The 72,089-nt window shown below is 40.4% G+C and overlaps 3 protein-coding genes and 1 pseudogene across 4 annotated transcripts; 2 read left to right on the top strand and 2 right to left on the bottom strand.

Moving 5' to 3' along the window:
- Positions 1 to 34,901: 34,901 nt before the first annotated feature.
- LOC310853973 (small ribosomal subunit protein uS10m-like) lies at positions 34,902 to 35,516 on the bottom strand (the record flags this gene model as incomplete). Its single annotated transcript, XM_083758448.1, has 1 exon — positions 34,902 to 35,516. The coding sequence occupies one exon, from the start codon at positions 35,514 to 35,516 to the stop codon at positions 34,902 to 34,904; it is 615 nt and encodes a 204-aa protein (XP_083614574.1).
- Positions 35,517 to 36,399: 883 nt separating this feature from the next.
- On the top strand, positions 36,400 to 39,139 carry LOC310853972 (valine--tRNA ligase, mitochondrial-like; annotated as a pseudogene). The gene has a single exon. The product of its transcript is annotated as a valine--tRNA ligase, mitochondrial-like (transcript).
- A 2,626-nt stretch (positions 39,140 to 41,765) lies between these two features.
- LOC310853971 (large ribosomal subunit protein bL21m-like) lies at positions 41,766 to 42,374 on the bottom strand (the record flags this gene model as incomplete). Its single annotated transcript, XM_083758447.1, has 1 exon — positions 41,766 to 42,374. One exon carries the CDS (start codon positions 42,372 to 42,374, stop codon positions 41,766 to 41,768), a length of 609 nt encoding a protein of 202 aa, XP_083614573.1.
- A 19,018-nt stretch (positions 42,375 to 61,392) lies between these two features.
- On the top strand, positions 61,393 to 62,493 carry LOC310853970 (uncharacterized protein; the record flags this gene model as incomplete). Its single annotated transcript, XM_083758446.1, has 2 exons — positions 61,393 to 62,200; positions 62,312 to 62,493. The coding sequence occupies 2 exons, from the start codon at positions 61,393 to 61,395 to the stop codon at positions 62,491 to 62,493; spliced, it is 990 nt and encodes a 329-aa protein (XP_083614572.1).
- Positions 62,494 to 72,089: the final 9,596 nt, after the last annotated feature.

Raw genomic sequence — 72,089 nt, 5'->3', positions numbered from 1 at the left:
CCAGAATCACAGCATTAAACACACAGCTTAAATAACATCCATGATCACAGCATTCAACAAACAGCTTGAATAACATCCATGATCACAGCATTAAACACAGCTTGAATAACATCCATAATCACGGCATTCAACACAACTTGAATAACATCCATGATCACAGCATTAAACACACAGCTTGAATAACATCCATAATCACAGCATTCAACACAGCTTGAATAACATCCATGATCACAGCATTCAACACACAGCTTGAATAACATCCATGATCACAGCATTCACCACAGCTTGAATAACATCCATAATCACAGCATTCAACACAGCTTGAATAACATCCATAATCACAGCATTCAACACACAGCTTGAATAACATCCATGATCACAGCATTAAACACAGCTTGAATAACATCCATGATCACAGCATTGAACACACAGCTTGAATAACATCCATGATCACAGCATTCAACACAGCTTGAATAACATCCATGATCACAGCATTCAACACAGCTTGAATAACATCCAGAATCACAGCATTAAACACACAGCTTGAATAACATCCATGATCACAGCATTGAACACAGCTTGAATAACATCCATAATCACAGCATTCAACACACACAGCTTGAACCACATCCATAATCACAGCATTCAACACACAGCTTGAATCACATCCATAATCACAGCATTCAACACAGCTTGAATAACATCCATGACCACAGCATTAATCACACAGCTTGAATAACATCCATAATCACAGCATTAAACACACAGCTTGAACAACATCCATAATCACAGCATTAAACACACAGCTTGAATAACATCCATAATCACAGCATTCAACACAGCTTGAATAACATCCATAATCACAGCATTAAACACACAGCTTGAATAACATCAATTTACAATTTACAATTTACAATTTAGGCATTTAGCAGACGCTCTTAATCCAGAGCGACTTACATTAAGCAAAAACAAAAAAGCATGGGAATACATCACATAAAACATTTATCATGAAACATGCGTAAGATAAGAAAGTATCAGTGGAATATCTATATAATGAAACTATACATGTAAACTGTACATATATACTACTATGCTATACATCTGTACTATGACTACATACAATGCAATTATAGTGCTGTCTACATAACATGCTATAAGTCTGTATCAAATGCTATCTAAGTCTACAGAAATGCTATCTAAGGGGGTGGCGTAACCATCATGGAGTCTGAAAAGGTGGGTTTTCAGACTACGGCGGAAGATTGGGAGTGATGCTGCAGTTCTGACTGCAATGGGAAGTGCATTCCACAGTTTTGGAGCCAGAAGGGAGAAGAGTTTGGGACGTGTGGAGCGTTGTCCCGGCGTTTTTAGTGAGGGTACTTCCAGCTTCCCTGCGTTGGCTGATCTGAGTGCGCGGGAGGGTTTGTAGGGTTCGATCATACTTGCAAGACATCCATGATCACAGCATTAAACACACAGCTTGAATAACATCCATGATCCCAGCATTCAACACACAGCTTGAATAACATCCATGATCACAGCATTCAACACACAGCTTGAATAACATCCATAATCACAGCATTCAACACACAGCTTGAATAACATCCAGAATCACAGCATTAAACACACAGCTTGAATAACATCCAGAATAACATCCATGATCACAGCATTCAACACACAGCTTGAATAACATCCATAATCACAGCATTCAACACAGCTTGAATAACATCCATAATCACAGCATTCAACACAGCTTGAATAACATCCATGATCACAGCATTCAACACACAGCTTGAATAACATCCATGATCACAGCATTCACCACAGCTTGAATAACATCCATAATCACATCATTCAACACAGCTTGAATAACATCCATAATCACAGCATTCAACACACAGCTTGAATAACATCCATGATCACAGCATTAAACACAGCTTGAATAACATCCATGATCACAGCATTGAACACACAGCTTGAATAACATCCATGATCACAGCATTCAACACAGCTTGAATAACATCCATGATCACAGCATTAAACACACAGCTTGAAAAACATCCATGATCACAGCATTAAACACACAGCTTGAATAACATCCATAATCACAGCATTAAACACACAGCTTGAATAACATCCATAATCACAGCATTCAACACACAGCTTGAATAACATGCATAATCACAGCATTAAACACACACAGCTTGAATCACATCCATAATCACAGCATTCAACACACAGCTTGAATCACATTCATAATCACATCATTCAACACACAGCTTGAATCACATCCATAATCACAGCATTCAACACAGCTTGAATAACATCCATAATCACAGCATTAAAAACACAGCTTGAATCACATCCATAATCACAGCATCCAACAAAGCTTGAATAACATCCATAATCACAGCATTCAACACACAGCTTGAATCACATCCATGATCACAGCATTCAACACAGCTTGAATAACATCCATAATCACAGCATTCAACACACAGCTTGAATCACATCCATGATCACAGCATTCAACACAGCTTGAATAACATCCATGATCACAGCATTCAACACACAGCTTGAATAACATCCATGATCACAGCATTCAACACAGCTTGAATAACATCCATGATCACAGCATTCAACACACAGCTTGAATAACATCCAGAATCACAGCATTGAACACAGCTTGAATAACATCCAGAATCACAGCATTAAACACACAGCCTGAATAACATCCATGATCACAGCATTCAACACAGCTTGAATAACATCCATAATCACATCATTCAACACAGCTTGAATAACATCCATAATCACAGCATTCAACACACAGCTTGAATAACATCCATGATCACAGCATTAAACACAGCTTGAATAACATCCATGATCACAGCATTGAACACACAGCTTGAATAACATCCATGATCACAGCATTCAACACAGCTTGAATAACATCCATGATCACAGCATTCAACACAGCTTGAATAACATCCAGAATCACAGCATTTAACACACACAGCTTGAACCACATCCATAATCACAGCATTCAACACACAGCTTGAATCACATCCATGATCACAGCATTAAACACAGCTTGAATAACATCCATGATCACAGCATTGAACACACAGCTTGAATAACATCCATGATCACAGCATTCAACACAGCTTGAATAACATCCATGATCACAGCATTCAACACAGCTTGAATAACATCCAGAATCACAGCATTTAACACACACAGCTTGAACCACATCCATAATCACAGCATTCAACACACAGCTTGAATCACATCCATGATCACAGCATTCAACACAGCTTGAATAACATCCATAATCACAGCATTAAACACACAGCTTGAATAACATCCAGAATCACAGCATTCAACACACAGCTTGAATAACATCCATAATCACAGCATTAAACACACAGCTTGAATAACATCAATTTACAATTTACAATTTAGGCATTTAGCAGACGCTCTTAATCCAGAGCGACTCACATTAAGCAAGAACAAAAAAGCATGGGAATACATCACATAAAATATTTATCATGAAACATGCGTAAGCTAAGAAAGTAACAGTGGAATATCTATATAATGAAACTATACATGTAAACTATACATATATACTACTATGCTATACATCTATACTATGACTACATGCAATGCAATTATAGTGCTGTCTACATAACATGCTATAAGTCTGTATCAAATGCTATCTAAGTCTACAGAAATGCTATCTAAGGGGGTGGGGTAAGTGCTATGGGCCATGATGGAGTCTGAAAAGGTGGGTTTTCAGACTACGGCGGAAGATTGGGAGTGATGCTGCAGTTCTGACTGCAATGGGAAGTGCATTCCACAGTTTTGGAGCCATAAGGGAGAAGAGTTTGGGACGTGTGGAGCGTTGTCCCGGCGTTTTTAGTGAGGGTACTTCCAGCTTCCCTGCGTTGGCTGATCTGAGTGCGCGGGAGGGTTTGTAGGGTTCGATCATACTTGCAAGACATCCATGATCACAGCATTAAACAGACAGCTTGAATAACATCCATGATCACAGCATTCAACACAGCTTGAATAACATCCATAATCACAGCATTAAACACACAGCTTGAATAACATCCATAATCACAGCATTAAACACACAGCTTGAATAACATCAATTTACAATTTAGGCATTTAGCAGACGCTCTTAATCCAGAGCGATTTACATTAAGCAAGAACAAAAAAGCATGGGAATACATCACATAAAACATTTATCATGAAACATGCGTAAGCTAAGAAAGTAACAGTGGAATATATATATATATATAATGAAACTATACATGTAAACTATACATCTATACTACTATGCTATACATCTGTACTATGACTACATACAATGCAATTATAGTGCTGTCTACATAACATGCTATAAGTCTGTATCAAATGCTATCTAAGTCTACAGAAATGCTATCTAAGGGGGTGGGGTAAGTGCTATGGGCCATGATGGAGTCTGAAAAGGTGGGTTTTCAGACTACGGCGGAAGATTGGGAGTGATGCTGCAGTTCTGACTGCAATGGGAAGTGCATTCCACAGTTTTGGAGCCAGAAGGGAGAAGAGTTTGGGACGTGTGGAGCGTTGTCCCGGCGTTTTTAGTGAGGGTACTTCCAGCTTCCCTGCGTTGGCTGATCTGAGTGCGCGGGAGGGTTTGTAGGGTTCGATCATACTTGCAAGACATCCATGATCACAGCATTAAACACACAGCTTGAATAACATCCATGATCACAGCATTCAACACAGCTTGAATAACATCCATAATCACAGCATTAAACACAGCTTGAATAACATCCATAATCACAGCATTCAACACACAGCTTGAATAACATCCATAATCACAGCATTAAACACACACAGCTTGAATCACATCCATAATCACAGCATTCAACACACAGCTTGAATCACATCCATGATCACAGCATTAAACACACAGCTTGAATCACATCCATAATCACAGCATTCAACACACAGCTTGAATCACATCCATAATCACAGCATTCAACACAGCTTGAATAACATCCATGATCACAGCATTAAACACACAGCTTGAATAACATCCAGAATCAAAGCATTCAACACAGCTTGAATAACATCCATGACCACAGCATTAAACACACAGCTTGAATAACATCCATGATCACAGCATTAAACACACAGCTTGAACAACATCCATAATCACAGCATTAAACACACAGCTTGAATAACATCCAGAATCACAGCATTAAACACACAGCTTAAATAACATCCATGATCACAGCATTCAACAAACAGCTTGAATAACATCCATGATCACAGCATTAAACACAGCTTGAATAACATCCATAATCACGGCATTCAACACAACTTGAATAACATCCATGATCACAGCATTAAACACACAGCTTGAATAACATCCATAATCACAGCATTCAACACAGCTTGAATAACATCCATGATCACAGCATTCAACACACAGCTTGAATAACATCCATGATCACAGCATTCACCACAGCTTGAATAACATCCATAATCACAGCATTCAACACAGCTTGAATAACATCCATAATCACAGCATTCAACACACAGCTTGAATAACATCCATGATCACAGCATTAAACACAGCTTGAATAACATCCATGATCACAGCATTGAACACACAGCTTGAATAACATCCATGATCACAGCATTCAACACAGCTTGAATAACATCCATGATCACAGCATTCAACACAGCTTGAATAACATCCAGAATCACAGCATTAAACACACAGCTTGAATAACATCCATGATCACAGCATTGAACACAGCTTGAATAACATCCATAATCACAGCATTCAACACACACAGCTTGAACCACATCCATAATCACAGCATTCAACACACAGCTTGAATCACATCCATAATCACAGCATTCAACACAGCTTGAATAACATCCATGACCACAGCATTAATCACACAGCTTGAATAACATCCATAATCACAGCATTAAACACACAGCTTGAACAACATCCATAATCACAGCATTAAACACACAGCTTGAATAACATCCATAATCACAGCATTCAACACAGCTTGAATAACATCCATAATCACAGCATTAAACACACAGCTTGAATAACATCAATTTACAATTTACAATTTACAATTTAGGCATTTAGCAGACGCTCTTAATCCAGAGCGACTTACATTAAGCAAAAACAAAAAAGCATGGGAATACATCACATAAAACATTTATCATGAAACATGCGTAAGATAAGAAAGTATCAGTGGAATATCTATATAATGAAACTATACATGTAAACTGTACATATATACTACTATGCTATACATCTGTACTATGACTACATACAATGCAATTATAGTGCTGTCTACATAACATGCTATAAGTCTGTATCAAATGCTATCTAAGTCTACAGAAATGCTATCTAAGGGGGTGGCGTAACCATGATGGAGTCTGAAAAGGTGGGTTTTCAGACTACGGCGGAAGATTGGGAGTGATGCTGCAGTTCTGACTGCAATGGGAAGTGCATTCCACAGTTTTGGAGCCAGAAGGGAGAAGAGTTTGGGACGTGTGGAGCGTTGTCCCGGCGTTTTTAGTGAGGGTACTTCCAGCTTCCCTGCGTTGGCTGATCTGAGTGCGCGGGAGGGTTTGTAGGGTTCGATCATACTTGCAAGACATCCATGATCACAGCATTAAACACACAGCTTGAATAACATCCATGATCCCAGCATTCAACACACAGCTTGAATAACATCCATGATCACAGCATTCAACACACAGCTTGAATAACATCCATAATCACAGCATTAAACACACAGCTTGAATAACATCCAGAATCACAGCATTAAACACACAGCTTGAATAACATCCAGAATAACATCCATGATCACAGCATTCAACACACAGCTTGAATAACATCCATAATCACAGCATTCAACACAGCTTGAATAACATCCATAATCACAGCATTCAACACAGCTTGAATAACATCCATGATCACAGCATTCAACACACAGCTTGAATAACATCCATGATCACAGCATTCACCACAGCTTGAATAACATCCATAATCACATCATTCAACACAGCTTGAATAACATCCATAATCACAGCATTCAACACACAGCTTGAATAACATCCATGATCACAGCATTAAACACAGCTTGAATAACATCCATGATCACAGCATTGAACACACAGCTTGAATAACATCCATGATCACAGCATTCAACACAGCTTGAATAACATCCATGATCACAGCATTAAACACACAGCTTGAAAAACATCCATGATCACAGCATTAAACACACAGCTTGAATAACATCCATAATCACAGCATTAAACACACAGCTTGAATAACATCCATAATCACAGCATTCAACACACAGCTTGAATAACATGCATAATCACAGCATTAAACACACACAGCTTGAATCACATCCATAATCACAGCATTCAACACACAGCTTGAATCACATTCATAATCACATCATTCAACACACAGCTTGAATCACATCCATAATCACAGCATTCAACACAGCTTGAATAACATCCATAATCACAGCATTAAAAACACAGCTTGAATCACATCCATAATCACAGCATCCAACAAAGCTTGAATAACATCCATAATCACAGCATTCAACACACAGCTTGAATCACATCCATGATCACAGCATTCAACACAGCTTGAATAACATCCATAATCACAGCATTCAACACACAGCTTGAATCACATCCATGATCACAGCATTCAACACAGCTTGAATAACATCCATGATCACAGCATTCAACACACAGCTTGAATAACATCCATGATCACAGCATTCAACACAGCTTGAATAACATCCATGATCACAGCATTCAACACACAGCTTGAATAACATCCAGAATCACAGCATTGAACACAGCTTGAATAACATCCAGAATCACAGCATTAAACACACAGCCTGAATAACATCCATGATCACAGCATTCAACACAGCTTGAATAACATCCATAATCACATCATTCAACACAGCTTGAATAACATCCATAATCACAGCATTCAACACACAGCTTGAATAACATCCATGATCACAGCATTAAACACAGCTTGAATAACATCCATGATCACAGCATTGAACACACAGCTTGAATAACATCCATGATCACAGCATTCAACACAGCTTGAATAACATCCATGATCACAGCATTCAACACAGCTTGAATAACATCCAGAATCACAGCATTTAACACACACAGCTTGAACCACATCCATAATCACAGCATTCAACACACAGCTTGAATCACATCCATGATCACAGCATTAAACACAGCTTGAATAACATCCATGATCACAGCATTGAACACACAGCTTGAATAACATCCATGATCACAGCATTCAACACAGCTTGAATAACATCCATGATCACAGCATTCAACACAGCTTGAATAACATCCAGAATCACAGCATTTAACACACACAGCTTGAACCACATCCATAATCACAGCATTCAACACACAGCTTGAATCACATCCATAATCACAGCATTCAACACAGCTTGAATAACATCCATGATCACAGCATTAAACACACAGCTTGAATAACATCCAGAATCAAAGCATTCAACACAGCTTGAATAGCATCCATGACCACAGCATTAAACACACAGCTTGAATAACATCTATGATCACAGCATTAATCACACAGCTTGAATAACATCCAGAATCACAGCATTAAACACACAGCTTGAACAACATCCATAATCACAGCATTAAACACACAGCTTGAATAACATCCAGAATCACAACATTAAACACACAGCTTGAATAACATCCATGATCACAGCATTCAACACACAGCTTGAACAACATCCATGATCACAGCATTAAACACAGCTTGAATAACATCCATAATCACATCATTCAACACAGCTTGAATAACATCCATGATCACAGCATTCAACACAGCTTGAATAACATCCAGAATCACATCATTCAACAAACAGCTTGAATAACATCCATAATCACAGCATTCAACACAGCTTGAATAACATCCATAATCACAGCATTAAACACACAGCTTGAATAACATCCAGAATCACAGCATTGAACACACAGCTTGAATAACATCCAGAATCACAGCATTAAACACACAGCTTGAATAACATCCATGATCACAGCATTCAACACACAGCTTGAATAACATCCATGATCACAGCATTCACCACAGCTTGAATAACATCCATAATCACAGCATTCAACACAGCTTGAATAACATCCATAATCACAGCATTGAACACACAGCTTGAATAACATCCATGATCACAGCATTAAACACAGCTTGAATAACATCCATGATCACAGCATTGAACACACAGCTTGAATAACATCCATGATCACAGCATTCAACACAGCTTGAATAACATCCATGATCACAGCATTCAACACAGCTTGAATAACATCCAGAATCACAGCATTCAACACACACAGCTTGAACCACATCCATAATCACAGCATTCAACACACAGCTTGAATCACATCCATAATCACAGCATTTAACACAGCTTGAATAACATCCATGATCACAGCAATAAACACACAGCTTGAATAACATCCAGAATCAAAGCATTCAACACAGCTTGAATAACATCCATGACCACAGCATTAAACACACAGCTTGAACAACATCCATAACCACAGCATTAAACACACAGCTTGAATAACATCCAGAATCACAGCATTAAACACACAGCTTGAATAACATCCATGATCACAGCATTAAACACACAGCTTGAATAACATCCATGATCACAGCATTCAACACACAGCTTGAATAACATCCATGATCACAGCATTAAACACAGCTTGAATAACATCCATAATCACAGCATTCAACACAGCTTGAATAACATCCATGATCACAGCATTCAACACAGCTTGAATAACATCCAGAATCACAGCATTCAACAAACAGCTTGAATAACATCCATAATCACAGCATTCAACACAGCTTGAATAACATCCATAATCACAGCATTAAACACAAAGCTTGAATAACATCCATGATCACAGCATTAAACACACAGCTTGAATAACATCCATAAACACAGCATTCAACACACAGCTTGAATAACATGCATAATCACAGCATTAAACACACTGCTTGAATAACATCCATAATCACAGCATTCAATACAGCTTGAATAACATCCATAATCACAGCATTCAACACACAGCTTGAATAACATCCATAATCACAGCATTAAACACACAGCTTGAATAACATCAATTTACAATTTACAATTTAGGCATTTAGCAGACGTTCTTAATCCAGAGCGACTTACATTAAGCAAGAACAAAAAAGCATGGGAATACATCACATAAAACATTTATCATGAAACATGCGTAAGCTAAGAAAGTAACAGTGGAATATCTATATAATGAAACTATACATGTAAACTATACATCTATACTACTATGCTATACATCTGTACTATGACTACATACAATGCAATTATAGTGCAGTCTACATAACATGCTATGAGTCTGTATCAAATGCTATCTAAGTCTACAGAAATGCTATCTAAGGGGGTGGGCTAAGTGCTATGGGCCATGATGGAGTCTGAAAAGGTGGGTTTTCAGACTACGGCGGAAGATTGGGAGTGATGCTGCAGTTCTGACTGCAATGGGACGTGCATTCCACAGTTTTGGAGCCAGAAGGGAGAAGAGTTTGGGACGTGTGGAGCGTTGTCCCGGCGTTTTTAGTGAGGGTACTTCCAGCGTCCCTGCGTTGGCTGATCTGAGTGCGCGGGAGGGTTTGTAGGGTTCGATCATACTTGCAAGACATCCATGATCACAGCATTAAACACAGCTTGAATAACATCCATGATCACAGCATTAAACACAGCTTGAATAACATCCATGATCACAGCATTCAACACAGCTTGAATAACATCCAGAATCACAGCATTAAACACACAGCTTGAATAACATCCATGATCACAGCATTGAACACACAGCTTGAATAACATCCATAATCACAGCATTCAACACAAACAGCTTGAACCACATCCATAATCACAGCATTCAACACACAGCTTGAATCACATCCATAATCACAGCATTCAACACAGCTTGAATAACATCCATGATCACAGCATTAAACACACAGCTTGAATAACATCCAGAATCAAAGCATTTAACACAGCTTGAATAACATATATGACCACAGCATTAATCACACAGCTTGAATAACATCCAGAATCACAGCATTAAACACACAGCTTGAACAACATCCATACTCACAGCATTCAACACACAGCTTGAATAACATCCATGATCACAGCATTCAACACACAGCTTGAATAACATCCATGATCACAGCATTAAACACAGCTTTAATAACATCCATAATCACAGCATTCAACACAGCTTGAATAACATCCATGATCACAGCATTCAACACACAGCTTGAATAACATCCATGATCACAGCATTCAACACACAGCTTGAATAACATCCATGATCACAGCATTCAACACACAGCTTGAATAACATCCATAATCACATCATTCAACACAGCTTGAATAAAATCCATAATCACAGCATTAAACACACAGCTTGAATAACATCCATGATCACAGCATTAAACACAGAGGTTGAATATCATCAATTTACAATTTAGGCATTTAGCAGACGCTCTTAATCCAGAGCGATTTACATTAAGCAAGAACAAAAAAGCATGGGAATACATCACATAAAACATTCATCATGAAACATGCGTAAGCTAAGAAAGTAACCGTGGAATATCGATATAATGAAACTATACATGTAAACTATACATCTATACTACTATGCTATACATCTGTACTATGACTACATACAATGCAATTATAGTGCAGTCTACATAACATGCTATAAGTCTGTATCAAATGCTATCTAAGTCTACAGAAATGCTATCTAAGGGGGTGGGCTAAGTGCTATGGGCCATGATGGAGTCTGAAAAGGTGGGTTTTCAGACTACGGCGGAAGATTGGGAGTGATGCTGCAGTTCTGACTGCAATGGGACGTGCATTCCACAGTTTTGGAGCCAGAAGGGAGAAGAGTTTGGGACGTGTGGAGCGTTGTCCCGGCGTTTTTAGTGAGGGTACTTCCAGCTTCCCTGCGTTGGCTGATCTGAGTGCGCGGGAGGGTTTGTAGGGTTCGATCATACTTGCAAGACATCCATGATCACAGCATTACACACACAGCTTGAATAACATCCATGATCACAGTATTCAACACAGCTTGAATAACATCCATGATCACAGCATTAAACACACAGCTTGAAAAACATCCATGATCACAGCATTAAACACACAGCTTGAATAACATCCATAATCACAGCATTAAACACACAGCTTGAATAACATCCATAATCACAGCATTAAACACAGCTTGAATAACATCCATAATCACAGCATTCAACACACAGCTTGAATAACATGCATAATCACAGCATTAAACACACACAGCTTGAATCACATCCATAATCACAGCATTCAACACACAGCTTGAATCACATTCATAATCACATCATTCAACACACAGCTTGAATAACATCCATAATCACAGCATTCAACACAGCTTGAATAACATCCATAATCACAGCATTAAAAACACAGCTTGAATCACATCCATAATCACAGCATCCAACACAGCTTGAATAACATCCATAATCACAGCATTCAACACACAGCTTGAATCACATCCATGATCACAGCATTCAACACAGCTTGAATAACATCCATGATCACAGCATTCAACACACAGCTTGAATAACATCCATGATCACAGCATTCAACACAGCTTGAATAACATCCATGATCACAGCATTCAACACACAGCTTGAATAACATCCAGAATCACAGCATTGAACACAGCTTGAATAACATCCAGAATCACAGCATTAAACACACAGCCTGAATAACATCCATGATCACAGCATTCAACACACAGCTTGAATAACATCCATGATCACAGCATTCACCACAGCTTGAATAACATCCATAATCACATCATTCAACACAGCTTGAATGACATCCATAATCACAGCATTCAACACACAGCTTGAATAACATCCATGATCACAGCATTAAACACAGCTTGAATAACATCCATGATCACAGCATTGAACACACAGATTGAATAACATCCATGATCACAGCATTCAACACAGCTTGAATAACATCCATGATCACAGCATTAAACACACAGCTTGAAAAACATCCATGATCACAGCATTAAACACACAGCTTGAATAACATCCATAATCACAGCATTAAACACACAGCTTGAATAACATCCATAATCACAGCATTAAACACAGCTTGAATAACATCCATAATCACAGCATTCAACACACAGCTTGAATAACATGCATAATCACAGCATTAAACACAAACAGCTTGAATCACATCCATAATCACAGCATTCAACACACAGCTTGAATCACATCCATAATCACAGCATTCAACACAGCTTGAATAACATCCATAATCACAGCATTAAAAACACAGCTTGAATCACCTCCATAATCACAGCATCCAACAAAGCTTGAATAACATCCATAATCACAGCATTCAACACACAGCTTGAATCACATCCATGATCACAGCATTCAACACAGCTTGAATAACATCCATAATCACAGCATTCAACACACAGCTTGAATCACATCCATGATCACAGCATTCAACACAGCTTGAATAACATCCATGATCACAGCATTCAACACACAGCTTGAATAACATCCATGATCACAGCATTAAACACAGCTTGAATAACATCCATGATCACAGCATTCAACACACAGCTTGAATAACATCCAGAATCACAGCATTGAACACAGCTTGAATAACATCCAGAATCACAGCATTAAACACACAGCCTGAATAACATCCATGATCACAGCATTCAACACACAGCTTGAATAACATCCATGATCACAGCATTCACCACAGCTTGAATAACATCCATAATCACATCATTCAACACAGCTTGAATAACATCCATAATCACAGCATTCAACACACAGCTTGAATAACATCCATGATCACAGCATTAAACACAGCTTGAATAACATCCATGATCACAGCATTGAACACACAGCTTGAATAACATCCATGATCACAGCATTCAACACAGCTTGAATAACATCCATGATCACAGCATTCAACACAGCTTGAATAACATCCAGAATCACAGCATTTAACACACACAGCTTGAACCACATCCATAATCACAGCATTCAACACACAGCTTGAATCACATCCATAATCACAGCATTCAACACAGCTTGAATAACATCCATGATCACAGCATTAAACACACAGCTTGAATAACATCCAGAATCAAAGCATTCAACACAGCTTGAATAGCATCCATGACCACAGCATTAAACACACAGCTTGAATAACATCTATGATCACAGCATTAATCACACAGCTTGAATAACATCCAGAATCACAGCATTAAACACACAGCTTGAACAACATCCATAATCACAGCATTAAACACACAGCTTGAATAACATCCAGAATCACAACATTAAACACACAGCTTGAATAACATCCATGATCACAGCATTAAACACACAGCTTGAATAACATCCATGATCACAGCATTCAACACACAGCTTGAATAACATCCATGATCACAGCATTAAACACAGCTTGAATAACATCCATAATCACATCATTCAACACAGCTTGAATAACATCCATGATCACAGCATTCAACACAGCTTGAATAACATCCAGAATCACATCATTCAACAAACAGCTTGAATAACATCCATAATCACAGCATTCAACACAGCTTGAATAACATCCATAATCACAGCATTAAACACACAGCTTGAATAACATCCAGAATCACAGCATTGAACACACAGCTTGAATAACATCCAGAATCACAGCATTAAACACACAGCTTGAATAACATCCATGATCACAGCATTCAACACACAGCTTGAATAACATCCATGATCACAGCATTCACCACAGCTTGAATAACATCCATAATCACAGCATTCAACACAGCTTGAATAACATCCATAATCACAATATTGAACACACAGCTTGAATAACATCCATGATCACAGCATTCAACACAGCTTGAATAACATCCATGATCACAGCATTAAACACACAGCTTGAAAAACATCCATGATCACAGCATTAAACACACAGCTTGAATAACATCCATAATCACAGCATTAAACACAGCTTGAATAACATCCATAATCACAGCATTCAACACACAGCTTGAATAACATGCATAATCACAGCATTAAACACACACAGCTTGAATCACATCCATAATCACAGCATTCAACACACAGCTTGAATCACATTCATAATCACATCATTCAACACACAGCTTGAATCACATCCATAATCACAGCATTCAACACAGCTTGAATAACATCCATAATCACAGCATTAAAAACACAGCTTGAATCACATCCATAATCACAGCATCCAACAAAGCTTGAATAACATCCATAATCACAGCATTCAACACACAGCTTGAATCACATCCATGATCACAGCATTCAACACAGCTTGAATAACATCCATGATCACAGCATTCAACACACAGCTTGAATAACATCCATGATCACAGCATTCAACACAGCTTGAATAACATCCATGATCACAGCATTCAACACACAGCTTGAATAACATCCAGAATCACAGCATTGAACACAGCTTGAATAACATCCAGAATCACAGCATTAAACACACAGCCTGAATAACATCCATGATCACAGCATTAAACACACAGCTTGAATAACATCCAGAATCACAGCATTGAACACACAGCTTGAATAACATCCAGAATCACAGCATTAAACACACAGCTTGAATAACATCCATGATCACAGCATTCAACACACAGCTTGAATAACATCCATGATCACAGCATTCACCACAGCTTGAATAACATCCATAATCACAGCATTCAACACAGCTTGAATAACATCCATAATCACAATATTGAACACACAGCTTGAATAACATCCATGATCACAGCATTCAACACAGCTTGAATAACATCCATGATCACAGCATTAAACACACAGCTTGAAAAACATCCATGATCACAGCATTAAACACACAGCTTGAATAACATCCATAATCACAGCATTAAACACAGCTTGAATAACATCCATAATCACAGCATTCAACACACAGCTTGAATAACATGCATAATCACAGCATTAAACACACACAGCTTGAATCACATCCATAATCACAGCATTCAACACACAGCTTGAATCACATTCATAATCACATCATTCAACACACAGCTTGAATCACATCCATAATCACAGCATTCAACACAGCTTGAATAACATCCATAATCACAGCATTAAAAACACAGCTTGAATCACATCCATAATCACAGCATCCAACAAAGCTTGAATAACATCCATAATCACAGCATTCAACACACAGCTTGAATCACATCCATGATCACAGCATTCAACACAGCTTGAATAACATCCATGATCACAGCATTCAACACACAGCTTGAATAACATCCATGATCACAGCATTCAACACAGCTTGAATAACATCCATGATCACAGCATTCAACACACAGCTTGAATAACATCCAGAATCACAGCATTGAACACAGCTTGAATAACATCCAGAATCACAGCATTAAACACACAGCCTGAATAACATCCATGATCACAGCATTCAACACACAGCTTGAATAACATCCATGATCACAGCATTCACCACAGCTTGAATAACATCCATGATCACAGCATTAAACACAGCTTGAATAACATCCATAATCACATCATTCAACACAGCTTGAATAACATCCATGATCACAGCATTCAACACACAGCTTGAATAACATCCATGATCACAGCATTAAACACAGCTTGAATAACATCCATAATCACATCATTCAACACAGCTTGAATAACATCCATGATCACAGCATTCAACACAGCTTGAATAACATCCAGAATCACATCATTCAACAAACAGCTTGAATAACATCCATAATCACAGCATTCAACACAGCTTGAATAACATCCATAATCACAGCATTAAACACACAGCTTGAATAACATCCAGAATCACAGCATTGAACACACAGCTTGAATAACATCCAGAATCACAGCATTAAACACACAGCTTGAATAACATCCATGATCACAGCATTCAACACACAGCTTGAATAACATCCATGATCACAGCATTCACCACAGCTTGAATAACATCCATAATCACAGCATTCAACACAGCTTGAATAACATCCATAATCACAATATTGAACACACAGCTTGAATAACATCCATGATCACAGCATTCAACACAGCTTGAATAACATCCATGATCACAGCATTAAACACACAGCTTGAAAAACATCCATGATCACAGCATTAAACACACAGCTTGAATAACATCCATAATCACAGCATTAAACACACAGCTTGAATAACATCCATAATCACAGCATTAAACACAGCTTGAATAACATCCATAATCACAGCATTCAACACACAGCTTGAATAACATGCATAATCACAGCATTAAACACACACAGCTTGAATCACATCCATAATCACAGCATTCAACACACAGCTTGAATCACATTCATAATCACATCATTCAACACACAGCTTGAATCACATCCATAATCACAGCATTCAACACAGCTTGAATAACATCCATAATCACAGCATTAAAAACACAGCTTGAATCACATCCATAATCACAGCATCCAACAAAGCTTGAATAACATCCATAATCACAGCATTCAACACACAGCTTGAATCACATCCATGATCACAGCATTCAACACAGCTTGAATAACATCCATGATCACAGCATTCAACACACAGCTTGAATAACATCCATGATCACAGCATTCAACACAGCTTGAATAACATCCATGATCACAGCATTCAACACACAGCTTGAATAACATCCAGAATCACAGCATTGAACACAGCTTGAATAACATCCAGAATCACAGCATTAAACACACAGCCTGAATAACATCCATGATCACAGCATTCAACACACAGCTTGAATAACATCCATGATCACAGCATTCACCACAGCTTGAATAACATCCATGATCACAGCATTAAACACAGCTTGAATAACATCCATAATCACATCATTCAACACAGCTTGAATAACATCCATGATCACAGCATTCAACACAGCTTGAATAACATCCAGAATCACATCATTCAACAAACAGCTTGAATAACATCCATAATCACAGCATTCAACACAGCTTGAATAACATCCAGAATCACAGCATTAAACACACAGCTTGAACAGCATCCATAATCACAGCATTCAACACACAGCTTGAATAACATCCATGATCACAGCATTCAACACACAGCTTGAATAACATCCATGATCACAGCATTAAACACAGCTTTAATAACATCCATAATCACAGCATTCAACACAGCTTGAATAACATCCATGATCACAGCATTCAACACACAGCTTGGATAACACCCATGATCACAGCATTCAACACACAGCTTGAATAACATCCATGATCACAGCATTCAACACACAGCTTGAATAACATCCATAATCACATCATTCAACACAGCTTGAATAAAATCCATAATCACAGCATTAAACACACAGCTTGAATAACATCCATGATCACAGCATTCAACACACAGCTTGAATAACATCCATGATCACAGCATTCAACACACAGCTTGAATAACATCTATGACCACAGCATTAATCACACAGCTTGAATAACATCCAGAATCACAGCATTAAACACACAGCTTGAACAACATCCATAATCACAGCATTCAACACACAGCTTGAATAACATCCATGATCACAGCATTCAACACACAGCTTGAATAACATCCATGATCACAGCATTAAACACAGCTTTAATAACATCCATAATCACAGCATTCAACACAGCTTGAATAACATCCATGATCACAGCATTCAACACACAGCTTGAATAACATCCATGATCACAGCATTCAACACACATCTTGAATAACATCCATGATCACAGCATTCAACACACAGCTTGAATAACATCCATAATCACATCATTCAACACAGCTTGAATAAAATCCATAATCACAGCATTAAACACACAGCTTGAATAACATCCATGATCACAGCATTCAACACAAAGCTTGAATAACATCCATGATCACAGCATTCAACACACAGCTTGAATAACATCCATAATCACAGCATTAAACACACAGCTTGAATAACATCCATAATCACAGCATTAAACACAGAGGTTGAATATCATCAATTTACAATTTAGGCATTTAGCAGACGCTCTTAATCCAGAGCGATTTACATTAAGCAAGAACAAAAAAGCATGGGAATACATCACATAAAACATTCATCATGAAACATGCGTAAGCTAAGAAAGTAACCGTGGAATATCTATATAATGAAACTATACATGTAAACTATACATCTATACTACTATGCTATACATCTGTACTATGACTACATACAATGCAATTATAGTGCAGTCTACATAACATGCTATAAGTCTGTATCAAATGCTATCTAAGTCTACAGAAATGCTATCTAAGGGGGTGGGCTAAGTGCTATGGGCCATGATGGAGTCTGAAAAGGTGGGTTTTCAGACTACGGCGGAAGATTGGGAGTGATGCTGCAGTTCTGACTGCAATGGGACGTGCATTCCACAGTTTTGGAGCCAGAAGGGAGAAGAGTTTGGGACGTGTGGAGCGTTGTCCCGGCGTTTTTAGTGAGGGTACTTCCAGCTTCCCTGCGTTGGCTGATCTGAGTGCGCGGGAGGGTTTGTAGGGTTCGATCCTACTTGCAAGACATCCATGATCACAGCATTACACACACAGCTTGAATAACATCCATGATCACAGTATTCAACACAGCTTGAATAACATCCATGATCACAGCATTAAACACACAGCTTGAAAAACATCCATGATCACAGCATTAAACACACAGCTTGAATAACATCCATAATCACAGCATTAAACACACAGCTTGAATAACATCCATAATCACAGCATTAAACACAGCTTGAATAACATCCATAATCACAGCATTCAACACACAGCTTGAATAACATGCATAATCACAGCATTAAACACACACAGCTTGAATCACATCCATAATCACAGCATTCAACACACAGCTTGAATCACATCCATAATCACAGCATTCAACACACAGCTTGAATCACATTCATAATCACATCATTCAACACACAGCTTGAATAACATCCATGATCACAGCTTGAATCACATACATGATCACAGCATTGAACACACAGCTTGAATAACATCCATAATCACAGCATTAAACACAGCTTGAATCACATCCATAATCACAAGCATTCAACACACAGTTTGAATCACATCCATAATCACAGCATTCAACACAGCTTGAATAACATCCATAATCACAGCATTCAACACACAGCTTGAATCACATCCATGATCACATCATTCAACACAGCTTGAATAACATCCATGATCACAGCATTCAACACACAGCTTGAATAACATCCATAATCACAGCATTGAACACAGCTTGAATAACATCCATGATCACAGCATTGAACACACAGCTTGAATAACATCCATGATCACAGCATTCAACACAGCTTGAATAACATCCATGATCACAGCATTCAACACAGCTTGAATAACATCCAGAATCACAGCATTTAACACACACAGCTTGAACCACATCCATAATCACAGCATTCAACACACAGCTTGAATCACATCCATAATCACAGCATTCAACACAGCTTGAATAACATCCATGATCACAGCATTAAACACACAGCTTGAATAACATCCAGAATCACAGCATTAAACACACAGCTTGAACAACATCCATAATCACAGCATTAAACACACAGCTTGAATAACATCCAGAATCACAGCATTAAACACACAGCTTGAATAACATCCATGATCACAGCATTAAACACACAGCTTGAATATCATCCATGATCACAGCATTCAACACACAGCTTGGATAACATCCATGATCACAGCATTAAACACAGCTTGAATAACATCCAGAATCACATCATTCAACAAACAGCTTGAATAACATCCATAATCACAGCATTCAACACGGCTTGAATAACATCCATAATCACAGCATTAAACACAAAGCTTGAATAACATCCATGATCACAGCATTAAACACACAGCTTGAATAACATCCATAATCACAGCATTCAACACACAGCTTGAATAACATGCATAATCACAGCATTCAACACAGCTTGAATAACATCCATAATCACAGCATTCAACACACAGCTTGAATAACATCCATAATCACAGCATTAAACACACAGCTTGAATAACATCAATTTACAATTTAGGCATTTAGCAGACGCTCTTAATCCAGAGCGACTTACATTAAGCAAAAACAAAAAAGCATGGGAATACATCACATAAAACATTTATCATGAAACATGCGTAAGCTAAGAAAGTAACAGTGGAATATCTATATAATGAAATTATACATGTAAACTATTATATACTACTATGCAATACATCTGTACTATGACTACATACAATGCAATTATAGTGCTGTCTACATAACATGCTATAAGTCTGTATCAAATGCTATCTAAGTCTACAGAAATGCTATCTAAGGGGGTGGGGTAAGTGCTATGGGCCATGATGGAGTCTGAAAAGGTGGGTTTTCAGACTACGGCGGAAGATTGGGAGTGATGCTGCAGTTCTGACTGCAATGGGAAGTGCATTCCACAGTTTTGGAGCCAGAAGGGAGAAGAGTTTGGGACGTGTGGAGCATTGTCCCGGCGTTTTTAGTGAGGGTACTTCCAGCTTCCCTGCGTTGGCTGATCTGAGTGAGCGGGAGGGTTTGTAGGGTTCGATCATACTTGCAAGACATCCATGATCACAGCATTAAACACACAGCTTGAATAACATCCATGATCACAGCATTCAACACAGCTTGAATAACATCCATAATCACAGCATTAAACACACAGCTTGAATAACATCCATGATCACAGCATTCAACACACAGCTTGAATAACATCCATGATCACAGCATTCAACACACAGCTTGAATAACATCCAGAACCACAGCATTAAACACACAGCTTGAATAACATCCAGAATAAAAGCATTAAACACACAGCTTGAATAACATCCATGATCACAGCATTAAACACAGCTTGAATAACATCCATAATCACAGCATTCAACACACAGCTTGAATAACATCCATGATCACAGCATTAAACACAGCTTGAATAACATCCATGATCACAGCATTGAACACACAGTTTGAATAACATCCAGAATCACAGCATTGAACACACAGCTTGAATAACATCCATAATCACAGCATTCAACACACACAGCTTGAACCACATCCATAATCACAGCATTCAACACAGCTTGAATAACATCCATAATCACAGCATTCAACACACACAGCTTGAACCACATCCATAATCACAGCATTCAACACAGCTTGAATAACATCCATGATCACAGCATTAAACACACAGCTTGAATAACATCCAGAATCAAAGCATTCAACACAGCTTGAATAACATCCATGACCAGAGCATTAAACACACAGCTTGAATAACATCTATGATCACAGCATTAATCACACAGCTTGAATAACATCCAGAATCACAGCATTAAACACACAGCTTGAACAACATCCATAATCACAGCATTAAACACACAGCTTGAATAACATCCAGAATCACAGCATTAAACACACAGCTTGAATACCATCCATGATCACAGCATTCAACACACAGCTTGCATAACATCCATGATCACAGCATTAAACACAGCTTGAATAAATTCCATAATCACAGCATTCAACACAGCTTGAATAACATCCATAATCACAGCATTAAACACAAAGCTTGAATAACATCCATGATCACAGCATTAAACACACAGCTTGAATAACATCCATAAACACAGCATTCAACACAGCTTGAATAACATGCATAATCACAGCATTCAACACAGCTTGAATAACATCCATGATCACAGGATTAAACACAGCTTGAATAACATCCATAATCACAGCATTCAACACAGCTTGAATAACATCCATGATCACAGCATTAAACACACAGCGTGAATAACATCCAGAATCACAGCATTAAACACAGCTTGAATAACATCCATGATCACAGCATTCAACACAGCTTGAATAACATCCATAATCACAGCATTAAACACACACAGCTTGAATCACATCCATAATCACAGCATTGAACACACAGTTTGAATAACATCCAGAATCACAGCATTAAACACACAGCTTGAATAACATCCATGATCACAGCATTGAACACACAGCTTGAATAACATCCATAATCACAGCATTCAACACACACAGCTTGAACCACATCCATAATCACAGCATTCAACACAGCTTGAATAACATCCATAATCACAGCATTCAACACACACAGCTTGAACCACATCCATAATCACAGCATTCAACACAGCTTGAATAACATCCATGATCACAGCATTAAACACACAGCTTGAATAACATCCAGATTCAAAGCATTCAACACAGCTTGAATAACATCCATGACCACAGCATTAAACACACAGCTTGAATAACATCTATGATCACAGCATTAATCACACAGCTTGAATAACATCCAGAATCACAGCATTAAACACACAGCTTGAACAACATCCAGAATCACAGCATTAAACACACAGCTTGAATAACATCCAGAATCACAGCATTAAACACACAGCTTGAATAACATCCATGATCACAGCATTAAACACACAGCTTGAATACCATCCATGATCACAGCATTCAACACACAGCTTGCATAACATCCATGATCACAGCATTAAACACAGCTTGAATAAATTCCATAATCACAGCATTAAACACACAGCTTGAATAACATCCAGATTCAAAGCATTCAACACAGCTTGAATAACATCCATGACCACAGCATTAAACACACAGCTTGAATAACATCTATGATCACAGCATTAATCACACAGCTTGAATAACATCCAGAATCACAGCATTAAACACACAGCTTGAATAACATCCATAAACACAGCATTCAACACAGCTTGAATAACATGCATAATCACAGCATTCAACACAGCTTGAATAACATCCATGATCACAGCATTAAACACAGCTTGAATAACATCCATAATCACAGCATTCAACACAGCTTGAATAACATCCATGATCACAGCATTAAACACACAGCGTGAATAACATCCATAATCACAGCATTAAACACAGCTTGAATAACATCCATGATCACAGCATTCAACACAGCTTGAATAACATCCATAATCACAGCATTCAACACACAGCTTGAATCACATCCATAATCACAGCATTCAACACACAGCTTTAATCACATTCATAATCACAGCATTAAACACACAGCTTGAATAACATCCATGATCACAGCATTCAACACACAGCTTGAATAACATCCATGATCACAGCATTCACCACAGCTTGAATAACATCCATAATCACAGCATTCAACACAGCTTGAATAACATCCATAATCACAGCATTCAACACACAGCTTGAATAACATCCATGATCACAGCATTAAACACAGCTTGAATAACATCCATGATCACAGCATTGAACACACAGTTTGAATAACATCCAGAATCACAGCATTGAACACACAGCTTGAATAACATCCATAATCACAGCATTCAACACACACAGCTTGAACCACATCCATAATCACAGCATTCAACACAGCTTGAATAACATCCATAATCACAGCATTCAACACACACAGCTTGAACCACATCCATAATCACAGCATTCAACACAGCTTGAATAACATCCATGATCACAGCATTAAACACACAGCTTGAATAACATCCAGAATCAAAGCATTCAACACAGCTTGAATAACATCCATGACCACAGCATTAAACACACAGCTTGAATAACATCTATGATCACAGCATTAATCACACAGCTTGAATAACATCCAGAATCACAGCATTAAACACACAGCTTGAACAACATCCATAATCACAGCATTAAACACACAGCTTGAATAACATCCAGAATCACAGCATTAAACACACAGCTTGAATACCATCCATGATCACAGCATTCAACACACAGCTTGCATAACATCCATGATCACAGCATTAAACACAGCTTGAATAAATTCCATAATCACAGCATTCAACACAGCTTGAATAACATCCATAATCACAGCATTAAACACAAAGCTTGAATAACATCCATGATCACAGCATTAAACACACAGCTTGAATAACATCCATAAACACAGCATTCAACACAGCTTGAATAACATGCATAATCACAGCATTCAACACAGCTTGAATAACATCCATGATCACAGGATTAAACACAGCTTGAATAACATCCATAATCACAGCATTCAACACAGCTTGAATAACATCCATGATCACAGCATTAAACACACAGCGTGAATAACATCCAGAATCACAGCATTAAACACAGCTTGAATAACATCCATGATCACAGCATTCAACACAGCTTGAATAACATCCATAATCACAGCATTAAACACACACAGCTTGAATCACATCCATAATCACAGCATTGAACACACAGTTTGAATAACATCCAGAATCACAGCATTAAACACACAGCTTGAATAACATCCATGATCACAGCATTGAACACACAGCTTGAATAACATCCATAATCACAGCATTCAACACACACAGCTTGAACCACATCCATAATCACAGCATTCAACACAGCTTGAATAACATCCATAATCACAGCATTCAACACACACAGCTTGAACCACATCCATAATCACAGCATTCAACACAGCTTGAATAACATCCATGATCACAGCATTAAACACACAGCTTGAATAACATCCAGATTCAAAGCATTCAACACAGCTTGAATAACATCCATGACCACAGCATTAAACACACAGCTTGAATAACATCTATGATCACAGCATTAATCACACAGCTTGAATAACATCCAGAATCACAGCATTAAACACACAGCTTGAACAACATCCAGAATCACAGCATTAAACACACAGCTTGAATAACATCCAGAATCACAGCATTAAACACACAGCTTGAATAACATCCATGATCACAGCATTAAACACACAGCTTGAATACCATCCATGATCACAGCATTCAACACACAGCTTGCATAACATCCATGATCACAGCATTAAACACAGCTTGAATAAATTCCATAATCACAGCATTAAACACACAGCTTGAATAACATCCAGATTCAAAGCATTCAACACAGCTTGAATAACATCCATGACCACAGCATTAAACACACAGCTTGAATAACATCTATGATCACAGCATTAATCACACAGCTTGAATAACATCCAGAATCACAGCATTAAACACACAGCTTGAATAACATCCATAAACACAGCATTCAACACAGCTTGAATAACATGCATAATCACAGCATTCAACACAGCTTGAATAACATCCATGATCACAGCATTAAACACAGCTTGAATAACATCCATAATCACAGCATTCAACACAGCTTGAATAACATCCATGATCACAGCATTAAACACACAGCGTGAATAACATCCAGAATCACAGCATTAAACACAGCTTGAATAACATCCATGATCACAGCATTCAACACAGCTTGAATAACATCCATAATCACAGCATTAAACACACACAGCTTGAATCACATCCATAATCACAGCATTCAACACACAGCTTGAATCACATCCATAATCACAGCATTCAACACACAGCTTGAATCACATTCATAATCACATCATTCAACACAGCTTGAATAACATCCATGATCACAGCATTCAACACACAGCTTGAATCACATACATGATCACAGCATTAAACACACAGCTTGAATAGCATCCATAAACACAGCATTCAACACACAGCTTGAATCACATACATGATCACAGCATTAAACACACAGCTTGAATAACATCCATAATCACAGCATTAAACACACAGCTTGAATCACATTCATAATCACATCATTCAACACACAGCTTGAATAGCATCCATGATCACAGCAATCAACACACAGCTTGAATCACATACATGATCACAGCATTAAACACACAGCTTGAATAACATCCATAATCACAGCATTCAACACACAGCTTGAATCACATTCATAATCACATCATTCAACACACAGCTTGAATAACATCCATGATCACAGCATTCAACACACAGCTTGAATCACATACATGATCACAGCATTAAACACACAGCTTGAATAACATCCATGATCACAGCATTAAACACACAGCTTGAATCACATCCATAATCACAAGCATTCAACACACAGCTTGAATCACATCCATGATCACATCATTCAACACAGCTTGAATAACATCCATGACCACAGCATTCAACACACAGCTTGAATAACATCCATGATCACAGCATTCAACACAGCTTGAATAACATCCATGATCACAGCATTCAACGCACAGCTTGGATAACATCCAGAATCACAGCATTGAACACACAGCTTGAATAACATCCAGAATCACAGCATTAAACACACAGCTTGAGTAACATCCATGATCACAGCATTCAACACACAGCTTGAATAACATCCATGATCACAGCATTCACCACAGCTTGAATAACATCCATAATCACAGCATTCAACACAGCTTGAATAACATCCATAATCACAGCATTCAACACACAGCTTGAATAACATCCATGATCACAGCATTAAACACAGCTTGAATAACATCCATGATCACAGCATTGAACACACAGTTTGAATAACATCCAGAATCACAGCATTCAACACACAGCTTGAATAACATCCATGATCACAGCATTAAACACAGCTTGAATAACATCCATGATCACAGCATTGAACACACAGTTTGAATAACATCCATGATCACAGCATTGAACACACAGCTTGAATAACATCCATAATCACAGCATTCAACACACACAGCTTGAACCACATCCATAATCACAGCATTCAACACAGCTTGAATAACATCCATAATAACAGCATTCAACACACACAGCTTGAACCACATCCATAATCACAGCATTCAACACAGCTTGAATAACATCCATGATCACAGCATTAAACACACAGCTTGAATAACATCCAGAATCAAAGCATTCAACACAGCTTGAATAACATCCATGACCACAGCATTAAACACACAGCTTGAATAACATCTATGATCACAGCATTAATCACACAGCTTGAATAACATCCAGAATCACAGCATTAAACACACAGCTTGAACAACATCCATAATCACAGCATTAAACACACAGCTTGAATAACATCCAGAATCACAGCATTAAACACACAGCTTGAATAACATCCATGATCACAGCATTAAACACAGCTTGAATACCATCCATGATCACAGCATTCAACACACAGCTTGAATAACATCCATGATCACAGCATTAAACACAGCTTGAATAAATTCCATAATCACAGCATTCAACACAGCTTGAATAACATCCATAATCACAGCATTAAACACAAAGCTTGAATAACATCCATGATCACAGCATTAAACACACAGCTTGAATAACATCCATAAACACAGCATTCAACACAGCTTGAATAACATGCATAATCACAGCATTCAACACAGCTTGAATAACATCCATGATCACAGCATTAAACACAGCTTGAATAACATCCATAATCACAGCATTCAACACAGCTTGAATAACATCCATGATCACAGCATTAAACACACAGCGTGAATAACATCCAGAATCACAGCATTCAACACAGCTTGAATAACATCCATGATCACAGCATTCAACACAGCTTGAATAACATCCATAATCACAGCATTCAACACAGCTTGAATAACATCTATAATCACAGCATTCAACACAGCTTGAATAACATCCATGATCACAGCATTAAACACACAGCTTGAACAACATCCATAATCACAGCATTAAACACACAGCTTGAATAACATCCAGAATCACAGCATTAAACACACAGCTTGAATAACATCCATGATCACAGCATTAAACACAGCTTGAATAACATCCATAATCACAGCATTCAACACAGCTTGAATAACATCCATAATCACAGCATTAAACACACAGCTTGAATAACATCCATAATCACAGAATTAAACACAGAGGTTGAATATCATCAATTTACAATTTAGGCATTTAGCAGACGCTCTTAATCCAGAGCGATTTACATTAAGCAAGAACAAAAAAGCATGGGAATGCATCACATAAAACATTTATCATGAAACATGCGTAGGCTAAGAAAGTAACAGTGGAATATCTATATAATGAAACTATACATGTAAACTATACATCAATACTACTATGCTATACATCTGTACTATGACTACATACAAAGCAATTATAGTGCAGTCTACATAACATGCTATAAGTCTGTATCAAATGCTATCTAAGTCTACAGAAATGCTATCTAAGGGGGTGGGCTAAGTGCTATGGGCCATGATGGAGTCTGAAAAGGTGGGTTTTCAGACTACGGCGGAAGATTGGGAGTGATGCTGCAGTTCTGACTGCAATGGGACGTGCATTCCACAGTTTTGGAGCCAGAAGGGAGAAGAGTTTGGGACGTGTGGAGCGTTGTCCCGGCGTTTTTAGTGAGGGTACTTCCAGCTTCCCTGCGTTGGCTGATCTGAGTGCGCGGGAGGGTTTGTAGGGTTCGATCATACTTGCAAGACATCCATGATCACATCATTAAACACACAGCTTGAATAACATCCATGATCACAGCATTCAACACAGCTTGAATAACATCCATGATCACAGCATTCAACACAGCTTGAATAACATCCATAATCAGAGCATTCAACACAGCTTGAATAACATCCATGATCACAGCATTCAACACAGCTTGAATAACATCCATAATCACAGCATTCAACACACAGCTTGAATAACATCCATAATCACAGCATTAAACACACAGCTTGAATAACATCAATTTACAATTTAGGCATTTAGCAGACGCTCTTAATCCAGAGCGATTTACATTAAGCAAGAACAAAAAAGCATGGGAATACATCACATAAAACATTTATCATGAAACATGCGTAAGCTAAGAAAGTAACAGTGGAATATCTATATAATGAAACTATACATGTAAACTATACATCTATACTACTATGCTATACATCTGTACTATGACTACATACAATGCAATTATAGTGCTGTCTACATAACATGCTATAAGTCTGTATCAAATGCTATCTAAGTCTACAGAAATGCTATCTAAGGGGGTGGGGTAAGTGCTATGGGCCATGATGGAGTCTGAAAAGGTGGGTTTTCAGACTACGGCGGAAGATTGGGAGTGATGCTGCAGTTCTGACTGCAATGGGAAGTGCATTCCACAGTTTTGGAGCCAGAAGGGAGAAATGTTTGGGACGTGTGGAGCGTTGTCCCGGCGTCTTTAGTGAGGGTACTTCCAGCTTCCCTGCGTTGGCTGATCTGAGTGCGCGGGAGGGTTTGTAGGGTTCGATCATACTTGCAAGACATCCATGATCACATCATTAAACACACAGCTTGAATAACATCCATGATCACAGCATTCAACACAGCTTGAATAACATCCATGATCACAGCATTCAACACAGCTTGAATAACATCCATAATCAGAGCATTCAACACAGCTTGAATAACATCCATGATCACAGCATTCAACACAGCTTGAATAACATCCATGATCACAGCATTCAACACAGCTTGAATAACATCCAGAATCACAGCATTAAACACACAGCTTGAATAACATCCATGATCACAGCATTCAACACACAGCTTGAATAACATCCATAATCACAGCATTAAACACAGCTTGAATAGCATCCAGAATCACAGCATTAAACACACAGCTTGAATAACATCCATAATCACAGCATTAAACACACAGCTTGAATAACATCCATGATCACAGCATTAAACACACAGCTTGAATAACATCCATAATCACAGCATTAAACACACAGCTTGAATAACATCCATGATCACAGCATTCAACACAGCTTGGATAACATCCATGATCACAGCATTCAACACAGCTTGGATAACATCCATGATCACAGCATTAAACACACAGCTTGAAAAACATCCATGATCACAGCATTCAACACAGCTTGAATAACATCCATGATCACAGCATTCAACACAGCTTGGATAACATCCATGATCACAGCATTCAACACAGCTTGGATAACATCCATAATCACAGCATTAAACACACAGCTTGAATAACATCCATGATCACAGCATTCAACACAGCTTGAATAACATCCATAATCAGAGCATTCAACACAGCTTGAATAACATCCATGATCACAGCATTCAACACAGCTTGAATAACATCCATGATCACAGCATTCAACACAGCTTGGATAACATCCATGATCACAGCATTAAACACACAGCTTGAATAACATCCATGATCACAGCATTCAACAGCTTGAATAACATCCATGATCACAGCATTCAACACAGCTTGGATAACATCCATGATCACATCATTCAACACACACAGCTCGAATCACATACATAATCACAGCATTCAACACACAGCTTGAATCACATCCATGATCACAGCATTCAACACACGCAGCTTGAATCACATCCAGAATCACAGCATTCAACATACAGCTTTAATAACATTCATAATCACAGCATTCAACACACACAGCTTGAATCACATCCATGACCACATAATCCACATCCATGATCACATAATTCACATCCATGATCACAGCATTCAACACAAGCAGCAAATAAAATGATAAACAAGGTTCGTACCTTGAGCTGTCTGACACCACTGATGACAGTGATGACCAGGGTCAAACTCGGTGTGTTCCTGTGGTACAGGTGGTGTAGCCTGGGGAAGGAAGGAAGGAAGGAAGGAAGGAAGGAAGGAAGGAAGGAAGGAAGGAAGGAAGGAAGGAAGGAAGGAAGGAAGGAAGGAAGGAAGGAAGGAAGGAAGGAAGGAAGGAAAGAAAGAAAGAAAGAAAGAAAGAAAGAAAGAAAGAAAGAAAGAAAGAAAGAAAGAAAGAAAGATCATGATTGTTTGTAGTGACATGTACAAAGTGAATATTTAGGCTATTCCTACAGTTTGTCAGACAGTTCGTGGCTTCATAAGTGCATGAGTAAACACCTTGACAAAAAATGCAAAGACATATCAACAGACATATCTCCCTCCAAGGTGATTATCCCCTTGATTATTTGCGTTGGGCGCGTCGTGTGTGCGCAAGCACGCACTCACGCACACACACACACACACACACACACACACACACACACACACACACTCACACATTTTTCATTTTTATGATAATGCTTATTTCTGTTTTTGTTTTGATCAAATACTTTGTGTAAATTCTGTGTGGGAAGTGAAACGTGATATTGTTTATTTATGTTGTTGGTGTCTTATAATCCCGTAAGGGATGGGTCTTAATGACAAGACACGAAAATAAAAATTCATTCATTCATTCATTCATTCATTCACACAGTAGGCTATGGCTTTAAGTAGGCTTCTTCAGAGATATACTGTCATTGCATAATACATTGAGAAAATGTGGAAATGCTACACGAACAATTAGACCAAACTTAAATGACACACTTAAACCTTTAACAGTTTACTCAACCAATTGGTGGAGCACATTTTAAGTCACTATTTCTCATTGAAAACAATGTTGAAACTGAACTCAACCTGATTGAGCCATTTCTACCATTCAGTTAAGGTGTGTTATGCAAACAATATTCACTAGATGCCACTGTGGCGTCACACACATAGACTGTAAAAAAAATATGGACAAAGCGTTCGCCGGGTCTGATATGGACGTAAAATGAAGCCAGTCAGTCCTTGTATTGTAAATCGCCATCTTTCTAGATCAGTTTTGGCCCATCTGGGCCATTGGCTGGCCCAGACAACGAGGCGGGACTTCCCTCCTTCTTCTTAGTTGGTTTTTATTTTGACTCAAACATTATTTTAATAAATGGGACCATCATTTTCCAAAAAGAATATTATGGCATGATAAATGAGACTTTAAACTAGTGACTGGAAGCAGAAAGTATTCATGATCATGTTTATTAAGGTAATACAGTCTAGGTGAAGTTGGGCCCAAATACATGGACTTCTATGGGGATATGGGTTTTTTGGGCCCAATGACAGCGCCACAACAGGCCATTATATGAACTTTCAGGATGTCCCGATTTCCTTAGTGGAAATATCTGTCTGACTGCCCCCCTGGTCACACACCATGCTTTACAAGTCAGGTGGCAATAATAAGGAAGTCAGACAGAGAGAAATCACTCCTGACATCTAGGATCTGTTTTGCAACAGATTTCTTTGGCATATTATCATCGCAGAGATGTTACTGAACATGATTAATATGTAACTTGATACAATAAAAAAATTATGCTAAAATAATTTTCTGAAAAACATGCTCTACCAAACGGGTAGTGCAAGTTCAGTTTTCTTGCACGGTAAAATGATTTAATCTCCACCTGTTTAAACAGAAAGAAAGATCTATAGGTAATAGCAATAGCGGATGTTCAAAAGTTTTTTATTTTGTAAAATAAAATAAACACATGCTTGTTTCCATTCCATGCCAGCTTGGAAAATCAACAATGGCAAAGAAAGTGGAAATGTAAGTTTGGAACTGAAGACTGAAGAGGGGGGGGAGGAATTATACAAAGCAGGGTGATACTGATGAGATCACAAGTGGGGCGGCGGTGGCTCAGGGGTAGAGTGCCTGGATGGCAACCGTAAGGTTGCCAGTTCGAACCCGGGCTCCCCCAGAGTTACTGTCGAAGTGTCCTTGAGCAAGACACTGAACCCCTAATTGCTCCCGATGTGCTAGTTGGTGCCTTGCATGGTTTCCGCTGCCATCGGTGTATGAATGTGTGTGTGAATGGGTGAATGTAATGCACAATCTCTGTAAAGCGCCTTGGATAAAGGCGCTATATAAAAATGCACCATTTACCATTTACGACCAAATCTGTTAAGCCGTTCCTGAGAGCAATTTCCATAAAAGCCCCTATATATGATGAGAAAGACTGATTGTTCAAAAGTGCATATTTGTGGGGAGCCCATTTTTATTTTCATTTTTTAAAGATGATTAGGTCCTTTAACAGTTTCCGTGCTTTGAATGGATTACTCCAGGTTATTGTCGCTGCCATATCGGACATACGCGCCTTTTGTTTTATGTGTTTAATCCGCCGTAATGTAAACAAAAAAAATAAAATCCGTCATCGCCGCGGAGAAAAAGAGAAGATGCATCTGTTTTGAGATGAAACCGGAAATCGTCACATGCTGTGGGCTGCTAGGGCTTCTGGGAAATTGAGGCCAATGTAAACGAATGGGGTTCAACGCCTCATGGAGGAGGGTCCTGTGCTGCGTCTTCCGGGTGTAGCAAGATGGCGGGTGGTGCGGTCGTTCATAACAAACGGGGGAAGCTTTTTTCGCTCGATTTTCGCGGATTAAAAGCCCAAATAATTCAGCGTATGCTCTAAAGGTAATACAACAATCTCGGCAGTGAAGGGGGGTTGATTAAAAGTCTGATAAATCGTTTTCCGCAGTCAAACTGTTAACGATTGTTTGTTTAGAGTACTTATGGCGTAAATCGTTTGCCAGCCAAGTCTATGGACTTGTTTTCGATATGTAAATGAGGTGAGCTGGGAGCCCTTCACGTCACACGCGTGTGATTTTTTTTTTTTTAAACATTGAAATAACGACTTCTTTGCTGTGGCCTCACGCAAACACACCGTTTGCTGCAGAGGTAATACAAACTCAGCTGCTCACGACTGCTCTGATGAGACTGGAGTTCTTATCAGTGGGCTGGTCCTTCTTCCACATGGGTTCCAGAATGTGTTCAGGAATCTTCTCCATAGCCGTCTTGTAGACCTCCATGGCAACGCCTTCTGGTAGATTCCTCTGGATGTATTCGAGGTAAACTCGCGCTGTGGAGCCCATTACATGAGACAGCTCGATGCAGCGGAAATGTGTCCTCATCTCATACTGGACCCTGTGCTTGTTGAAGATGTGGATCGATTTCAAAAGGGTAAGCCTCTCAATGTTCTTGGGAGGTTCGAAAACCTCGCGGAGAGTGACGCCAAGCTCCTTGGCTGCCAGAGTAGCAAAGAACTCGTAGCTGTCCAAGACAGCCGTGTCGTGGCCTTTCACCGACACGGACACCGTTTGGAACAGAGAGTCCGGCTCTTCTGTGACTGTGATCGACGACGGTGCAATCCCAGAATGGAAGGTAGCCGTTGGAGCCGAGGGTGGATGCGGTCGCCGGGTTATAAACCTCCGATTATCTCCGCAGTTGCTCAGGCCTGAAGTTCTCAAAGTTGACGTTCCTGCAAAAATCCTTGATAAAGAGCAAATCTGCCGACTGACAGACATGATGTATTTTATTGTTTATAGGATATATCTGGTAACCTGCCAGTAGACTAGAAGCGCCTTCGGCTGATGGAGATTTCGGTTCCACCAGATCCCACTCCGGATTTGAGATTTGGCGTGACTCTACAAAGTGACATATGCAGAGATAAAATGAACATCCAGGAACCCCCATATGTGGAGAGAATTGACATACAGTACTCAAGTCTGACATCATAGACTCTCGTGGAACCCCATATATGGACATAACTGACCTATTCATCCAGGCGCCCCCCATATATGGAGATAATGTGACATACTCAAGCCCGACATTAGACTCTCCAACCCCATATATGGAGATAACTGAAGCACGAAGCATCAATACAGATTCCACGGAGACCATTCAAGACATTGACCAGCTCAGCTCAGACTATGAGAGAACCCAGGCAACTTACCCGGCAACCCAGATAATCATATCCCACAGATATGTTCCTGCTGGTTCTCCTTCTCCTCTCATACATACTTTTTAAATAGTTACCCCTGATGGCAACTGGAAGTTAGTTGACAAAATTCTAACTAAATGTAAGGTAACACGTGAACGATATCATTTAAATGCTTGTCTTGGCTCATCTTTACAGGAGGCCCTAGACAAAAGCTTAGCGAGCATGTCTGCCCACAGGCTAATATAATGAAAGTAACGTCCCAGTTGTGGAGGACCATTTGTGGCATCTCTGTGAGGTCCACAGAGGGGAGAACGTCACAATGGACTGTAGGGACGTACAGACCTTGTTCCTCCTCCTCGTCTCAACCACATGAGCCTCTTCGGCCTCGGGCGGAGAAGCTGAAGCGGAAACGAGAGAAAGAGATGGCCATGTTAACAAACAAACACAGTAGTGATGAAGATCACGTAATGAAATGGAGTGAGAAAGAGAGGCTTGCGTACACCGCTTCAACAGCTCCTGGAGCAAAGAAAGACACGACGGTGCCTTTCCCTTCGTCCTACAGTCCAGAGTATGTGGAGTCGAGCTGGTATCAGTGGTGGGAGGAGGGAAATTCAGGACACGCAAGCACATGCTGTGGATCAGTCCTTCACGCTGTGTATCCCTCCACCAAATGTTACTGGCACTCTGCATCTTGGCCATAGAGGACGCGTTGGTTCGATGGAGGAGAATGCAGGGCTACAGAGTGCTCTGGGTACCCGGTTGTGACCACGCAGGAATCGCAACGCAGGCCGTGGTAGAAAGGAGACTGCTCAGCGAACAAGGGAAGCGGAGGCGAGATCTAAGCAGGGACGACTTTTTAAAGGAGGTGTGGAAATGGAAGAACGATAAAGGAGGCGAGATCTATTACCAGCTGAGGAAGCTTGGTTCTTCTCTGGACTGGAGCAGAGCCTGCTTCACTATGGACCCGGGATTCAGCAGGGCTGTGACTGAGGCCTTTGTGAGGCTCTGTGAGTCTGGCCTGATCTACCGCTCAGAGGGGCTGGTCAACTGGAGCTGTGCTCTTGAGTCTGCCATCTCTGACATAGAAGTCGAGTCAAAGGAGCTCTCTGGGAGGACCATGCTGCCTGTTCCTGGTTATGAGAAGAAGGTGGAATTTGGATCGATGGTGACCTTTGTGTACCCTATAGAGGGCGGCGGTGGAGGTGGCAGTGTCAACCACACGTCCTGAGACCATGCTGGGAGACGTGGCCATCGCTGTGCATCCACATGATCCTCGATACCAGGATATTCACGGAAAGCATTGCAGACACCCTTTCACGGACCGACTCATGCCTGTCGTCACTGATCCAGTGGTGAATATGGAGCTTGGGACAGGGGCAGTGAAGGTCACTCCAGCTCATGACCACACCGACTTCCTGCTCTCCCAGAGGCACTCGCTCCCACGTCTCACTGTGATTGGAGGAGACGGGACAATGAACCCTCTCTGTGGCCAGTGGTTGGAAGGGTTGAAGCGCTTTGATGCCAGGGAGCGAGTCCTGGATGCCCTTGTGGAGAAAAAGTTGTTCAGGGGAAAGCGGGATCATGACATGTCTTTGCCCGTCTGCAGTCGTTCGGGGGACATCGTTGAGCCCCGGTTGAAGAAGCAGTGGTTTGTGCGCTGTGACCAAATGGCTAAACGGGCCATCCAGGCAGTGGAGGACGGCCGGTTGGAGATCATCCCCGACTCCTACACTAAAACGTGGAAGAACTAGCTGGCCAACATCAACGATTGGTGCATATCCAGGCAGCTTTGGTGGGGCCATCGGATTCCTGCTTATAGAGTGACGCTTCCCAATTCTCCTAACGGCCAAGAGGAGCTGTGGGCATGGGGCCGGAGCGAGGAGGAGGCCAGGCAGAGAGCCGCTGCCAAATATGGAGTAGCGGCCGACTCTGTGACCTTGACTCAGGACTCGGACGTGTAGGACACGTGGTTCTCATCCGGCCTTTTCCCCTTTGCCATGTTGGGCTGGCCACAGCAGACCGGCGACCTACAGAAGTACTACCCCAACTCCTTTTTGGAGACAGGCAGTGACCTCATTTTCTTCTGGGCGGCGGCGGCCGTGGAAGCGCAGAGGAAGGACTTCCCTAAGGGGATACCAGAGTGCGGGACAGATGCCCTGCGCTTTGCCCTGTGCTCTCACAATGCACAGGGAGAGGACATCCGCCTGTCCGTGTCCCAGGTGCTGAGCTGCAGGCACTTCTGCAATAAGATGTGGCAGACGGCGAGATTCACGCTGGGAGTGTTGGCCGACGACAACGGGACAGCGGCGCCGACGGCGCTGGCAGAGACGTCTCCTACGAGCGGCATGGACCGCTGGGTGTGTTCCAGACTCTACGGCACCGTCCGACAGTGTGAGCGAGGCTTCCAGGCATACGAGCTCCATGCGGTCACGTCCGCCGTCCAGTCTTTCTGGGTGCACGATCTCTGCGACGTTTACTTGGAGTGCATAAAGCCGCTGCTGGGTCAGCAGGACTCCGGGGCAGCAGAACAGACGCGTAGGCAGGTGGCCAGGAGCGTGCTGTATCACTGTCTGTCCGTCTCTTTGGCCCTGCTCTCGCCGATCATGCCCTTCCTCACCGAGGAGCTGTGGCAGAGGCTTCGCCCGTTCACCAGCGTGGCCGACGACAACGCCGTGGACAGCTTGTTTGCAGCCTTACCCGACGCCGGCTCAACTGGCCCACTGGCACTTCCCTGAAGAGGAAGCGGATTTCAGCCTCATACAGTGTGGCATAACCAAAGAAAGGCCCGAGATGTGGGTAGTCTGTTCAGCCAGCCAAGCACAGACACTCTGTCGCTTTGGCTCAGCGGTTCAGACCTTAAGTCGCACCTCCGACCTCCACCTCCACTGTCCTCAGGAAGCCGACGGCTCCACATCCCCTCCCGCTAAAGGAGGCGCAGTCGGTGTGGTGGACCACTCGTGTCGGGTACACCTTAGCGTTCAGACGGTAATGGAAGCAGACAAACACATCCTACGGCTGTCCCGGCGCAAAGAGAGGCTCCTTCCCAAGCTGGAGGAAGCCCTCTCTCGAACCCACGTCGCAAGGTACTCGGAGAATGTCCCAGAGCGTGTGAGGCAAGACACGGAGAACAAGATCGCAGCCTTGGAGCAGGACTTGGAAACCATTGAGGAGCAGCTGAAGGCATTGCAGTCGAGACACACGTCTTGACTTTATGGAGGACAGGGTCCAAACTTTGGAGCAGTACAGCAGGATGGTGTCAGGTCTAGGCATTGGACCCTAGGTGATACGCGCGGGCGGTGACCGCAAACAAAGAGGGGGAGAGCAGTGAGCTTGATGACAGAGCTTCTTTTCTACAGTCAAAAGGGATTTCAGTGTTGTTTTTGGCAGCAAATTTCTATTTTAGTGTTAGTCATAGTCTCTTCAATAGTTTTCACTTAGTTTAAGGCAGCGGTGGCCGAACGGTTTGCGGAGCGGTCTTGATATCGGAAGGTCGCTAGTTCGTATCCCCGGATCGGCACGTTAAAATTACCACCGCTGAAGTGCCCTTGGACAAGGCATTGAACCCCCTACCATGAAATGTTCTATGAGCAGGGCCTGGCTGTAAACAAGTTCTTGAGCTTAGTCCAGTTACCCTGGGTAAACATAGTACCTTTCCTTTCATTTTCACATTTTAGTCACCTGGAATGTATTAGTGTTAGTCTAGTTTTAATCGACTAAATGTCATAAGATTTTAGTCGACTAAATCTACAGGTGATTTAGTCGACTAAAATGTATTTAGGCGGGCCTTGTTGCCGTCATAATAACTGATTTTACACTTGCTGAAAATAGCAGATCTACAATAGCAGATCTACAAGCTTGTAGATCTGCTATTTTCAGCATGCAACCAAGTGTAAAATGACTTATACTGGATCTGTTGTCCACTAGTCCCTTCCTAACATTTTAGTGTAGTTTTTATTTGTTGACGAAATTGTCAGTATATTTAGTCTTAGTTTTAGTCACCATAGCATAGTTTTTATTTAGTTTCCATTTAGTTTTCTTCAGTGGAAAAAGGTAGTCAACGAACATTTTTCGTCTTAGTTTTAGTCGACGAAAACAACACTGAATGTAACCACCATCAAGGCCAGTAGAAACGACAAACCAACAACACTGATATTGCAAGAAATAGCACACTGAAACAAGGTCAAATACAAAAACACTTGGACCACAAGCTGCTCAAGTTGTTCATCAATTTAAATGAGACCACTGAAGATGCAAAAGTTGGGACCACTGAAGATGCAAAAGTGTTGCTCATCAGAAACTGAGCTGGATAATTATTCTGAGCTACCATGATCTATTCAATAGAGCGTCGCAGTCCCTCCCCCTTTCAGAACAACGAGTAGCCCAGGAAATAAATCCCAATGCATTTTTCCCATAGCATTTCTTAAAGTATTTATTTAAAGACGGTTACGCCGCGGACAAAGCCAACTCGGATCGTGACAAATCATGACAATGAACACAATATTTTGGGCCGATCAAATAATTTATAAGAAGAAAAACAAAACAAATAGTGTTGGCTCCTGCCTTTATTTTCTTCTAATGATTTGATCGGCCTAAAATATTGTGTTCATTGTCATGATTTGTCACAATCCGAGTTGGCTTTGTCCGCGGCGTAAACGTCTTTAAATAAATACTTTAAGAAATGCCTATGAGGAAAATGAACGGCGATTTATTTCCCGGGTCTCTCGAGGGGGCGGGACTGCGACGCTCTATAGTGTACTGTATCCTGGACTGGACTGAGACGTGACTGGACTGTGATCTACACAATATTGGACACAATAATAGAACTTAAGGTGATGGAAGTCTGAGTCACCTGACTCAATGGTTAAGACTATGAACACATGTAACTTAATACATTGGATTACAGTGATCACAGCATACTTGACATGGAGATGTCAAGATAAATTATAACACGTTATTTTCTTCCACCCTAAAACATGATCATCAGGTCTTATTGTTATATAAGGAGGTATATTTTTTTCAAAAAAGTGTGCAGTATTTGTTAAAATGTTGTTTTTATGCGGGCACGCCCACCAGTTCATTAAGCATGCCTGGTTTGCCTGGTGGGTGGTGATAGGCGGTGATCCACCTGAACTGAAGCCGCACCCACAGCTGTAGTTGTATGATAAAGGGGGAGGGGTTAGGGGAGGGGCTGATAGTGTGGTGTCACTATATTACTGTTTATTTCATTGACCCGTTTGACTGTCAAGGGTTCAGCCTCCAGCAAGAAACCCTAAATACAAAGTTAATACACCATTTCACATAAAACCGACTCCAGGGTGTCTAATGAAGTATTCACCTCATAAACACATAAAAAAAATACAAATATTGTGGCACTCCATCTTTAACGAACTGGCCTTGTGCATGGTGTTGTGTGTTGCGCAGTTACAAATTGGCTCGTTGTTGGTCTCCATTCATCAAGTGCTTTATGTTTATGGAGAAAACGTTTAAAATGAAAAGTTACGTTATTTCTCTCCTCCTCTGCTCACACGGTGTGTGTTTTTCCCCTTCATCACCACACAAAGCCAAGTGAAACACCGTTTGATTACGTGTAGAAATGTCTTCTAAATCCTGACTGTTTTCTTGAAAAAGCTCTGTTTTTCTATGTCAGTCGTTCTCAAACACTTTCATGTCACTTTTCATGATTCTTCAAAAATAGCAGACCTACAAGCTCGTAGTGCGCCACTCGGTGGCGCACTATGAGCTTGTAGATCTGATTTTTTTCAATAGCTAAAGCATAGCATAATGCTAACACCAAAAGGGGTTCCCGCCCAAAATGGGTTAATACTGTAAATATTCATGAGAGAGCTGGAGCCACTTGTATGCTGTTGATCCTCAGTACAGTCTGCGGCGAGACCATCCACCTCCGCGTCTCGTGTCTCTTGCGTTTCTTGAAGCGCTGAACGACTTTGGGCCACGACTCGGTCTTCTCCACCACGGTGGCCTCGACCCGGACCAGATCGCACCCCAGCAGAGGTCTGCCGATCAGCGAGAAGTCTTCTCCTCCGACCATCAGCACCTTCTCCATGCGGATCCTGTCCCCACACTGTGCTTCCACGTGGTTCTCTATGAGGATCAGGTCTTCTCCGGTGACCTTCCACTGACGTCCAGAGAACTGCACCACGGCGAACAGCCTGCCGTAGTTCTGACCGCGCAGGAGGAGGTCGTTCACCTTCCGGACCACCGCTGCGTGTCGCCGCCGCTGTTCTTCCAGGTCGATGTGATGCGACTCTGTTGACCACGGAGGAGAGGAGAGAGAGGTCCGTGGAACGACACGACCGGACGGTAGGCTGACACCGTGAGAACTCTGCTGCCGGGTGAGGAGGACGGTAGGAGACAGCGCCCCGTTGTTGACTTGTAATCTTCTAAACATGTGAACAACGCAGCTTCTCAACGTCACCGCCATATCGGTGTGTCACAGTGATTATGCGGCTGTAAATGTCTTCTCTTATGGGGGTCGCACAATCCCCGGTCACTCATCCCAGGTAAGCCCCCATGTCACCGGGACATCACGTGACATCAGCCCCTGTCTTGAGTGTGGTGCCTCGAGTCCTGTGTCCTATGTGTTCTATCCTGTATGCTTTGTCTTGAGTCCTGTGTCCTATGTGTTGCATCCTGTATCCTGTGTCTTGCTTGGGTACTGTAGATTCTGAGGATTTGAGATCTCGCTGAGCAGTGTAGTCGCGATCCCCCACAGAACCTCTTCGGATTCTTATTATAAATATATGGTTCACTAGATGCCCGTCATGACTCATGATGACGATGCCAGCCAACCGAGTATACGTATCACCATGACGATGCCAGGCGTGTATATCCATATTATGAGGTTTATATAGTCTGAAGTCAGTGCTGGATATCGCTGTTGTCTCCATATATGGAGCTCCAGGTGAAATAACGCAGGCTTTCACCTAGAGCTCCATATATGGAGACAACCTATACTATGTACTATGCCCAGGTCTCGTGACATCACACGCGCCGGTAGGCGTGACAGCCTACCGTGACATGAGCCTTGCATGCCCTAATAGTATTGTTGCATATTGTATGCATATTTATCCACTGATTTATATAGGCCTGTATTTTATAGATGGTTTTATTAGGTTGGGGTCATTGCACTGTATTGAATCAATTCCTATGAATCAGCCATTTGGCATTATTCTATTTTATACGTAATGTAATTTTGAGCATTATAGTTAATAAAGATCGCTCTTATAATTAGTACATTGTTGTCTGTGGGGCTTCCAGGGTCTGACATTTACTACAATTTTTTGCAGAATGCTAGAACCCACATGTATTACAATATTTTCAGACAGTTATCCACTTAAAGCCTCAAACCTGTACTTGGCATGCCATCTATTCCCTCTCTACCAAACCTCTTTGCAAAAAATAGCGATCTACAAGCTTGCAGATTGTCTATTTCTGGCTAAAGTTCCCCTCAGAATAGGGCTAATCGACGTTCAAGTGGTTAAGATCCACAAGACAACCCGTGTTGCACCCTCCAATCTGCTTCAAATTGGTCATCCATGTAAATTTAAGCAATAAGCCACGAGAGGTCTCAGGTTACCGGGTCTTCTACCCCCCAGCCAGTGTAAAATACCAGGTAAGCTGGGGCCTCGAGTGGCTTATTGCTTTTCTAAAACGGTTACAAACATATAGCAATATTAACCTAATAAAACGATTGAATTCACAAAAGTAGCTACGCTTTGCGTCACCAGAGCGAGCCACATCACTTCCTTGTTTTGCTCGGCAAGTAGCCCCAGTGATTGAAGGAGTGGGTTATCGGTGGAATTTACACCGGTCACGTGATGGTAACCAGCCAATCAGAATCAAGTATTGGGAATACGCGTTTTATAAAGTAAATTATATCTACACAAATACCAACAGTTTAAAGTTTTAAGTTTCTCCAAAATAAACACATCTAAACTAAACTATGAAAAACATGGTGGCCCCGGGATCACATGCTGGACAACCACTGCAGTGGTCCATGGAGCACCTTTTGAAAACATCTGCTAACATGGGTGCGAGATGGATGGATGGATGGATGGATAGTGTGTGATAATAATTATCTTTATTGTCCCGAAGGATATTCATCTTCACAGGTCTGTTCAACACCAACAACAAAAGCAGCACATAGTAGGCTACAGAAAAACATTACACTAAGACAAAAATACAAAAACATGAGTTCCCCACTGTGTACAGAAACCCTCCTAACGGCGGGGCAGTTTGTTTAAAGGGATTGTGACATTTAAAACACATTTTTGTAGATTTTTTGGCTTTTTTGGCTTTTCTTGACATCAATTTCACAAAAAAAAAACGAAGTTTGAACATTCAGTGTATTCTCTGCTGTCTGGACTCTTGTGAATAATTATGCAAAAATGTCTCATCTGGTTGGACGGCAGGGATATACGTAGATCCCGGCTAAACCTCCGCCCCCTCCACTCTGCTCCCTGCCTAGTGCCTACCCTCTCTTCTCCGCTTCCTCATTGTCAACTGCGACTTTGTTTCTTTGTAATACTTACTAATAATGTCTTCTAGAGAAAAATCAATCTGCTCTGTTGTTGGCTGTGGATACCAACTTACACTGGATACCAACTGGCCTAGATGACTCTTTTATTTTTGACGACGTTCCTACCACGTTGTCAAAGAAGCGCATCTTGGGTTGACAGGAAAGGGGGAATTACCGACATCTACAGGCTAAAATAATGTGTTTTTCCATGGCTTCTCAGGATGAACTTTACACATGCACAAATACTCGTGTCAAGAAATACTGGACTGGAGTTGAGTGTTCAAACTTTTTAGACACGTTTGAAGGACCATGGCCAAGACTTTTAATGTTGTTAAAATTATGTTATAAATCATGTCATAATACCTTTAATGCCGCGATGGCTGATGGGACAAAACTCCTACTGAAACGAACCTTTTTCCAGGGTAAGGTGTGTGTACTGTATAAAGAAGTCATGCCAGTATTGTATTGTATTGTCTGTATTGTATTACCTTTTCTGTAAAGGTTTGGTAGTGTAGTGTAATGTATTGTATATTCTTTTCTTGTCTAGTTGTGTTTCATTTGTCATCTTAATTGTTTGTATGGTTATTTTATGTACATTCTCAGTTATTCCGTTGTGCCAAACACAATTTGAATCATTAAAAAAAATGAAGTTGTTGGTGACAGCTATATGGGTCACGTGGTGTTGTGCGCTACTAGCCTACGTCACTCATAGAAAGTCAGCCGTTTGCAAGGCGGCATTTTCATGAATGGAAATAGGGGGGGGGGGGGGGGGGCGTGAACGGGGAAGGTCCAACTTTGTTGACCGCAATCGCTATTTACTGTGGTAATGTTTTAACTTTAATAAACTACAACAAAAGCAGTACCCTGGCCTGGAGCAGTGATTCTCATGCAGACAACGACTAAGCAGCGAGTCTGACAACTACAACGTTTCCCCGCTTTAGCCTCTCGGCGTCATACGATATAGACGCCATACAGAAGTGAAGCCATATGAATGAACCGATACAGACACCCAGCTGTCACAACTCAAACAAGAACCACACACACACACACACACACACACACACACACACACACACACACACACACACATCTGCCTTCAATTCCACATGGACACACAATGAAGGCTGTCCCGTCAGAGCTCGAATCCTCTACAGTAGTTTGAACTTTAAAGGAAATGCAGTAGAAAACCACACACACATAGCTGTACACCGCACCCTGTTTAGAGCTCAGTTAACTTCGACACCATGCAGCCACAACAGGCATGATAATTGTAGGATGTTGTGTGAAACACCAGCAGTCCAGCAGACCTCGATGGCGTTGACTGACTTTAAAGGAGAATTCCATGCTAGAAGGCTTTCTTACCTTTCTTTGTAGTCGTTACGTCCCCATCAAAGAGGTGTTTTATTGGCTATTTCCCCTACCATAAGCCCACAATGAATTGCATTGAATGGGAATCGAATGTGGCTATGGGGTGTTGTGCTAATTCGCTTATTTCCATCGAAATAAGTAGTAAAGTTTGCCTGCGTGGGATATTATTTACATTATGAAGAGAGGATATATACAAAAGCGATGGAAATAAGTGAATTAGCACAACACAGAAAGCCTTTTAGTATGGAATTCTCCTTTAAAGGAAATAGAAAACTCACTACGTTCCAACAGCAGTTCACAGACACGCTGTAGATTCACGCCAGCCTTCCTTCAATCCCAGAGCCACAAACACTGCATGGGGCCCAATATGAGCAGCTTGAATCACTTCCAGATACACTGCATAGATCAGTGGGTTCTCGACTCAAACCCTTTTTGGCTCTGGTCAGCCCTGTAAATAACGTCTTCTATTCCACGGCACCCCAGAATTATATTGTTATTTTATAGCACCGTACATTTATGTCATTGTAAGGTGTATTTATGCGCTACGTAAATATGTAAATATTTTACCTAAATATGTCACAAGGAAAACTGGAGAGAATATCTGTTTCTATTATTAGGACAGACTGAAAATATTCACCAAAAATAGCCTTTCTAGATCTGCTATTTTTGGTGAAGAGACTTAAACTGTACTTGGCGAGGTATTTTTCAGCCTACAGTACAACTTGTTCCGTTTGACCACGTATAGAGGAGGTCCAAGTGGTTCAACTTGAAGTGGCATTGATACATTCCAAATAATATTATCAAAGTATTCTGGGGCACTCTTGGACTTGCGTTAACCCATTTTGGGCGGGAACCCCTTTGGTGTTTTAACTAAGCATTATGTAATACTTTAGCTATTGAAAAAATAGCAGATCTACAAGCTCATAGCGCGTGCTACGAGCTTGTAGGTCTGCTATTTTTGAAAAATCGTGCGGCACAATGCGGCACAAATCTTTGAATATATATTCTTTCAGAATACTTTTTTTTAATGTATTTTTTATGGCCTAAATGTTTTTTTTAAATTGCGTTAAGGCACCCAATATCCTGGCATAGAACACAAGCAGCAGCAGCAACGAATAATAATACAAAATCAAGGTTCCTACTTTGAGCCGTCTTCATCAGTGGTGTGATTTCACACTGCTTTGGACTGGAACCCAGACAGAGAGATGTGGACGGTTCTGGGTCTTCATCAGTGGTGTGAGTTGGACTGGAACCCAGACAGAGAGATGTGGACGGTTCTGGGTCTTCATCAGTGGTGTGAGTTGGACTGGAACCCATACAGAGAGATGTGGATGGTTCTCGCTCTGTCGCCATACGCCTTGAGTATCTGAAAGAAAGAAGTTCATCATTATGTAACATTACAATGAATGTAGGACCCCTGGGGGTCCCCAGAACCCACTTTGAGAACGACTGGACCCATGTAGAGCCCGACCAATGTCATAGTTTTGAGTCCGATGCCAGTCTCGGTTTTGCAGAGTCCTAGACCCCCGATTACTGTAAAAAGTGAAACATTAGCTAATCAATTTGAAAGAAATCTTAAATTTGTTTGAGCAAAGATTTTTGACAAGTTTTTGACAACATCTAACTAGAATAGCCAATACAGGCTCACAATTGTGAGCTGGAAGATCTGTTTTCTTGGAAGCGTATGAACATTTTCACAAATTACATGCCCTAAACATATGGACGTCAAAATCAATGCGTTTACTAAACCAACTTTGAACTAAAGACAAACATTAAACCTGTGAGCTACTCTAGGCTGCCTGCTTCACTGGGGCTTAATGTTGTGTCAGCATGGCATACAGTACATCACAACCAAAACACAGCTCAATGCAACAATATGATTCACTTCACAACATCACACAAAAATGCTTTATCCTGATAAGCGTGTTTTTGCTCCACCATTCCGCTCAATGTTTGACCCATTTTGGGTGGGAACCCAAAAATGCTGTTTTGCAGTTGCAGTTTGGAAGCACTCGTTTTTGTTAACGGGTCGCGCTGCTGCCTCCTGCATTATGTGCAAATTCGAAACAGGTGGAATGCAGGGCCGTTCAGAGCTCATAACATCTCTACGGTGGATTTTTATGAAAAACAAGCTCAGCAGATTGAAAGAGGATAATTCAAGCTTGGACTACAGCTGCAATGTTGGTGAGTTTAACGTCGTTTAAGACAAGCAGATCGCAAACCAAAAAAGATGAGTGGGGAGTCAATGGAGGGTATTGCAACTCTAGATTCATCCCATTATAAAACAATCTGAGTTTGCAAATTGCGGCTAGAGTGGGGCTGGAAACAGGATGTCATCTGGACACCTCAATGTAAAAAAATGCCTATTTTGTTCAAAATGGTAAAAAATCTAATAGTTGGAAAATGTAAAGTAAAGTAGCCTATACATGCTTAATATTAAGGTCTAATATTTCTACAATTCCTACAAAACCTGTATATTCGGTCATTTTGGGGCATAAACAAGAATAAAGGGCTAAGATTAATAGTCTGATAATTATGTACTGTGCATGTTCACATGCACTTTACATTAATTATACTTTTCCAAATTTCATTCTTTCTTTTTTCATTTTGGATAACAGATGCAGTGGTTTAAAGCAGTGCCAAAGAACTTTTTTGTCAAACAATATTAAAAAAAGATAAAATAGCTTGTCTACAAGCTCTGCTATTTTCACAAGTATCAATGGATCAGAGTAAAAGAAATATGCATTTTGGCACACTAGAAAGAAACGCCAGTCCTCGAGATGAAATATTGAGCACCACTGATACAGAAAACTGTCAGGATTTTGAAGACATTTTTTTTTAAATTTCGACATCAGGCCTAAATGGTTAAAACATTCTGAACGGGAACCCATTTTGGTGTCAGCATCATGTTATGCTTTAGCTATTTAAAAATAGCAGATCTACAAGCTCATATCGCGAGTGGCGCGATACGAGCTTGTAGTTCTGCTATTTTTTAAAAATCAAAGAACGACTGACATTTTTAGAATCTGATCTCAGGTCAGAATGGGTTCGTCAGACCAGTGTGTGTCCAGTGGAAACCTCGTATGAATCTGATCTCAGGTCAGAATGGGTTAAAACAGCAGCACCGCCACTCTCCCGAAAATGCTCTGGCATAAAGCAGCCTACTGTAGGTCTGATGGTCTGGACCAATTTATCTGAATGTCATGTTAAATCACTTACTTAATCAGGTGAAAGGTTAAGCACCCAACTTAGCCTATAATTATTATTTAATGTATTTATTTATTTTTAGCCTATAATTATAAGATAAAGAAAACTTTATTGTCCATTAAATTGACATAAAATGTCATCTTTGGCACACCGGCAGTCAGTTACAACAATAAAACATTACAAGAAATACACAGGTGCATTAAAATACTATATAAAATGCATTCACATTAACACAGCAACAGTGATCATGAGCAGTGGGGATTAGACTATGTTTGTAAATGTCCACAGCAGTTGGCAGTGCACAAAGTTTTGTAACCCTTCTTTTCAGCCAATTTTGCCCTAAGCCTCCTGCCCGATGGCAACAGGTCCAATTCAGAGTGAAGAGGATGGGTAGAATCATTGTAAATCTGAATTGCTTTTTTGGTTATGGATAATGTATACTGTATGTCCTGAAGTTGCAATTGTTTTTCTCCAACAATGTTGTTTTCGTCGACTAAAACTAAAGCTAATAATGTTCGTCGACTACCTTTTTCCACTGACGTAAACTAAATGGAAACTAAATGAAAACTATCTATGGTGACTAAAACTAAGACTAAATATACTGACAATTTCGTCAACGAATAAAAACTAGACTAAATGTTAGGAAGGGACTAGTGGACAAGAGATGCAGTACGTCATTTTACACTTGGTTGCATGGTGACAATAGCTGATCTACAAGCTCCGCTTGTAGATCGGCTATTTTCAGCAAGTGTCATTATGACGGCATCAAGGCCCGCCAAAATACATTTTAGTCGACTAAATCACCTGTAGATTTAGTCGACTAAAATCTCATGATATTTAGTCGACTAAAACTAGACTAACAATAAAACATTCCGGGTGACTAAAATGTGACTAAAACTAAATGAAAACTATTCAAGAGACTAAGGGCTGTATTTTAGCGTGTCTTAAGTACCAGGTCTTATTCCCTAACTTGAGTAAACTAAAGACCTGGAGGCGTGGTCAATGCTCTTTGGCCACTCAGACTCAGAATAGCCAAATGGCATTGATCACGCCTCCAGGTCTTTAGTTTACTCAAGTTAGGGAATAAGACCTGTTACTTAAGACACGCAAAATACAGCCCTAAGACTAAAACTAAAATAGAAATGTTCTGCCAAAAACAACACTGGTCTCCAATGATCTTACTTGCAAATATTGCAAATAGGCATGGGCTATGGACTGCCCACAGCCCTCCTAAGACTGAGTAGAATTTTATCATGAACATTAGAGAGAGGACCAATTATATGAAGATAGGTTGAAAAGTGGTGAAGTGGCCCTTTAGGCAGTGTGGAAACTCTTCATTCCCCTGTCATAATAAGAGACCTGCCATACCACTGCACTACCACCCCGCTTCCCGCTAGGTGGCAGCAGAGTATCTCTCATGACGGGGCAGTGGAAACATTGCATGATCATTGTAACGTCTTCTACTTTATCACTTTGCTTGATGAGAGCTGATATACCGGTCTGTATATTATTAATAATTAATTAAATTGATTGAAAACCACTGCTTTAGACACACCAGTGTCATGTTGAATGACCACTTTGAAACACTGAAGAACTGTGTCTGTGATAAAAATGTACACCAATAGCAGTCTAATAATAATAATCTTATATTAATATCAATACTATGAATTATTAAATAATATTATAAGAATGTGTTTCCATTGTCTAAACAGAGTCAAGAGTGTGCTGCTGGTATTGTTAATGTAACACCACGTGACATGTGTCAATTAAACACTATAGTTATTATTTAAAGTTTTTTCTTACATTATGGCTTTCCTTAATTCTCTTCTGTATGCTTTTATGGAGAACCTCACCCAAGTTCAGTTGTTCAGACGACTGAAAGCCCAATATGCCTCACACAATATAGCCTAATATAGGCATAAATCTACTTAATTAATGTCATAAGTCCCTTCATTTATGGATATATAAAAAAGTTATAAACTCAATGTGTTAATCTTAACGAGCTGGCCTCGTGCATGTTGGTGGTGTGCATGTGTTTGTTGCGCAGTTACAAATTTGGCTCGCTGTTGTGCTGTTGTTCTCCATTCGTCGAGTGCTTTATGTTAAAATGGAGAAAACATTTACAATTAAAAGTTATCTTTTTTTAATAACTCACCCTCCTCTGCTCGCACGGTGTGTTTTCCCGCTTCATCCCCCCTCTTCTCTTCTCTTCTCTTCTCTTCTCTTCTCTTCTCTTCTCTTCTCTTCTCCTCCTGCAACATCAAACAAATAAACAACTTCACCGAAGGAAAGTGACGAGACGCGCGAGACGAAAACATCAGAGCTACAAGCCTACAGCGCGCAGCGCATACAACGCTGTGAGGGCTTGCATGTCTGTGTTTATTAGGCGCGCAGCCTGAAAAACCTCGCGAGTTTTAATATCTTTGTAAAAAAAAAAGGGGGGAAATAGGCCTAATTACAAACCACGTCCACCTTGCCATAAAAGTAAAACGATGTAATAGTTATTATAAATGTTTGTATCTTGTTCTATCCCTCCCAAAGTACACTATTGCGATGCACTTCACTATATATTAATTCATGAACCATGAATGATGTAATTGTATTGGGTCCCAGAGGGGCACTAATAAAGTGTTGCCACAGAGATATGTCACTGTTCACTTTGTGGGCCACTTAACAAACAATTATGTTGTACATGGCTAGCCAAAAATATAGGTTCTTGAAATGTAAAACCCACAAACGGGTTACCGTCCTAAAAGAGTTGGGCTTAATGTGTTCAATAGGCCACAAAACATTCAATAGGCCACAAAACATTTAAAATTAAAAGTTATCTTTTTATCCTCCTCTGCTCCACGGTGTGTGTTTGTAAAAAACTACTGAAATGAATGTCACAAGTCCCTTCATTTATGGACATATAAAAGTTGCATGGTGGTGGTGTGTGTTTGTTGCGCAGTTACAATTAAATTTGGCTCGCTGTTGTTCTCCATTCGTCGAGTGCTTTATGTTAATAAATAATAATAATAATATTATATAATAATAATAACTCACGTGTTTAATATCTGCTCCTCTGCTCGCACGGTGTGTTTTCCCCCCTCTCCTCCTCCCGCATGCTCTCAGCATCAAACAAACAACGTGACTGAAGAAAAGTGGTGATGGTGGCGGCGCGCGAGACGAAAACATCAGAGCTACAAGCCTACAGCGCGCAGCGCATACAACGCTGCGAGGGCTTGCATGTCTGTGCTTTTTAGGCGCGCAGCCTGAAAACCTCGCGAGCTTTACTATTGTCGCGTATGTGGTCAGGTTGAACTGACACACGTCAATCAAGGGCAATACAATGCAGCTGCGATACAGGACCTAAGAGCACCTAGCACAAGGCAGAGTGGTCTGCCACATAAAGTAGTCCCTGGAGAAGCAATGCACTACAAATATCTTTGTAGATGAAAAAGGAAAAAAAAAACGATGTATTTAATAGAATAATTATTTTAACTCTTTCAGAAATGCTGCAGCTTCCTTGCTATTTGTTTGTTTTATTGTGTAGGCCTATAGGTCTACATTTATCATAGGCCTACTGCCTACATTTATTTCTATGCAATATTTAGGTCTATAATATTCATGACAAAAGCTTGCAGCTAAAGTTTAAAACTCAATCTTTTCTGATGTAATAGTTATTATAAATGTTTGTAAAAAAAATTCTATCCCTCCCAAAGTACACTATTGCGATGTACTTCACTATATTAATTCATGAACCATGTATGTAATTTGATTGGGTCCCAGAGGGGCACTAATAAAGTGTTGACACATTCACACAGAGATGTGGTCCTTGTAGGTGCCAATTGTCAATGTTTTTATGTTACCCATTCTGACCTGAGATCAGATTCATACGAGGTTTCCACTGGACACACTGGTCTGATTAACCCATTCTGACCTGAGATCAGATTAAAAAAATGTCAGTCGTTCTTCGATTTTTTTCAAAAATAGCAGACCTACAAGCTATGAGCTTGTAGATCTGCTATTTTTCAATAGCTAAAGCATAACATGATGCTAACACCAAAATGGGTCCCCCACCCAGAATGGGTTGAGTGAATTCATGAGTAAGATTAAGAATTAGTTTGGTAAAAAAAAAAAAAAAGGGTAAAAAGCTATGCTGGTTATTTGATTGCATCTCATGAGTGTCATGTGTGTTTAAAAAGGTCTAGCTGACCTGACCTGAGTGTGACCTAATTGTCCTTTGAAGTTAATGGGAGCCAATTTGGACCAGTTTGAGGCACCTGTGTGTATTTCTGTTTGATGTCACAGTCTTGTAGTCAGATGGAGTCAGACATAGAAGGAAGCAACACAGTTTTTTGACCATACATTGGACTCTGTAACTGTACTGTTGGTGTTTTTTCCCGAGTAAACCTTTTTTAAGAAAAGTTATTTTTGTCTTGTCGTTTGCGTACAACTACTTGTTGTGTTTTCATGAGGTCTACTCCACCAAGTGGAACATTTAGACGGAGTGCCACTACAGTCCTCATAAGTTACTCTCTCTACACCAGGGGTGGGCAACTGGCGGCCCGGGGGCCACATGCGGCCCCCAGCTTCACCTAATGCGGCCCTCAGGTTAATATCAGAATACTGATATAGTATTGAGTTCAGCTGTTGCAATTCCAAACATGCAAACATGACCTGCTTTAATTATACTTAATGACTAGAATTAAATGACTAGTACTTAACGATTAGTATTGTTGTATTGTCTTTTTGTGTACAATTTGTATTTAGTTCATAAAGTTATCATAACTCAAACTAAATCCATTTGAAAATCAATAAAAAGGTGACTTTTCAGAAAAAAGTATTTCAATTCAAAAATAGATGATCTACAAGCTCAAAACGTGTCGCAGCACGACGCGTTTTGAGCTTGTAGATCGGCTATTTTTGCTACGACAGTAATATGCAATGCGGCCCCTCTGGCGTGAGTGTGGAAATATAGTGGCTCTCTCCATCGTCAAAGTTGCCCAACCCCTGCTCTACACAGATACAATGTCACTGTTCACTTTGTGGGACACTTTACCAAACAATTATGTTGTACTGTACATGGCTAGCCAAAAATATAGGTTCTTGAAATGCAAACATCCCCAAAAGGGTTACCGTCCTAAAAGAGTTAGGCTTAAGGTGTGATTGGTATTTTTTTTTTTTACTTTTATGTTTTTCAATGTATTTATTACAATATACGATACAGCCTGAGGGGCTGACAGACAACCAAATAAAGACATGGACCTATAAGTCTCAGCAACACAATCAATACTAGTAAACAAAGGAGGACAACTGGACAAGCAAAATAATTGACACTAATTAGCCCCCGGACCCTTGAAAAGCTAGTTTCAGTCATTCTCAACCAGCTTGACATGCATTAGGGCCGATTCATACTCCTATTTTACCGCTGTTTCGGCGCTGTAGTGCCGAAATGATTTTGGCTCGTCAGAAATTTTCAGTAGCACCGAAGAGCCGACTTTAGGACGGTACCCGCCCCCCCAGAACCTCAAATGACGTCAAATTGTAGGCTCTACAGAGCCGAACCGACTTTTATTCGGCTCTAAAATAGGAGTATGAATCGGCCCTTAGCCTACGGACCCCCTAATGGCATTTTTTTCCCTAACTCTGGGACGATGGGACCCCCAGTTTATAATCAATGTTAATTTAACTCTGAGAGTGTACAAATGGACCCGGCCGTTAGGGTCCATTTGGTTCCATTTGTACGCCATCTGAGTTACAAGACCCCACAAGGGTCCATTTGGTTCCTAACTATCATTTAGCTGGTCCCCCTTGAAAGGGAGGGAGGGAGGCTGTCATTACAAGCCATTAGCATAGAGAAGAAATCTTTCCCACTTCAGTGGAACTGGTCTGTTGATCTGTTGTTCATTCATCATCATGGAACTGGTCTATTGATCTGTTGTTCAGGATGTGTTTTATTTTGTAGTGATTCAGTTATCTCCACCTGTGTCTGGTTGTCCCTAGAGCCAATCCCTGTGCTGATTGACAGCTGTGTTCACCTGTGTCTGGTTATCCCTGTGTCTATATAAGCCCAGTTCTTTGTGTTCTCTGTTTGCCACTTCTCTAATGTCCTGCTGCAGCTCTGTTCTGTTCTCCGGGTGTTTCCAGCATTCTCCTGCAAAGTTTTATTCTCCTATGTGGGGGGATAACATCTTTGTTTCCAATTCCTGCCATCGCTCAGACATATATATATTTTTAATTTATATTATTTCACAATTTAATATTTAGAAAATCTCTTTGGAAAGAAGTCCTGGCCTGTACAGTATGTGTGCAGACAGTGAGTGGTCCAAACAGCCCTTCATTACTTAATTACAAAGGTTCATCCATGCAGTCTTATACTGTACAAAGGTTCATCCATGCAGTCTAATACTGTACAAAGGTTCATCCATGCAGTCTTATACTGTACAAAGGTTCATCCATGCAGTCTTATACTGTACAAAGGTTCATCCATGCAGTCTTATACTGTACAAAGGTTCATCCATGCAGTCTTATACTGTACAAAGGTTCATCCATGCAGTCTTATACTGTACAAAGGTTCATCCATGCAGTCTTATACTGTACAAAGGTTCATCCATGCAGTCTTATACTGTACAAAGGTTCAAATGTGATAGAGATGGCTATATCTTGCGCCACTCCTTATCCCATATCCCTATTTGCCTTTTTTTTTTTAACTATTTTGAAAATAAATTTAAAATAGTTCAACTAGCCGATCTACAAACACGTTGTGAGTTTGTAGATCGGCTATTTGAACTATTTTAAAAGGTTGTTTTTTTTAATAGTAAAATATGGTAAATAAGTTTAGGGATACGGGTTAAGGGGTGGCGCAAGCCAGTATTGTTTACAGATGCTGAGATCACAGTCACTGCAAGGTCCAATATGTTTAAAAAAAAAACATTCACAAAGAGAGACTCGGGGTAGAACCGCTGCTCCTTCGCCTGGAGAGGAGTCAGCTGAGGTGGTTCGGGCATCTGGTTAGGATGCCTCTCGGGCGTCTCCCTAGGGAGGCCCCGGGGTCCCACTTGGAGGAGACCCCGGGGCAGACCAAGGATCACGTCCCACTTGGAGGAGACCCCGGGGCAGACCAAGGATCACGTCCCACTGGGAGGAGACCCCGGGGTAGACCAAGGCGCAGTTGGAGGCAGGGAACCTCCTGTCAAAATTAACTACTCTACAAGCTCATCACGCTGTTGTATAGAATTTAAATCCTCTCTGCCGGCTATGATGACGTATTTCGAGATTTCCTGTTGCCTTATATGGTGTAGAATGGGCGTGGATGTTCCAACTAACCAGGCGACACCAGGCGAATCGCTTGGAAAAAATGCGGAAAGGATACACTCAGCGATCCGCACAAATGAAGTGATTACACCAGCTTCTCTGAATAACACGTCATCTCAACGTAGCTTGATCGGACGGATAAATACGATATCTTTTTCCGCCACCGTTACACTCTGGCGCATTTCGTTTTTGAAGAATCAGGACCAATTTGTGTACTGGTCCCATAGTGATGCCGTTCTCGCTCCTCTACCACTGAGGCCCTACTCCTGCTATCTGTAGACAACACAGTGGCTGGGTTATGTTTACACCCTAAAATGGGACGTATCAGGGCTATTATCTCTGTGCCGTAGCAGTTGCCCTAGCCTCGACGACCGTACAGGTGTATGCGGCTCAACTTACTGTATGTAATTTAGATAGCATGTTACAGTATGTAGAAATAGCACTCTATAGTGTATACGCATAGTTTCATTATATAGATATTCCACTGTTATAGGTTCTTAGCTTACCTATGATTCATGATTCCTACATTGTTTCTGAGAGAGCCATTACCATTCAAGCTTTTCATAGCATGTACAGGTGACAAAAACAAGGCCGGGGAAGTGAAACAAAAAACAAATTAAGTGTGCAGAAACAGACTCTAATTTCAAGGCTATCCGCTATCCGTTTCAAATCTATCTTGCTGGTATCATTCAGATGTTCCTCTAATGTATCTGAGTGATCGTTTTCCATCGCCCTCATTTATCTTTGTCACATCGTTCCAACTGGGTTCCAGTTCATCTTGAAAACATGACGCCAAACTGTAATCTCCCTGTCTGTGCGCACGCACAGGAAGCCATTAATATCCCCCGGCCCTCTTCATTTCCTCACGGTGGAGTCATGTTTTTCTGTGGTATCGATTGTGCCGGGGGCACGCCTCATTAATGGCCTCGCTCAAGATGAAGTCAGCTGCCGATGGATGAGAGAGAGAGAGAGCGCTGTTTACTCTGCACCAACCACATCGTGACGGACAACGCAGGGAACTGGATTATACACTAATCTGATTAGTAACGACAATGATGATACTGCTGTGTGTTTTTAGAGCTAGAGTAAAGTAAACTAAACAGGTAACGGTAACATTAACAGAAGGATACTTTTATGCTTCGATTTGCAAAGGGCTTCTCAATTTCTAGGTTAACAGTGATGACTCATTTAACCCAATAAAACAGGGAAAGCATCTGTCCCATTTTCCCATTTGCTACTTAAAAATCACACCCGTATGAACTGAGTGGTGCAACTCCCCTCTCCTCTCTCTCTCTCTCTCTCTCTCTCTCTCTCTCTGCACCACTCAAAAATAGGAGCTATACAAGTACAGCCGCTATTTTGGAACGCTTCTGAAAAATCCTGAAAGTGTGAGAACTGCTGCTCTGGAAGGCATTTGCAGAACCTACATCAGGTCTTACGACTCCAAACCCACTTGTTTTGTATTTTTTATATATATTTGGTTTCTTCCGCCGTAGCCTGAAAACCCACCTTTTCAGACTCCATCATGGCCCATAGCACTTACCCTAACCCCTTAGATAGCATTTCTGTTGGCTTAGATAGCATTTGACACAGACTTATAGCATCATTAGCATGTTATGTAGACAGCACTATAATTGTATTGTATATAGTCATAGCACGCCATAGTACATATGTATAGCATAGTAGTAAATATGTATAGTTTATATGTATAGTGTATGTATAGTTTCATTATATAGATATTCCACTGTTACTTTCTTAGCTTACGCATGTTTCATGATAAATGCTTTTATGTGATGTATTCCCATGCTTTTGTTCTTGCTTAAATGTAAATCGCTCTGGATTAAGAGCGTCTGCTAAATGCCTAAATTGTAAATTGTAAATTTCAGTTATTGTGGATGTCATAAATGTACAATTTGGAGTTTTTTTTTCGTTTTACATTGTATTTCAGACATTTATATTTTTTTACATGAATGTTGAGTACTGGTGTTGTTGTTGTTGGTTTGTCCTGTATCTGTCTTGTATCTGTTGTCTGTCCTGTCTTATGTTAAAAAACAAAAACTTAAATAAAAATACTTGAATAAAGGTCTTAAGACTCCAGATTATTATTTTTCTTACAGAGTACTAAAGAGCTCCTCTATTTGTCCTCCGGCGACTACTCATGATATGACCTTCATGCAGGGCGATGCTGGCTCACAGGAAAACTCCAGAGAAGCAAACACGCAACCCCACACACATTTGAAGAATGTGTGTGTGTGTGTGTGTGTGTGTGTGCACGCGCACACGGAAACACACACACACACACACACACACACACACACACACACACACACACACACACACACACACACACACACACACACACACTGATGCATAACAGCTTTTGATCTATAAAGTGACGTTTGAGTGTGGCACTCATATTTCGTCACTGTCAGGCAGAAGACTCTTATCCCCCCTGGCCTCCCTGGATTTTAACTTTCGGTGTGTGTTCTTTTGGTAAATTAACTCCCTACTGCACTACAGCTTCACACACAAAAGTGTCAAAAGTAGCAGATCCACAAGCTCCACAATTCAAATGTAAAAAAAATGGCACGAGTAGCAGATTCATACATATCAGCTTTTTTTATCCTTAAAAGTAAGTGTTTTCAAAAACTAAGGGCCTATATCTCTGCATCGCCCCGCTCCCATTGGGCTACCAAGATGGCGGCAGCACCAGGAGGGGGTGGGGCGGACGGGGGCGGGAAGTAATAATATATCGTTTCTGGGGCACTCTCTAAAGACTTTCGTTTGACAGAAGCGCTAAAACGGCATCGCAAGGTCGCTGGGATTTTTTTATTGAGCTCCTAAAACATGGATGTTTTGTATGATCACCTCAATCTGAGCATCCATTCTGAGTAAAACGCTGCTAAAGGTCGTCGCTAAAGATATGGACGGAGGGGAAAATATTGAATGACGTCACAACGCGGAAGCAAAGCGCTGCCCTGTGACAGCCCGTCGCCAATAACTGGTAAATATAACATTTGCGATGCTGGATCGCATTATAACACTAAGGGTGCGTCCGATCACGTGACTATTACTTTAATCCGTCCAAACACGCCCTTAGCTCCGCCACCAGGTGGAACCAATGCAACTTGTAAGGCAGCATCCCTCGACACGCCTTACTTACTAAATACTGCTATTTTAGACATTAAAGCGCAAATAACATGCATTTTAAAACGGCTTTTAATATTTAATATCATATTGTCTATGTCCCTCAAACTTATTTCTAATGGTTTGAGCCTCAATCACCACTCTGATAGAACCAGTCCTTGTCATTTCTTTATGGACTTTGAAAGCAGTTTTAGCTGCAGCACTATGCCTATTGGGTCAGTTTTGGCACAGGACTGGAAGCACTTTGGCACCATCAAGTGGTTTGGAGAATAAATTACATTCATTTGAAAAAGCAGGATGTGGAGACGACATCACATATGGCTCTAGGCTGGGCCGGCCGTGGATAGTTGGCACAGACGGACAGCCAATGAAACGAAGCCTTGCCTTTGTTGCCAGGCAGTTTTGCCATATTTTTCACCCAATCAGAATTTTTCACTTTTCTTTCACCCGATGTAGGGTCTGATCAGTAGATTTTACTCTAGGGAGTATGCATAGAAGGTTTTACTCTAGGGAGTAGGCATACAAGGTTTTACTCTAGGGAGTATGCATACAAGGTTTTACTCTAGGGAGTATGCCTACAAGGTTTTACTCTAGGGAGTAGGCATACAAGGTTTTACTCTAGGGAGTAGGCCTACAAGGTTTTACTCTAGGGAGTATGCATACAAGGTTTTACTCTAGGGAGTATGCATACAAGGTTTTACTCTAGGGAGTATGCATACAAGGTTTTACTCTAGGGAGTATGCATACAAGTGGTGGATCCCAATTCAGGGGGTTCACCCTACAAGGTGCGGTACTAGGTAGAATAGGGTAGGGCACTACCCTGTGAAGGTGGCATAGGCCACACACTCTGGGGATGTCTGTGTAATGGGACAGCGTTCACTTGAGAGCCGAGTGGAGCTGGGCGGAGCCAAGCGGAGCTGAGCGTTCCCGACTGGCAGCCATTACTGTTGTCACCGCAGTGTTTTTAAGACCCATTAAAAGTACGGAATTTACTTTCAATTATTTTAGGGGAGTATTTAGTTGTTTAAACTTCATATATGTGCTAAATTAATCATAAAACGGCCTATTTAAAAAATATCCCACAACGATGTCGGAGAATTCAGAGAACCGTGTTGTCTCGCCTTGGGGACGGCCAGCAAGAGATGTACCCGTGTGTGGCTCATAGTGCGGCGGCACTGATCATCAGTGCCGCCGCGCTATGAGCTTGTAGATCTTCTTGATTCTTCTTCTGTATATTATATATAAATATAAATTCCCGCTTCTATATTCCCGCGTCAGTGACGTCTCCTATAGACCTATTTGTCCCTCGTTTTGCTTGCCAGTTGCCAATATGGATTTAGAAATAGTTTTATTATATTTTATTCTTTATTTGCTGTTGGAAGAGTTGGAGATGCAACAGCGCCCTCGTCGGCGCGTGTTTTATCTCAAGCTGGGAAGGACAAATGATGGACAAGTAAGTTCATGGTTAATTTGTGTATGCCTATACCTTTACAGCCAGCTAACAGCTAGTTAGTTTTCATATAGGCTAAGTTTATTGCTATAATGTCATTTAACTTTGACAATTTAGGTCTACTTTTACATTTAAAACAAATAGGCCTATATAGCCTACTGTAAAGTGAGTATAAACTGTTAATTCAACTGAGAGAAATTAATTCATCAGAATGCTTAATCTTAATCAGTTAATCACATTTGCATTTACATGAATGAAAAGGTTAAACCAGGACAACTCTCAGCTCCAAATGGATAGGCTACATTTATCACAATATTATTTTACTGTGTAATCTAACACAAATCTTACAAATGCTGTCACTCAGTTATTTAAAACTGGTTGAGTATAAGACCGACCAACCTAATTCTTCTCACTCTTTCTCAGCCAAGAGGCCCATACTGCAGGGTCAACATGCATGTCCCTGTCCTGGTCAGGTTCTTGGTGTGGACACGGCCTGATTTTCGTCTGTTTCTCTACTGGCTGGCAAGTGGAGCATCATACAGGCTGGTATCAGACGCCTTCCATATGCCTCGTTCCACTGTCCACCGTGTTGTCCACAGGGTCACAAGGGAGGTGGTGGCCAAACGCCACAGGGTCATCCACTTCCCAAGTACCCCTCAAGACCTGGAGGAAGTGACCCGTGGGTTTGCAAGGCTGGCTAGACACGCTGCTTTCGGAAGAGCAGCTGGAGCAATCGACGGTTGCCATGTCCGTATCACAGCACCAAACGGCCCCGATCATCAGTGCTACCAGAACAGGAAACTGTTTGCCTCCATCATCCTGCAGGCAGTCTGTGATCATCGGGTCCGTTTCATTGACACCTACGTGGGCTGGCCTGGGTCGGTGCATGACGCCAGAGTGCTCCGCTACAGCCCACTCTACTGGCAAGGGAATCTACCCTCCTCCAGAGCACTTCATCCTCGCAGATGGAGGGTACCCATGCCTCCAACACCCACCCCCTCTTATCACTCCCAGGAGGAAACTACTCCTCCAGAGCACTTCATCCTGGCAGATGGAGGGTACCCATGCCTCCAACACCCACTCCCTCTCATCACTCCCTACAGACGGCCAATACCTTGTGATGCCGCCCAGCGCTTCAACCACTATCATTCCAGGGCACGCGGCATTATCAAGTGTGCCTTTGGAATGATGAAGACCAGGTGGCGTTCCATCTTCCTGCATGCACAGGAGGTGCACCACACCTTTGTACCCTATGTAAGTAATCACTGAACAGCCTATAGAGTTCCTACACCAGTCAACTAAATATATAGGCTTAATGTGGTTAAGAAGACTTTTTCAGTAAAAAAAAACCCCCGCCATATGATTTCAGTCCTCCACAATATCTGCCTGGATGCAGGGGATATTGTGGCCCCAGATGACGAGCAGGTGGAGGATGAGGGAGAGGATGAGGGGGAGAGAGCGTTGGAGGCAGTCAGCGGTGATCTGTGGCGCGCCCAGCTGACTGAGGAGTTGTCTGGCCTGGAGGAGGTGCCCAATGACCACGACTATTAACAGGCAAGTCGAACAGATGTACCGTATATCTACTGATTCCCATTTACTTCAAAAGGTTTTTAATATTTACCTTAGGAAACATTTGTAATGTTTTCTATTCTTGCCTCTTTAAAAAAAAACATCCAGTGACATGGCAGCCGTCGATTGAGTCAGCCTTGCAAACCCACCTGAACAATGCGGTGTGGAAAACACACCCTGAAGACCACCCCAGATGCCCAACTTGCTAGCCAGAGGACAAACACCAGGGTCTTCATTGCATCCCATCTGTTTCACCGTTCCTGGTTGAGAACAACACCGACAGGGACTCCCAGTTTAGCACAGAAAAAAGACTGTCCCCACATCATTAAGAAAAACCTGTCCAGGACCCCCATTTTAGTTTTAGTCTTCTCTTGAAACATTTTCATTTAGTTTTAGTCACATTTTAGTCACCTGGACTGTTTGCGTTTAGTCTAGTTTTAGTTTACTGAATATCATAAGACTTATGTCGACTAAATCTACAGTTGATTTAGTAGACTAAAATGTGTTTTGGCAGGCCTTGAGGCCGTCGTAATGACTGATTTTACACTTGCTAAAAATAGCAGATCTACGAGCTTGTAGATCTGCTATTTTCAGCGTGCAACCAAGTGTAAAATGACTTATACTGGATCTCTTCTACACTAGTCCCTTCCTAACATTTTAGTCTAGTTTTTATTTGTTCATCATAGCTTAGTATTTTTTTAGTTTCCATTTAGTTTTCGTCAGTGGAATAAGGTAGTCGACGAACATTTTTCATCGTAGTTTTAGTCGACGAAAACCACATCTGAGGCCGGTTCTGAAAAAAATGTTTTCAGGAAAAACCTGTTTGTAATATGTCAGTGGTGCTCAACCTTTTTCCATATATAAGGCCACGGATATTCGGTTTTCAGGGGGGGCCAACTGTTTCCTATATTCGGTATTCAGTTTCGGCCCATCGGCCGGTAGAAAAAAATAAAAGAAATTTGACCGGCCGGCCGACCCACAGACCGGCCGACTGGCTGGCCGACCGGGCGGCCGGTACAAATGGATTCTGCCCTTGCTGCAGCTAAAAGAGGAATGCACAAAAACAGACTTGGATGAATATGTACAAACTGTTAAAGAATGCAAGTCAGACGTAACAAAGATGTACGAGAGCTTAAGGGCACGTAACTGGTGAAATGATTGATCTTCTGAAGAGGCGTTCAGATGAGGCTGGGATAACAGGGTTTGACCCAGCAGCAGCAAAGGCTGCAGTCCTCCAGTTACTCCAAAGAGAAGATTCTAAGTCGATGTATCGCTCAACTGTGTCAAGAGCAGAACGAGGCAGCCAGCGAGGAAGTCGAGCCTCGGATGCAATCACAATTGAGAAAGTAAAAGCAGCAGCGTGATTGGCTTCAAAGAAGGCTGAAATATTCAGGGAAGAAGACATTTCAGCCCAGAGAGAGAATTTAAGGAAGTTGAGTAAATTGGAGAAACTGAGAGACCTGGAAGCTGTAGAAGCAGAATACAATGTGGAAGAGTTCAAATTGAATAACCAAAGAAGGGGCTCAGAAGCAGCAGTGCATTTCCAGCTCCCAAGTCATCCTGTTAAGCAACAAACTAGCACGCCTTGTGATCAAGCCTCTAATCGCCTCCCGCTTCCACTGAAAATAAAGAGCCCACAATTCACGAAGTTAGTTTAGTTCAAGCAGCACCAGAGCCAGTCAAATTGAAGCTATCAACCATGACTGACAGGGGTTCAGTTGTGAATTGTCACAGAGTGAGTGGTCTTAAAGTAAGAGGCTACTTCTCAAAGGAGAGCATTGACTTGCCACCGGCATATACTCGAGAATACATCTCAATGGAGAAAACTAGAGAAACAGCGAAGAGCTGGACTCACCTTCTAAGTATGTCTGAGGAGATGCCTGATCTATTGGACTGTCTTGTAGGACTCCTAATTGGCTATGATTGTGCAAGAGCACTGAAACCAAGAAGAGTAATAGATGGGGAAGATTATAAGCCATACGCAGTCAAGACTGATCTAGGCTGGAGTGTGGTCGGATGCTCAACAGGTGCAAGCTCAAAATATGGAACCTTGAAGAGGCCAAGTACAGTGATGGCCAAAATGAAGGCTGAGTGTGGCACAGAAAGCTCGGTACCACCACTAGAAGAGGAAACGAGGAAGAAGCTGAAAGAAGGAAAAGATCAGCATCCAAGAACTCTGAAGTGGGACAGGAGAAGAACGTGGTAATCATGTCTGATGTTTCCACAGCTCTGACAGAGGACATCGAACTGTCGGGAGCAAAAAACAAAAGGAAAAGAAAAAGGAGGAAAGGAAAGAGACAAGTGAAGATGAAGGTCTATGGGGGCAGTGTAACTTAGGTCTGACAAAACTTAAGCCTCCAATTAAAATGCAAACCTAGAGTTGCTATTTAAGAATACAAAAAAAGGAACAAAAGGTATTATTTTTTGGTTGGTCAAAGGTCAATATAAAATAAATGATGTGACACTTGGGTTCAATTAATAAGAAAAATCCAGATTTCTACAGCCTAAATAGTTCATCAAAGCAGTAATACATCACTGTATTTTGGGGGCAGTGTAGCTGTCCCAGCAATGGGTATTTTGTAATATTCTATTTTATTGCTTACCTTTCTGAAAATGTATAATATGTGAACATTACATGTTTTGGGAAGGTTGAATTAGGCTCACCTAAGCAGCTAATCACCTCATTTCAATCACCTGTTGGGTTTGGGCATGTTTGGGCAGAACAAACAGAGCAGAGGTGACGAGAGGAGCTCTTTCATGTCAGAGTCTCCACAAAAGATAAGAAATAATATAAAAAAGAACAATAACTTAACTCCTAAAAGTCTGTGCAGAAGGAAGGCGCATACGGTATGTTCCCAGTTGTTTTGTTTGTTTGTAAACAGTGTTGCAATTCTGTCGATCGTTTAATTGTTTGTGTACATCTCATTGTGTTTGTTTATAATACGGACATCATGATTGACTGACAACAAGGACATTCATATTTCATGTTTAATTGTGTTTAAAATAATATTGTATAGGATGATGACCAATGCTATAGAATGATGACCAATGCTATAGCATTATGACCAATGCTATATGTAGGAGCAGGTATCTGAAAACACATACCGTATACTGTACCTGTGATTTGTGACAAATGTTTATTTGCAATCTTGTATGGAAATTAATGTTATATAGGTTTGTATTGTCCAGTGTTTGTTCAACTATTCTGTTAGTAGTAGAGCTGGGCATAATTGATCTGTGCAGGGATCTGCTTTAATCGGTTTTACTCTAGGGCAGGGGTCCTCAACTAGAAATGATGAAGGTCCACAAATATTTTTTTGAATAAGACCGAGGTCCAGTCCCATGCGCGGCGTCCATCGGAGAGCGGGGCTCTATGCCCGTTTAGTATGGTCAAGCCAAGCTTATACAAATCAGATCCCCAAATTCCACCCAACCAATAATGGGGTGCAGAGTGCAGGCCCGGAGTGGAACTCCAAATCTGGCCGGGAGTTATACGCCCTGGCAGGCCAATTTGGGGGCCATTGGGGGCCATTTTGGGGGCCTTTGCAGCAATTTCACATGAGAAATGTGCCATCTGATGTTATTTATATTATTAACTTCTTCCCCCCATTAACATAAGACACACAATGTAGTTGTGCTGCAGCAACACTGCCTGAATTGAATTGAAATCCCCCCCTTTTTTGCTTCCTATATGATGAATTCCTGTTCTGTTCTTTAGCTACATAGAAGTGTCTATTTGTATGTCTCTAAATGTTTTGATGAATTGAACAATGTGGACCCTGTTGTAAACAAGTGTAATGCTTAATTGGGTCGTCCACTCACAGTTAACAGTCTTTGTATTGAGTTTGTGCTTAAAATGTACTGTAAATTCTACAAACTGTTAATAAATATTTCAATCAATCTATCAAAAAATTGACTGTGGCTGGCCTGGCCTGAGCTTAGGAGAGATTTATTTTTTGCTGGCCTGACCTGATGATTTTTTTTAAATATAATTTGCCTAGGGTCCGCAGAGAGGTGGTCCACGGTCTGGTCGTGGACTGCGGTCCGCCAGTTGAGTACCCCTGCTCTAGGGAGTATGCATACAAGGTTTTCTCTAGGGAGTAGGCCTAGTCATACAAGGTTTTACTCTAGGGAGTATGCATACAAGGTTTTACTCTAGGGAGTATGCATACAAGGGTTTACTCTAGGGAGTATGCATACAAGGTTTTACACAGATGGGTTTCTGAGGCTGTCTCACAGGAGAGGCTAGAGAGGACAGCAGGGAACTCACAAGCACACTGGATGCTTTGAGGAAAGAGCATAATTAAACTATACATGCACACTGTATGTTCACTGCATTTTACTGGATTTTGATACTTGACATTCTCTTTACAATATGATAATTTTGTTGCACACTAAGTGCATTGAATGATGTTTGTATGTAGATCCTTTTACCATGAATTTAAAAAAATCTTATTTTTATTTTTATTTTTTTACATGATTCAAGAATGAGTCTCCTCAGTTCAAAATAGCAATACTTATTGGCCATAATAACGTAGGGCAATATCAATATTTTCAGGAACTCAGCAGACAAATAATGCACTTCCGGAAAATTCACCTGGCTGTCGCCCGCTGTTAAAATGTACCGTTATGCTCTCTGTTGTAAACATTGAACACTTTACAAACCTTTACAAATGTAATTTCCAACAGTGATCAAAGACCGGGTCAAAGTTTAGGCCGTATTTTAATTTGTATTTGTTATTTTTAACTACTTTTTAACTAACTCACATTTCTATAGGCGACACTGATGTTGCTTGGTTCCAGGTGGTCCCCAGATAGATATGCTGGACCCCTTAAAATGAAACCAACCAAACTATCAATAATGCAGTAATAATGCAGTTTAATAATAATAATGAGCTTAATACATGATTCTTCTTGTAATGTTCCAATGACATAAGATCGAAATAAACCATTCAAACAAATATAGAAATACTCAACCTTGGTCACATTTTTTCAGTGGCAGCAAAAACAAGTCAATGTAGTGCAAGTCCAACTATGGCAAGAACATCTAGATCAGGGGTGCCCAAAAGGTAGATTGTGATCTACCAGTAGATCACAAAGGCTCTGCAGGTAGACCACATGACATCCTAAAATATATATATCATTTAAAATAAGAGCTTTTCTCCAGTGTGGACATGCTGGTGTGGGAGCGTACCTATGTTCCCCAGGTTGTATATTCCCAACCATGCAAAAAAGGTTATTTGTTCCCCAATTAGAATAAACCTAATTCTAGTAAGACTAAAAGTATTTTAGCAACTTAGTCTTACTCTTTGAACAATCCATTGAACTTTAGGCCTGCCTAGGCTACTTAAACAGCAGCTTAAGAAGTTCAAAGTCAGCCAAGCAGCCATGACTCACTTCTATAGGGCCACTATTGAAAGTGTTCTCACCTTCTCCATGCTTGTCTGGTTTGGTCACACAACCTCTCAAGACAAATTAAAGCTGGAAGAGTAGTACGTCACGCATCAAAAAACATAGGATGCAGCCTCCCTACACTTTCCTCACTCTATTCCACCAGAATAATTATAGGAAGGCAAATAAAATCATTGCAGACAATTCCCATCCTGCACATCACCTCTTCAATCTCCTCCCATCAGGCAGGAGATATAGAAGTATCCAGAGCTCTACATGTCGCTTCAGGGATAGCACTTACCCTGTAGCCATTAGACATCTGAACTCATAGTATATGCATATAGCACTTTAAAAAACTGGATGTAATTCCCTATGCTGCTGGTTTCTGTTTTTGTATTGCACTGTCCTTCTTGTTTGTGTATCTATGGTTGTCTGTATATGTTGAGTATGAACCAAGACAAATTCCTATCAACTTGTTGACATGGCAAATAAATTATTGAATCTTGAATCTTGAATCTAAACTATCTAGTCTTAGCCAACTAAATATGAAACATAATTGCTCACACACTTCAATAACTGATGGCAACAACAAACATTCTTTGTTCTGTATTTATACATACAATTAGCCTGTCGCTAACTCCCACCCAAGCCGTTCTTGGCCAATACCACGTTAGCAACGGTTACTAGGTTAGGATCCTGGTCAAGCTTTCAATGCTGGTCAAAATCGTTTTGCAGTGTCAATAAATATATTTGATGTACAGCATGTGTGGACCTCAGAAAGAGGGTTTGTTTTCTTACCTTGTTATGAGCAAACTATAGTCCATTCCATGAATTATTTCGCTCCGTTGTGCAGTTTAGTAGTATTAGAAATAAAAAATAGGCTCTCATTGACTTCCATTGTAACGGGGAAACAACTATCAAAGTCACTCTTTTAGAACACTAAGCTGATTCTGACCATTTATGAGTGACATCAGGAAAGCTCAACATTGTCTTGTTTTTGTTTTGACTACAGTGTTGCCACATTGTGTGAGCGATATAAGCCAACCCACCTCCAAAAACAAGCCAACTCTTAAAGCCAAATGAAGAACAAGCCAAAACAAACACAATAATATGACCATATATAATCCTAATAAAAATATTGTATGCATTTATCATCATAAATACTATGTAGGCCTATGTCTATGATAATTAATGTTTTGGTATTGTATTACAGTACTAATTATTAGCCTTAAGCCAAAAGTAGCAGGAAATAAGCAGACTTGGCAACCCTGACAAGTTTGTGTGGAAAGAAGTTCCGGTTTGCCTACAAAACGATCTGATTGGTCCAAATCTGTACACACACTCCTGAAGTAGCCTCGGTCCCAGGCTTACCATCCAGACCGTTGGATGTAAACAAATGTATTTGATCTCGTCCACTTGTCGCAAACAAACACCATGCACAATTGTGGACGTGTTTGAGGGAGATGCTTTAGGAGAAATGTCTGGGAGTCGGGACTGCAGCTGGGTGCATCTCTTTCCGATTTTGTCGCTTTTATCGCTTTCCGATTTTGTCGCTTTCCGATTTTGTCGCTTTCCGATTTTGTCGCTTTCCAATTTTGTCGCTTTTGTCGCTTTCCGATTTAGTCGCTTTCCGCTTTTGTCGCTTTTGTCGCTTTCCGATTTTGTCGCTTTTGTCGCTTTCCGATTTTGTTGCTTTTGTCACTTTCCGATTTTGTCGCTTTCCGATTTTGTCGCTTTTGTCGCTTTCCGATTTTGTCGCTTTCCGATTTTGTCGCTTTCCGATTTTGTCGCTTTTGTCGCTTTCCGATTTTGACGCTTTTGTCGCTTTCCGATTTTGTCGCTTTCCGATTTTTTTACGTTTTACGTTTTTATGTTTTACGTTTTACGTTTTACGTTTTCTCGATTTTCCGTTTTCTCGATTTTCCGTTTTCCGTTATGTCGATTTTCGGTTTTCTCGATTAGACGTCTATTTTTAGACGTTTTTATCCCATTTTTAGAAATTTTTTTCCCCATCCCATCCCATAAAACACGTCTATTTTTAGACGTCTATTTTTAGACGTTTTTATCCCATTTTTAGACGCTCGTCTAATAGCCCATACCGTACGGCATACTATAGCACGCCGTTTTTCATCATTTTTGAGGATTTGAAAAAAATGAAAAAAAAAATAACGATGGGTTATAGCCCATCGTTTTATTTTATATATATATATTTTTCAAATCCTCAAAAATGATGAAAAACGGCGTGCTATAGTATGCCGTACGGTATGGGCTATAGCCCATGGTCAAAAATGGGATAAAAAACCTCTAAAAATAGACGTCTAAAACACGTCTATTTTTAGACGTGTTTTAGACGTCTATTTTTAGACGTTTTTATCCCATTTTTAGATGCTCGTCTAATAGCCCATACCGTGCGGCATACTATAGCACGCCGTTTTCATCATTTTTGAGGATTTGAAAAATAAAAAATAAATAAAATAACGATGGGTTATAGCCCATCGTTTTGTTTTTTTTTTGTTTTTTTTTTCAAATCCTTAAAAATGATGAAAAACTGCGTGCTATAGTATGCCGTACGGTATGGGCTATAGCCCATGGTCAAAAATGGGATAAAAAACTTCTAAAAATAGACGTCTAAAACACGTCTATTTTTTGACGTTTTTATCCCATTTTTAGATGCTCGTCTAATAGCCCATACCGTGCGGAATACTATAGCACGCCGTTTTCATAATTTTTGAGGATTTGAAAAAAATGAAAAAATAAATAACGATGGGTTATAGCCCATCGTTTTTTTTTTTTTTTTTTAATCCTCAAAAATGATGAAAAACAGCGTGCTATAGTATGCCGTACGGTATGGGCTATAGCCCATGGTCAAAAATAGGATAAAAAACGTCTAAAAATATACGTCTAAAACACGTCTATTTTTAGACGTGTTTTAGACGTCTATTTTTAGACGTTTTTATCCCATTTTTAGACGCTCGTCTAATAGCCCATACCGTACGGCATACTATAGCACGCCGTTTTCATTATTTTTGAGGATTTGAAAAAAATGAAAAAAAAATAACGATGGGTTATAGCCCATCGTTTTTTTTTTTTTTTTTTTCAAATCTTTAAACATGATGAAAAACGGCGTGCTATAGTATGCCGTACGGTATGGGCTATAGCCCATGGTCAAAAATGGGATAAAAAACCTCTAAAAATAGACGTCTAAAACACGTCTATTTTTAGACGTGTTTTAGACGTCTATTTTTAGACGTTTTTATCCCATTTTTAGATGCTCGTCTAATAGCCCATACCGTGCGGCATACTATAGCACGCCGTTTTCATCATTTTTGAGGATTTGAAAAATAAAAAATAAATAAAATAACGATGGGTTATAGCCCATCGTTTTTTTTTTTTTTTTTTTTTTTTTTTCAAATCCTTAAAAATGATGAAAAACTGCGTGCTATAGTATGCCGTACGGTATGGGCTATAGCCCATGGTCAAAAATGGGATAAAAAACTTCTAAAAATAGACGTCTAAAACACGTCTATTTTTAGACGTTTTTATCCCATTTTTAGATGCTCGTCTAATAGCCCATACCGTGCGGAATACTATAGCACGCCGTTTTCATAATTTTTGAGGATTTGAAAAAAATGAAAAAATAAATAACGATGGGTTATAGCCCATCGTTTTTTTTTTTTTTTTTTAATCCTCAAAAATGATGAAAAACAGCGTGCTATAGTATGCCGTACGGTATGGGCTATAGCCCATGGTCAAAAATAGGATAAAAAACGTCTAAAAATATACGTCTAAAACACGTCTATTTTTAGACGTGTTTTAGACGTCTATTTTTAGACGTTTTTATCCCATTTTTAGACGCTCGTCTAATAGCCCATACCGTACGGCATACTATAGCACGCCGTTTTCATTATTTTTGAGGATTTGAAAAAAATGAAAAAAAAATAACGATGGGTTATAGCCCATCGTTTTTTTTTTTTTCTTTTTTCAAATCTTTAAACATGATGAAAAACGGCGTGCTATAGTATGCCGTACGGTATGGGCTATAGCCCATGGTCAAAAATGGGATAAAAAACCTCTAAAAATAGACGTCTAAAACACGTCTATTTTTAGACGTGTTTTAGACGTCTATTTTTAGACGTTTTTATCCCATTTTTAGATGCTCGTCTAATAGCCCATACCGTGCGGCATAC

This window comes from Protomyctophum parallelum (genome assembly GCF_964188405.1).
Source record: "Protomyctophum parallelum genome assembly, chromosome: 23".
Classification (NCBI taxonomy): Eukaryota; Metazoa; Chordata; class Actinopteri; order Myctophiformes; family Myctophidae; genus Protomyctophum; species Protomyctophum parallelum.
Note: the sequence above shows the minus strand (reverse complement) of the source record. Positions and strands in the feature narration are given on the sequence as shown.